Below are 60948 nucleotides of genomic sequence, written 5' to 3'. Positions count from 1 at the left end.
CATGTCAGTGTGCTTTACCTTATTGACGTAATTTGTAAGCTATTGCGTTCAGCCTGATAATTTTTACCTTATTGACGTAATTTGCAAGCTACCGCGTTCAGCCTGATAACTTATCCAGTGTGTATCTACGAATAGTGGTGGCAACTTCCCCCGTTAAAAAAAATATGCGTGTTTTTCGAATTACTTCCGCGGTTGTGTTGTTATGACTTATGATCTCGATTTAATTCATAAATCTTGAACTGGTAGATAATTTTTTTCCCTTGGGAAGAACCTGTAAATAATTTTTCTACTTTAAATATGAAACCATTTAGTATTTGATCATTTAATTAAGATAAAGCTTCGAATTGTGATATTTTTGAAAAAAATTAACGAAGTTTCCATTCTATTCTAGTAGCACATTATTTTTGGGAGTATTAAAAACGATCGAGTTAAAAATAATGGGTTGAAACAATAATCTCAAGACAAGCACAATATATTTCCAAGTAAAAAAAATATAGATGTGTTTAATAAAATACTTCTCTCTTTAGTTATTGTCTCATTTTCTAATATAATTATAATAGAAATGTTGAACGTATCACATATTTTATTAAAAAGAATTATGTTATATATATATACAATAGTTACACATTCATTTTGAAATTACCAAATCGTCAAGATTTTAATTTAGTTTCAAAAATATATTTGATATAATTTTGTCATCTCAAAAACAATATATAATCGTGTGTAACTCTCGTTATATATAATATTTCTCAATTAAAAATAACTAAGTGGGTGTATTCAATTCAGAGTTTTGATGACTTTTAATGACTTTTTTAAATGATAGACTTTTATGGATTTGATAAATTTTTATTGACTTTTATGGAATCTCACAGATTTATAAACAGATTTATGTGGATTTATGTAGACTTTTTTGCAAGATTTTTATAGACTTTTGTAGATTTTTTTTTTATAGAATTTTATAAATTTTGTACTTAACTATAATATGTGAGTTTTTATTAATTTATTTGAACCCATAATTAATTGACATATATAACATATTCAATTTGAAATTATTTTTAATATTTATATTAATAAATAAATTTACTTATTTAAAAGTTAAATCGTTTAATCCTTACATGTATATATATGTGGGTTTATATGCATGTTTGTAAATTTTTTAAAATACATCAATTGATTAACATGTAATTTTATTTTTAAATTGATAATATAAATGTAAAAATAATATTATTTATTATTGTGTGAATATAATTTTGTATAAAAATATCATAGCTTACATATTAATTAAAAATACGAAAATGAATTTAAAAAATCATTGTTGTTACGAAACTATTCAATTATTAAGAATTAAACAATATTTTTTTGATCATCTTTTATTATTATTGAATATTACATTAATTTGTATAAATCATAAATTAAAAATCACAAAATCAATTCTATAATTCAAAATTTCCCCGTGTTATTAAAATAAAAAATTATTGAATGAACAATCAGCCAAAAAATGAAAAATTTGAAAAAGAAAGATGAAAAAATATATAGAGATACACTTCGAAAATTTGAGAGAGTAATAGAAATAGATGAGAGGAGAGAAGATATGAAGATATGTGATGTGAAGCGACAGAGAGAGAGTTAGAAGTTTTAAAAATCCATTCAAATCTTTGGGGTGAACCAAATACAATTTTTTACAATTTGTAGTTGTACCTTAGGCTTTAATGTTTGTATGTCAATGAATTCCATGGAGTTATTAAAAGTCCATGGAAAATTTGAATACCTGTAGACTTTTATAGAGTTTATAAAAGTCAATGTTGAATATCACTTGACTTTTTAAAACTCCATGAAAGTATATTTTGAATACCACAAGACTTCTATAGAGTATACAAAAGTCTTGATTGAATACCTCTAGATTTTTAAAATCTACAAAAGTCATTAAAAGTCAATAAATTTCCCATGTTGAATACACCCCCCTAAATAAGTCTCTTCTCCTAAATATTTCTGTATTTATATATATTTTTGTATGTATGTATATATGTGAGTATATCATATCATATGTAATGGAATTTAAAAATAAAAATAAAGCCCAAGTTACGATAAGACATGTTCAGAAGCTATAATTTGTACTCGGCTCTAGCAATTAGTCCTCCACTCTGAGTCTCCCAAACCCTAAAAATCGATCCCTTTCTTCCTTTGTTTCTTCAAAGTAATCATATTCTTGTTTCCATATCTTCAGAGATTTGCCCTCCCCTCTCTCTCTCTCTCTCTCATTTTCTTCTTTCTTTCTCTTTTTCACAATTTAATTCACAGAAAGAGACTTGCGAACCATATTCAGAAATATCTAGCTACCACAACCATCCCTTCACTGCTCAGTAATTATAGACTTATATGTGTTATACTAAATGTTTAGACATCCAAACTTTTAAATTTCCATTGCTCAAATATGTATTAGACGAGCTGTCGAGATTTTATAAATAACATATGTACGAATATTGGTTTACTTTTTTCTCGTACCGATCTCCTAATTACAATTTCTAGATTAATCTATGTCCCAAATGCGAGATTTTATAAATAATATTGGTTTAATTTTTCTCGTGTCGAACTCATATATATATATATATATATATATATATATATATATATATATATATATATATATATATATATATAATAACTAAAGAGAGATTTTATATATATGTATGTGTAGTTTAATAACCACAAAGTTGTTGCTTTCATGTACTTTATAGTTTTGCTACTTTCTTGATCATAAGTTCGATCTTCTTGTTGCAAAGTGGACCCGAAATATGATTTCTGGGCACTTATTAATTGGGGGATTTCATTAAATTGGATACAAAATCATACGTGATGGACCACCCTAACCCTAAAAATTTGACGCCTTTAATTTCCATTATTTTGGAAATTTGGACTCGCAATTCATTCAAAATTGCCATTTATTTAATGTTCTTCTGGTTGAACATTCTAGGTTGACTGAAGTAAAGGGATTATACATATGATTTCTAGCTGCAGGATACGACCATATATTTATGTAGTGCATCATTATAGGGAGGCGGTGTATGAATAAATTTTCAGTCCAAGTATTAATGCACTTTTGGACAGTAGTTATCAAATATGAGGGGAAATGATTTATTAATTAATTGCAGAAACCCATGAATGAAGTTGAACTCATTTAATTTAGGACTAAAGCTTGTATGTTTTTATTGGGACGATGTAATACATGCTCGATTCTCTCAAGCAAATATGCTTTTTTTCCCCTAAACAACACAAAACCAACAAGTAATATACAGCGGAAATAACTTCTCTGATCCACTAATCTGTATAATTTTTGGATTTGATATATTAAATTTTCAAATTTTGGTTTTGATACATTACCTTTTTTATTTTTTTGTTCTATTGGTCAAATTGATGACATGACATCAGATAAGTCAACAATTTTCGATGTCATGTTAACATTTTCCGATGTGATGTCAACATTTTCCAGCGCTACGCTAGTATTTTCTGGTGATACGTCAGCAGTCCAGACTGAAAGGAAAAAAAAAAAACAAAGTTAATGCACTAGAACTAAATTTTGAAAACTTAATGGATCAAATCTAAAATAAGAAAATTTAATGAAGTAAAAAAGTTATTTTCCATAATATATATTAAAGGACAAAACATAAGCGAAATAAGTTATAATTTATAAATAATATTATTCAATTGTCACAACAAATAACCACGACTACAGAGTAAGTTATATTTTACTATATTTTATTTAACAATTCATTCATTATATATCCATGGAAGCAATGATAATGTTGTTTTAAATTATCGCTTGAAAATAATGATAGTTGGAGATAGCAAAAGCATACATTTTATTTATAAAAAATATTCAATCTGAAATTTGTTGCTAAACCGTGGCCCATTCCCAGGCCCAACGTTACTATTCTTTTAATTGGGCCGAATAGTACGTTGATTCGAGTTTCCACCTTTACTGGGTATGGGCTACGCCAACTCTGAATACAAAAGGATAGCATTTAATATAACAATAAAACAATACAAACATATATAAATGGAAGAGACGTAGTTTTATCAGCATTGTCTGGTATACAAGTCCTACCTCCAAGTAATGAACAGGAAACCTAAAACACACAAACACACACACACATGGAAGACAGATTATTTGAGAATGACCCACAAACAAAAGGCATTTCAGTTGGTTTGTGAGTAGAGCAGCAGAAGAAAAACGCAGCTCTATCAGCGGTTGTACTATATGTTGGAAGCATTGAGAGCCATGACCTTGCACTGTTCGTTCATGGCCACGAGTTGGGCTTCTTTTTTGTCAAGTAGAGCACTCAGTCTCACATTCTCTTCCATCAGTTTCTGAACTTCGGATTCCTTCTGAGTTTTCTCATTTTCCAATTGTAGTGTCTTTGCAACAAGCCTGGTTGAATAAAAACCGAAAAGTGTTAATTTCAGGGAAGGAAAATGATCTAATCCTATTGGCTGAAATTGCTTCTCAACAGGCTAGGAGCAGTATCAAACTCATGAAAAGAGAAACTTCTTAAAAGATGGAATGGTAATTATGGTCATTGCTTTGATTATCAAAAACGATTGCAAGAAAACAAGATTGGATGAAGAGAGAAGCTCATACCAATCTGATTTTAACGTTTTAAGAAAAACTTTACAGTTCATGGATGACTGAATTTATCAACATTTTATAGTCTCCAACTCCAGTTGAGACACGCCATAAATATCATTCCGAACAGCACTCAGCTTCAGTTGGTTTTCACCATCAGGAAATTGATTCCAAGCGCTAGAAGGACAACAACATATATAGCCTACTCCGAAGTCTACAACTACAAATAGAAGAGGCAAAGTGGAAAATAGTTGTTTGAAACATGGGTACATGATTAATACTGGAATTATGAAGTGCCACAACTAGAGAAAGCGAAGTATGAAGAAGAGAGCGAACCATGAATAAAATCTAGCAAGAATTGAAAGCAAGAAAAAAAGTGTGCATGCCTAGAACAGACTAACCTTTCAAAATGCTTTTCAATTGTCTGAAATTGTTTCTCTGATGAAATAAGTGTTTCCCTTACGTTGATCAAAGTACTGACGTAGGATTTAAGAGACTCAAAGTCTTGCTTAACGCGACAAAGCTCCTGCTCATTTTCAGCAGCTCTTTGCCTTTGTCGAGAAGTCTCCTCAACCAAATCTTCAACCCTTTGTCTCATATCATTCAGAATAGAGTTCGTTCCAAGAGCAAACTGCCCCATTTCCTCTAATTTTAATGACATGTTCTCAATTTGGATACCTTTCTTTTTAATCTCCTCCAGCCCTTCTGTTACCTTTTCCTTCTCAACCGCAGTTTCAGAATCTGCCAAAATAACTCTCTTGACAAGTCCTTCCATTACATCAGCAACCATTTGTACACTTCTAAGTAATTCATTGATATAGACCAAGTCCTCTTCATCAAGAGAATCCTTCTGAAAACTCAGGGCTGTCCATGTATCGTCATCTGTACTACCAAAAGAAGAAACATCTATATTCCTAGACCAGCCAGCCAGGGGTATACAATTTTTATCAACAAGACCTACACCTTCTAATTGTTTGATACCACAAGAAGTATAAGCCAAATGAGGAACCGCCATGATTCTTGCTTTCGATTTTAAGTAAGTCAATAATGTCGCAGAAGTTTTGACTCTACGCCAGAGAACATTTAATTCTTGCTTTGCATCTTCATCGGATCCTTGTACACTAGCCTTCACCTCAGTAATCTTCTCTTGCAAGGCATCCGCTTGCGACTTGCTTCGTTTCATCTCCTGATTCCAGTTAACATGAATTTCATTTAACTGTGATTTTAAAGCTGACATATCAATATCTTCATCTGCTGCCATTAGCTTTCCTATCACGTTTAAGAAACTTTTAAAACTTCAAAAAGTAAAACAAGGTAAATCAGCTAAATACACTAGGGTGTAACTAGAAGATGAAACAAGAAATTCAATAAACAAATTTTGCAAAAACCATCGGCAGGGACAACTTCAAGGCTGACCCTTTTATGCAATCACTTTAAGGGGGAAAAGGATTCCACAAACATTTCAGTACTTTAGCTAGAAATTGGTGGACTTCATGACTTGGAAGAGATGAGAGTTGATGTAAAACGAAAAATCAAAACAAATGGAAAATTAGTAGACAATTCCCCACAAGTTGACGACTAGATCTTGCAGTAGAATGGTTTGAACTAGCATTCATCTTCCCAGTTCACAAAATAAAGGCTTCACCTCAAGGCACAAACAAGCACCTCTCTGTCACTTCAAGGTCAAAAGAAATTCAAGAAAATATGAAAACAGTAAAAACTTATTGCCATGCTGTGTGCTGGCCTATGAACGAATTGTGGGCAGCAACAAGCTGATTGTTTCTGAGAAACATAAAACATGTATTATGTTGCTAAAAAATGGAGAGACCTATGTTCATGGGTTCAAATATTTACATAAAATATCAGAATAAAAAGCTTCATCCAAAATAATGGAGCAACAATTCACAACATCAGCTTTTATATTCTTGAAAATGAAATGATACCAATTATATAAACCACATTAGGAAAAAAAACTCGCCCTAGGGCCGTATCTTCTCCAGAATGCAACAAAGCAAAAGATTAGCCATTCATTAATTATATTTGGATGTCCCATTAAAGGTTAAGTAAACAGTTTGTTTATTCAAGATCTCCTCAAAGTCTAGAGAATGAACATCACACCAGAACTGATAGTGAAATTATTCATGTACTTTTGCTATTACTTGCTTAAGCCATAAGGCCCATAACAGTTAGCTATCTAACACATCCAATTTATATAACAATATCTACAACAAAATATCACTTTCCACTACCGGTCTTATTCTTTGCTTCCCACTAATCACTTGTTTGCGGCATTGGCATGGCAACCTCCCTTGACCCTCCAGTTACAGCCCATCCAAAGGATAATTAGCAATGTATAAAATTTAACCACGTATTTTCACTTGCTGAAATGTTTCGAAAATCGATAGCACAGTCAAGAGGGAGATCAAGAGACAACAATATATCTGCCAGATTTATCTAAATCCGCAAAACAGTAGTAGCCAGCAAGTTATATTGAGTTCAAAAGAATAGAATTCGTCCTCAAAATCATCGTCCTATCCCTTATCTCGCTTTCATGCATCTCTAACAATTCCACCAAGAGATCTTCACACTGAACCAATAAACAACACAAAGCAAAATTAATAGTAAGATCCATCAACATCTTACATCTCAACTCATCTGACAAGAACCCATTACAGAATTATTAAAATCAAACAATTCAAACAGAAGGAAAGCGCTTATCGTTCGTGTGCCTGCTTCTTACAGCCTCGATTCATGTTTAATCAATACACTAATATACAAATCAAAAGCTACAAAAAAGAGATGAAATACCCTGTTAATTTCCTTGATTACCAATGAGAAATTCCAGAGGACGATGAAAGCTGCGAATGAGAACTACGACGATGGTCGAATCCGCATCATTGAACTTGAAGACGGATTCTGGGATTGAATAAAGAATATAAGGAAAGGTAGAGAAGAAAGTAAAGGTTGTATTTTTATATTATCTTTTGGCCCCTTCACCTATTGCTGAATAACACTTGCCTCGCCTTAGTTTTCATATTATTTTTATTTTATTTACCAAAATTTATTTATATTTTATACATGATTATACATTGATTTATGAAAGTAAATAAACCTCGACAATATTCTGACGAATCAGAAGACATCACGTGTCAGGTCTCGATTCTACTTCTGCGCAACGATGTTCGCTAATCCAGCCCCAAATCACCTGAAAATTGAGATAATCCCAACTGCAAGCCCTAGTTGATTTTCAAAAGCCAGAAAATTTCACATCTTTTCACTCTTTGGATTTTCCGACGCTTCAAAATGGCTCGCACAGTACAAACATCTTCAATCATGTAACGATGAGCCCACTCCAAAGCCCCAGCGCATCAAAATCCCAAGTCTTGAGACGATAGTGACAAAAAGGTACGACAATATCCTTAATATTTAATTTTTAGAGGTTTCAAGTGCATTGAGTCATGGCAATTGAAGTTTTTTGTGTTTGAAATTCTATCACTTAATTAGAGAGAGATTAAATGGCAAGCCTCATTTTCTAAGATGCATTGAAAACAATGTTATTTTGTCTTCCTGTACTTGTATAAATACCAAATTTGTCGTCTACTCTCGCGTCTAACTTTTTGGTTTGGTTCCTAAGACAAAAGAAGTGGGTGAAGATATAAGCGGTTATTAAGGGAAGGATATGTGGTGCTAAAATCCCTCCTCTTATCGCTCTTTTAATCAGCGTTATGAATTCAGAACTCCGCGACTTGTTGTATTTAGTAGTTAAATCAAGAAAGCTCGAGATTAAACAGAAAAACTGATGAGCTCCTAAAATTGTGTTCAGCATATGATATAGGAAATAAAACTATTATATGCCCTGGTCTGGTTGATATGAAAATTTATTTAATATTAATAGATTAGGGACGATATTAATTTAATGTGTATATTATGTTGTCAGGAAGGGGCCTGGTTTCAGGTTAGTGTTTATAGTCCTCTGCCTGACCCCGTATTATTCTGGGTTTAATATTAACCCCGCCATCAACCCCATTTCTCCAAATCATTTGCCATCCATAATTTGTAGAAATTTTTGCCATATATTGTTAGGATACAGTTATTGCAGTTGTGAGTTTATGCTATTAATGAAATATCAACACTCAACAGGCACAATACATATAATCTCTTTCATGCCAGAAGTTCATTTGGTGTTTAAATATGTTTGTTGATCTTAAGGTGACTTAGCTGGAGTTACATGAATAACAACGTCATTTCTCTTGACAATCACTGACTTTGTATTTTTGTGACATGCGGTTTCTGAAGAATTTATCCAAGCAGCTCAAAGATGTGAAAATATGTGTTCCAATGGTGTATGGACCGTGGCCTTTTGGCTTGGTAGAAAGGCCACAGAGTAAGGAGAATTTCAATATTTTGTGTTTTCACAGAAGGTTTCTCTTTCTCTACGGTCTTAATTAGCATAATCGATCATTCTTTTTCATGATAATTTTTTTAATCAGAACCCAGTCTGACAAGTGGACAACTATGTTCGCGGAGCGACAAATGACGATCTCGGAGTGGTGATCAAGCGTGCTGTTTTTCAAATGCATCCTAGTTTCAATAACTCTGTTAGAGTTGTTGAAGCATCCCCTTTTGAGCTATCTGAATGTGGTTGGGGCGAATTTGAAATTGTCATCTCTCTGTTTTTCCACAATGATGTTTGTGAAAAGCAATTGGATTTGCGAGTCCTTATTCACCTCAGCTGTGTAACATATTTCCTTTATTACTTATCAGTTTTTTTAGAAACCTTTTTTCCCTGTTTTTGTTCGTATGATTAGTTATCACATCTTAAGTTGTATGCTGAAGATGAAAGTGGTCCTCATTCATCTAAGAAACCTGTGGTTATTGAAACATACGACGAGAATGTCTTTCCTAACCCTTCTGAGGATTTTTATGGTTGTGTTGAAAAGCATCCTGCTGTAATCGTGCCTCGTCTTCCAGTGACTTTTAATTTCCCTTCTGGTAATGGTTCGTTATGCCTGTTACTGCAAACTCGTCATGGCATTACATGTGTCAGTTCTTATTTATTGATATTTCTGAGTACCAGTAGAAGATTCAAATTAACGGAAAAAAAGTGACGCCAAAGATCATCCATTGAATCTTCTTGTTGGCACATGTTCTTTCTGACTACAGGCTTCCTCTTTAGTTTAATATATGACACTCTCATGTTTGTGAAGTGCAGATTAACTGTCAGTTTGGACAATTATTCGTCTTGATGGTTTCATTTGATTGAATTATAGACTTAGGCATTTGAATATGGATTATAGGTCTTACAGATTATTCAAATTAAAATCTGTTTTTACCTTCAATGCCAGTTTATTTTTCAACCTTTTCAACTTAATGACATTTGTAGCTCATGATTCTCATAATATGCCATAATAATATCCCTGAATGTTCAGATTTTGAGCTTGTTGACAAACGTTTTTGACTTATCTAAGTTGTAGGTCCAAGCTCACATTATCAAACCAAGGAGGCAATTGAGCATTGTAGATACGCTGCCACAGTCATGGAAGCCTGCTTCTGGTTAGTGAAAAACACGGGAATACCATCATGGCGAATTAAGTCGATTGATCCATGTCCCTTACTTTTGTATATATGAGAGAGAGAGAGAGAGAGAGAGAGAGAGAGAGAGAGAGAGAGAGAGAGAGAGAGAGAGAGAGAGAGTTTGCATATTCCATCTCCCTACTGCTCTCTAATGCCATTTGGTGGCATTATGGATTGTTTTGTTGTATTAGTGACGGAAAGATCCAAGACAAGAGTATCCTGTGCGAACTTTTTTATCCCCCGCGAAGAAAAAGATTATCAGATTACTTTGAAAGAAATTATTTATGCATGCCCTTAATTTTGAGGTTCGTGTTCCTGAAGATCGCGTTTTCAATTTGTATATAAATAAGTTATTATTTTAAAATATGCTCGCAAAAGAGTGCATCTCAAATTAGCCGACAATCCAATATGGTATTTTTCATTTCTTTCCTGAAATTAAATTCGTTCATTAAACATACAAATTTCAAAATAATTATCAGAAGTACTACTTGAACCCAATGCCGATTCATACCCTCCTTCGGCACTCTGCAACAGAAGCTGGTCCCAATATTTGTAAACATCGTTCCCTTCATACAAATCTCCATGGCTAAGCTGTGAAGCAACAAATTTGTCCAGATCTCTCCAATCTCTTACCTTCTCTGTAACTGCATGGAAACTCTTCATTCTTTCTTCATTATTGCCGTTGATTTCTGCTGAATTGAATATCAAATTCGCGCTTTTTACGGATGGACTCTCCAGCTCTGGGAGGTGAACGAAATCATGTAAATTTTCAGCGGCTTGTGTACATGTTTCCTGCTTGCAGATTAAGTTCTGATGAAGAAAATTCGATGGATGCTGCCTTGTTATAATATGATCAATGGAATCCATGACTGAACTAAAACCAACCGAATTATTGGGAAAATTATTGATTGAACCCCAGTCTTCTATGGTGTTCTTTGTTTCGGTGATGATTCGTTTCTTGAAAGCACGGCAAACGACCCATCCCTCTTCCTGTAAGTTCAAAGCTTCATCAATTAACTCGGTTTATATATATATATATATATATATATATATATATATATATATATATATATATATATATATATATATATAATCACTTGATAATTACATAAATTGTTAGAACGTTAAAATGTTCTGCATGAATTAGGAAATGAATCAGGCAGCAAAATGTTTTGTTTCCCGACAAGTACTTGGAAAAGAATGATCCCTACACGTACATAAAACAGATTCATCTCATTTAATGCATATACATTACCGATTTTCATAGTTTGATCCAATTGTTATGATTTATCTTCATTCTTCCATCTATTTTATTCATGAATAATTTAATTGATAAAAGCTCATTTATTAATCTGTTAACTGTTTTCTTAGTAGTCTAATTCATCACAACACATTAATTATGTAGAATAGAATAAAATTGTATAAATTAAAAACTTGCCTGTGGAGTGCCATTTTCTTCTGTTTCAAGCCTATATTCATGTATGATCCATTCAGTTTTGTGCCCATTTGGAGCTCTTCCTTTGTAAAAGACTAGGGTTTTCCTCATACCAATGAGTTTTGTCTTGTGATATACTCCTTTGTCTCTGCCGGTACCCTTCCAAAATCCCACCATCGTAGCCCTATTAGTTCTTGTGCCTGTAGGGTACTTCCTATCTTTGTGGCTGAAGAAATACCACTCCTTTTGCGCTTCATATCCGATTCGACATTTATCTGCATATAAACCATACATAAAGAGTATCACTTAGGACCCAGCATGCAGAAACACGACCACAATTGCGAATACAAGAATAAAAGATATCGCTAAACTTAGATATTGTGATAATCTCGTTGATCATATATGTTTTCCCTGTGTGTAAAAGATTCTTGAGTTTCATCATACATTAGTGCTAAAAAAAATCGAGTAGAGAACGTGAAAATGCCTCATGAGTATGAGTTGAAGAAATCCTGATCAAGCAATCGCAAGTACACAAGAAGAAGAAGTAAGCAGAATTAAAACATTTCATACCTTGAAGATCCCAAGGCTCAATTCTATACAGATCAATATCCCTAATAACATCGAGATCTATCTTCTGCGATGCAACCTTCTTCCTAAGATAGTACCCTACCAGCTCTTCATCTGTAGGATGAAATCGAAATCCAGGTGGAACACATGATGATTCCATAGTCATATCTGTCATCGATATTTCAGCATCAAATTCACCGTTGCGGCCACCACCTACATATATAAGTCAAAACTAGCACTTGTTTTTTTCTTCTAAATCATCTCGAAATCATATGTAACATACATGTGTATATATAACTCAAGAACAATTAAGATCAGAAAAAAAGAAGAAGATAAAAGGTGAGGATGAAAGGAATTATGAACCCTACAAATCGAAAGGTGACAAGTGCTATAAGATATAATCATAAGTTCATTTGGTGAACACCAGACATTTTATCTCGAAAAGTTAAATTAGAAAGCGTGTTGGAGGATAACCCATTATTTTATTTCGCTGTAATTACTTTTTGTAATTTTAGAAGAATATATATTTAGAATGCGAAGGGAAAGGGGAATGAAATGATGAACCGTTGCTCCTAATGCATGAAAACTAAATGAGGGGCGGTGACGGACAGACAAGGACAAGCAATGATGTTGTCTTGGGCTGGTGAACATGGTAGAAATGGCCCTCCTCTAGTTTTTATCTACACACACACACAACTAACCTACTTTTAATATATATATATATATATATATATATATATATATATATATAAGGAAGCTAGCACGCGCGCGCGCGCGGAGGTTTGAGAGAAGATAAGGCTGCAAAAAGAAACAAGACATTGTTGGAAGCTGACCATGTTGTGTTGTCAACTTGTCTGGATCGGAACTTCAACTGTTGCTGATCATGTTTACCTGTAATCTCATAATACTGTTTTTTTTTTTTTTTTGTAGGCATCTTGTTATGAAGGCTTCAGGCCATATCCAACCCATTACGCTATCTTAGTGTCACACTAACTTTAAAATAGTGTAATTCTTACACCAAATATAAAATTCATCTCCAACCCATCAACTCTAAACTCTACATTAAAGGAATATTCTCGGAATATTCTCTATTATTTTATTAACAACAAATAAGTTATTTCACAAAATATTTATAAACACAACAATTAAAATATCACTAATATCTAAAATCATTTCTATATTAAAATTCATTATATATATTACTGAATTAAAATATTAATTAAATATATTTTTATAATAACTTTAAAAAATTTTAATATTTAATATTAATTTTCAATACTTAAACTTATTACTTGATTAAATGTAATTAACTAATCATTCAAAAAAATTACAATCACACATATAAATATTTTGAACATAAATTACTAGCATACAACCAATATTCAAATGATCCATATAAAATAGACATGACACACAAATATCCAACATTTAATTAATGGAATTACTATATAAATCCCATAAATGGTCGATTAGTACATCTCGTAGTGCGAAGTGAGCCTCTCTGTCCCTTATGTTTTTATACCGAGCAAGAAATTCTTGAAATCTTATATTTTGATCCGTAACCATTTCCACATTTGGAGTTGGTGCTTCCAACGCATCTTCGATTGGTGTATCCAAGTCACGCTTGTAGTAGCCCGAATTCCAAATTGGGTAATTAACGGAGTATTGGTGATTAAGAAGGTTTAATGTGTAATTTTGACCGAGTCATGATCGGACGGACCGAAGATGGTTCGGAAGCACCGAAGAGTTCGGAAGGTCCGAAGTGGGTTCGATGGATCCGATCATGAGGTGTCAAGAGCAGCTGGACACGTGCATGTTCGGACGGTCCGAAGTGTATGATCGGAGGATCCGATCATGAGCTGTCAAGAGCCAATGGACACGTAGCGTTCGGACGTTCCGAAGTGTTGTTCGGAGGATCCGAACATGGCCTATAAATAGTGCTCGAATTTCCTCATTTTGACTTGCCAATTTCTTGAGTTTTCTCTCATTTTGGAGAGTTTGGAAGGTTTCTAGGGTTAGTTGTTGGTCGAGCGATAGCTAAGAGCTGCCAGGAGTAGTAGCGTAGCGGCGTCTGAGTTACGAGGCAATCGACATCAAAGGGCTGTCGACGGACGAAGGTAAACCCTAAACCTTTGGTAGTACTAGGGAGTACTGGTTTTGCTAGTCGAGCATGGTAGTATTGATTGAGTATGCTTTTGATGCGTAGGCTTGTGCTAGACCTGATTAGCGGTGTTGCGTAAGGCTAGGCTTGCTGTGATAGAGGTACGAAAGTACTATCCGAGATATCCTGGTTGAGTATACATTCTTATATGTGTTGCATGATTATGTGGTGCATTGATATATGTCATATGATGCATGTTATTATGTCACGTTTATTACTGCACGTTGCATTTCATGTTGAGCCGTATTCTCCTTCGAGATAGCCTTTACTGTTGAGCTGTATCTCTTTCGAGATAAGCTATATCTTGGGGCCGCTCAGCCCTGTCTTGTGGACGCATGGACACCGAGAGTACACAGTGGCCGACGGGTCGGGAGGGCTTCGGTGGTCCGGGACATTTTAGGTCCACGTCTGTCTTGTAGTGGATGCAGTGACCCAGAGGTTGGACCGCGCGGCACTATCCACTTGGCGCCTCTAGACTGAGCATTGTTGAGATCCTTTTGTGACTCCTGTTTCTTGACTACCCCGGTATCATGATCATAGCATGTGCATTTCATATAGGTCTGTATACTCATACTTTTGTACTGGGCGTTCTTATCGCTCACGTCCTCGGTTTTGTTTATTCTTGGACACCCCATTCCCACGGGGCAGGCCTCAGGTTGGACAGCTCAGGAGGAGCAGGAGGAGGACGTTGAGTAGCTGGTTGGTTTAGTTTATCGGTATTGTTTTGATTCGATATGGTTGTATTGGATATTTTATTTTGAGTTATTCTAGACTTCGATTGGGTTGTATAACCACTATTGTTGTTGACTTTTCCGCTGTTATCTCTGATTGTTGTTAATTAGGTTAATTGCATGCTTAGTTCTTGATTAGTAGGTGATTCTGGAACGGGTCACTACATTTATGGTATCAGAGCATGCTTACGATTTTGGGATATAGATTTCTGTTTTGGGATTTTCGTGGACCATTTTACCATTTCCCCTATTCTATCTTGTAGCGATGGCTGACCACTTTGGTGACGGGAGTAGTCAGGGGAGTGTAGGTCGTTGGGGTGACCAGGACGATCGTAGACGTCATTTTTTCTGTTTCTACTCCGATGGGTCATTCGGTGTTAGCGAAGCGTCTAGTGATGGGTTGTCCTTTAGATTTTGAGGGTAACGATGTTGTTATTTTCGTTTTGTTCATCCTCTAAGCTTGATTTCGAGGACGAAATCGTTTTAAGGGGGGGAGAATGTAGTAGCCCGAATTCCAAATTGGGTAATTAACGGAGTATTGGTGATTAAGAAGGTTTAATGTGTAATTTTGACCGAGTCATGATCGGACGGACCGAAGATGGTTCGGAAGCACCGAAGAGTTCGAAAGGTCCGAAGTGGGCTCGATGGATCCGATCATGAGGTGTCAAGAGCAGCTGGACACGTGCATGTTCGGACGGTCCGAAGTGTATGATCGGAGGATCCGATCATGAGCTGTCAAGAGCCAATGGACACGTAGCGTTCGGACGTTCCGAAGTGTTGTTCGGAGGATCCGAACATGGCCTATAAATAGTGCTCGAATTTCCTCATTTTGACTTGCCAATTTCTTGAGTTTTCTCTCATTTTGGAGAGTTTGGAAGGTTTCTAGGGTTAGTTGTTGGTCGAGCGATAGCTAAGAGCTGCCAGGAGTAGTAGCGTAGCGGCGTCTGAGTTACGAGGCAATCGACATCAAAGGGCTGTCGACGGACGAAGGTAAACCCTAAACCTTTGGTAGTACTAGGGAGTACTGGTTTTGCTAGTCGAGCATGGTAGTATTGATTGAGTATGCTTTTGATGCGTAGGCTTGTGCTAGACCTGATTAGCGGTGTTGCGTAAGGCTAGGCTTGCTGTGATAGAGGTACGAAAGTACTATCCGAGATATCCTGGTTGAGTATACATTCTTATATGTGTTGCATGATTATGTGGTGCATTGATATATGTCATATGATGCATGTTATTATGTCACGTTTATTACTGCACGTTGCATTTCATGTTGAGCCGTATTCTCCTTCGAGATAGCCTTTACTGTTGAGCTGTATCTCTTTCGAGATAAGCTATATCTTGGGGCCGCTCAGCCCTGTCTTGTGGACGCATGGACACCGAGAGTACACAGTGGCCGACGGGTCGGGAGGGCTTCGGTGGTCCGGGACATTTTAGGTCCACGTCTGTCTTGTAGTGGATGCAGTGACCCAGAGGTTGGACCGCGCGGCACTATCCACTTGGCGCCTCTAGACTGAGCATTGTTGAGATCCTTTTGTGACTCCTGTTTCTTGACTACCCCGGTATCATGATCATAGCATGTGCATTTCATATAGGTCTGTATACTCATACTTTTGTACTGGGCGTTCTTATCGCTCACGTCCTCGGTTTTGTTTATTCTTGGACACCCCATTCCCACGGGGCAGGCCTCAGGTTGGACAGCTCAGGAGGAGCAGGAGGAGGACGTTGAGTAGCTGGTTGGTTTAGTTTATCGGTATTGTTTTGATTCGATATGGTTGTATTGGATATTTTATTTTGAGTTATTCTAGACTTCGATTGGGTTGTATAACCACTATTGTTGTTGACTTTTCCGCTGTTATCTCTGATTGTTGTTAATTAGGTTAATTGCATGCTTAGTTCTTGATTAGTAGGTGATTCTGGAACGGGTCACTACATTTATGGTATCAGAGCATGCTTACGATTTTGGGATATAGATTTCTGTTTTGGGATTTTCGTGGACCATTTTACCATTTCCCCTATTCTATCTTGTAGCGATGGCTGACCACTTTGGTGACGGGAGTAGTCAGGGGAGTGTAGGTCGTTGGGGTGACCAGGACGATCGTAGACGTCATTTTTTCTGTTTCTACTCCGATGGGTCATTCGGTGTTAGCGAAGCGTCTAGTGATGGGTTGTCCTTTAGATTTTGAGGGTAACGATGTTGTTATTTTCGTTTTGTTCATCCTCTAAGCTTGATTTCGAGGACGAAATCGTTTTAAGGGGGGGAGAATGTAGTAGCCCGAATTCCAAATTGGGTAATTAACGGAGTATTGGTGATTAAGAAGGTTTAATGTGTAATTTTGACCGAGTCATGATCGGACGGACCGAAGATGGTTCGGAAGCACCGAAGAGTTCGGAAGGTCCGAAGTGGGCTCGATGGATCCGATCATGAGGTGTCAAGAGCAGCTGGACACGTGCATGTTCGGACGGTCCGAAGTGTATGATCGGAGGATCCGATCATGAGCTGTCAAGAGCCAATGGACACGTAGCGTTCGGACGTTCCGAAGTGTTGTTCGGAGGATCCGAACATGGCCTATAAATAGTGCTCGAATTTCCTCATTTTGACTTGCCAATTTCTTGAGTTTTCTCTCATTTTGGAGAGTTTGGAAGGTTTCTAGGGTTAGTTGTTGGTCGAGCGATAGCTAAGAGCTGCCAGGAGTAGTAGCGTAGCGGCGTCTGAGTTACGAGGCAATCGACATCAAAGGGCTGTCGACGGACGAAGGTAAACCCTAAACCTTTGGTAGTACTAGGGAGTACTGGTTTTGCTAGTCGAGCATGGTAGTATTGATTGAGTATGCTTTTGATGCGTAGGCTTGTGCTAGACCTGATTAGCGGTGTTGCGTAAGGCTAGGCTTGCTGTGATAGAGGTACGAAAGTACTATCCGAGATATCCTGGTTGAGTATACATTCTTATATGTGTTGCATGATTATGTGGTGCATTGATATATGTCATATGATGCATGTTATTATGTCACGTTTATTACTGCACGTTGCATTTCATGTTGAGCCGTATTCTCCTTCGAGATAGCCTTTACTGTTGAGCTGTATCTCTTTCGAGATAAGCTATATCTTGGGGCCGCTCAGCCCTGTCTTGTGGACGCATGGACACCGAGAGTACACAGTGGCCGACGGGTCGGGAGGGCTTCGGTGGTCCGGGACATTTTAGGTCCACGTCTGTCTTGTAGTGGATGCAGTGACCCAGAGGTTGGACCGCGCGGCACTATCCACTTGGCGCCTCTAGACTGAGCATTGTTGAGATCCTTTTGTGACTCCTGTTTCTTGACTACCCCGGTATCATGATCATAGCATGTGCATTTCATATAGGTCTGTATACTCATACTTTTGTACTGGGCGTTCTTATCGCTCACGTCCTCGGTTTTGTTTATTCTTGGACACCCCATTCCCACGGGGCAGGCCTCAGGTTGGACAGCTCAGGAGGAGCAGGAGAGGCTGAGAGCTGTGTTTATTTATCGGATTTTTTGATTCGATAGGTTGTATTGGATTTATTTGTTTCTAGCGATTGGGTTTACCACTATGTTGTGACTTTCCTGCGTATCTTGATTTGTTAATTCAGTTGTCTTGATATAGGTGATCTGGAACTGTCCTACACGCTCATCTTCGATAATCATTATTGAGCATTATAATGCATGCAGTCATTATATCTTGCAAGTGTTTCTTCTGCCAACCACGTGCTGGAGATGCTACAATTGCAAATCGTGATTGAAGTACTCCAAATGCGCGTTCGACATCTTTCCTACATGACTCTTGTTTCATTGCAAAATATTTTTTTTTGGGACCGCGTGGATCATGAATTGTTTGCACAAGAATTGACCATTTAGGATATATACCATCGGCTAAGTAATATCCTTGATGATACTCTTTTCCACCAATAAAGTAATTTGCTGGAGGAGCGATACCTTGTGCAATATTTGAAAAAAGATTGGATGCCTCGAGAACGTTGATGTCATTGTTAGATCCTGGCATACCAAAAAATGCATGCCATATCCAAAGATCATAATCAGCAACCGCTTCCAAAATAATGGTCGGAGAACCACTACGACCCGCGTATTGTCCTGCCCATGCTGTTGGGCAATTTTTCCATCGCCAATGCATACAGTCCAAGCTTCCCAACATTCCAAGAAATCCACGTTTTTCACCAATATGCAGTAGTCTATCAATATCAATGGAGGTAGGTGACCTTAGGTATCGCTCTGCAAACACCTCTACAATATCCCGACAAAAACGTTGAAGGCATTGAATTGTAGTTGATTCTCCTATCTTAATATATTCATCAGCAGCATCCGCTGGTGTACCGTATGCCAACATCCGCATTGCAGCAGTAATTTTTTGATTAGTAGAGAGTCCCAGCCGACCAAGACCATCTACTCGTTATATGAAATAACGATCATGATTCTTTACAGCCTCAACAATACGAAAAAAAAGGCCTCGTGACATTCGAAAACGTCTTCGAAACATTGCTTCATTGTACCTTGGATTATCAGCAAAATAATCGTTGAAAAGATTACGATCCGCCAATTCTCGATCACGCGGAATTACGATATGACCGGGAATCGACCCTCCATGTTTGACTTCAACTTCATGTTGCTCAGCATATGAAGCCGCTAAAATTGTGTTATTGGTTGCTAGACTCCCCAATAAATTTTCTGTTTCGTTGATGGACTCAAATTGATCTTGAACATGTGAATCAAATTCATCAGATGAGATAGATGATGCTGGATTAAAAAAATGAAAATTTTGATAATTCATGATGTATATTGATAGTTGGAAATTTTGAAGTACGAGTTGGACAACTGCATATGATTGATATTATATAACAAAACCAAATCTATTCACATTATCTTTATCATCTATCCAAAAATTCTGAACCGATTTATACACCGTCAGATTAGATTTCATTTAATCCGAACCATAGGATCTTTATCCTATATCCAAAATGGTTGGATTTTCAAAATCTATTTCTGATAAATTAAACTTTATCTTGACTTCACGAGATCCCAAAATAAAAACATGAAAATTGGCTAGTGCCTGGAGTTGACGTTGAAAGTTCACCTTTCATTTTTGTTTCTTTACTATAGTCTGTACTCTTTTGGCTAAAAAAAACATTAAAATTTGTTTCCTTACTATAGGATATTATATACAATACACACAAATGGCCAAATATGTAATAATAATAATAATAATAATAATAATAATAATAATAACAGGATCATTATCCTATATCCAAAAAATCCGATTCGATTTATTCACCGTTGGATTAGATTTCTTTGAGTTGGAACCATATGATCATTATCCTATATCTACAAAATCTGATCCGATTTATACTCCGTCGGATTAGATTTTATTCAATCACAACCATCAACTTCATATCATCTAGTATCAATAATTCTATATATAGATATAACATAATTTCATTTCGAGTCACCATTTTCATACTCTATATAATAAATATTATACTTGTCTCCCAAAATATTTTTGTTTCCATGGCTTCGAATGCACGAACTGCTTCTTATTCATATCAAGAAGACATACACCTTTGTCATGTTTATCTTGACATTTCCCAAGATCCTATCATAGGCATAAACCAATCTCGAAATCAATTTTGGAGTCGTGTCGAGCAAAGCTACAACAGTTCCAGAGCACCCGACATGACTGAAGTTCGTAACAAAAGATCTGTGCAATCTCGTATGGGCTTAATATTGGCGGCGATTAGTAAATTAAAAGCATGCATCCAACAAGTTGAACAACTCTATCCAAGCGGTGCTTCAGATATGGATATTGTGAGTTTTGTTTTGATAGAATATCTATACTTATATTATTATCAGTTTTTTATATTATTTATCTTAACTTTAATTTTATATACAGATAATTCGTGCGAAAGAGTTAATGAAACATGATTCTAATTTCAAGAAAGATTTTAAGTTTGATCATAAACGTGTATGGTCTATTATGAAAGATATGGAGAAATTTGCAGCTTCGTCAAATCATTCAAGGTCAACAATTCAAAGAGGTATTGAATTTTTCGACTCTCAACCATCGGACACACAAGCAACGGATTCCCCCAAATCAGCGTCCCCTGGATTATCACCATTTGAGATTAATTTAAGTGATAAAATATTGGTGGTACTTCGTCACAGCGGCCACTTGGAGTGAAAAAAGCTAAATTAAAAAAGAAAAAAGATGAATATATGTCACATACAATTGAATCAATGAGATTAGGACAAGAAAAAATTCTGGAAATAATCCAAACTGGAAATGCTTATCGTGAACATAACAAAGAATTACAGATAAAACGTATGCAACAAACTGAACGAAAATTGGAACAAAATGAAACAAAAATAGAACAAAATCGACAAATGTTGGATTTGACTAGGTTTCAAGAAGAAAACAAAATTTTGGTAATCGATCTCAACTCAATTCAAGATCCATCTTTGCGTGAAAATTTTAGGGCCGAACAGTCAAGAATTTTGAGTGAGAGGGAAGAAAGGAAACGTGCACGTGAAAGTCTCGACTTTGGAAAATATTTTGAAGACATTGGAGGATCTGGATCCAGCTTACCTCAGTTTTAAATTTAAGTGCTTGTCATCCTTATTTTATTGTATTGTGGTATGATTTTTAATAGTTTGTTGTTTATTATCTTCTTTAGGTTTATGTTGTATCATTATCTTTGATTTTAAGTGTTGTCATCTTATTTTATTTTATGTTGTATTGTAATGTCAATTTTAATAATTAGTATTTTTTATGTTTGTTTATTTAATTTTGTATCATTTTCTTTGATTTTCAAAAAAGTAGTGTTTGAAATCTTAATTTTTTTGTATTTGTATCTTTGTATTCAATATTAATTAATTTAATTATAACTACATAATTAAGATATTCTTGGCATATTTTATACTATTTTAAATACTAAAACTAATTTATCACAAATTATTTATTAACATAATAATATTATCTTTATGAATTATGTATTAAATTAAAATATCCAAGTTTTTTAAAATCACTTTTTTAAAATTAATTGTTTGAAATAATACATTTTTAGAATTAAATTAGATTATAAAACTAATTATATAATATTTAAAGTTTAAGTAAAATTAAAATAAAAAACAATTACAAAAATTTTTTTTTTTTTTAAAAAAAGAAAAAACCCAACGCTATTGCTGAAGTGTTGCACCAAATTTGGTGCAACAATGTAGCACTACTCTATTTTGGCGTCAAGAAAAGCTACTGGTTGGAGTAGATAACCTTGCACCAATAAATGGTGTTTTACACCATTTTGGTGCAAGGTTGGAGATGGCCTTAGAATAATGAAACATCATAAATTTACAAATCTTTCAAAAAATATAATTATAAATATTCTTTTTTCCTAAATGCATATAGAGTTTGTAGATATAAATTAAATAAAAGAGTGTTGGACTAAAAGGCCTATTGGGCTTGTATCAATTGAATGAGAAATTGGACAAATAATGCCCAATAGTTGGTAAGTGAGAAATGTCCCACATAAGAAAATAAACTTAGCAGTTGTGAGCTTATATTGAGTTGGACTTTATGGAGGTGTAACAATCAGGGGGTGCAAATAAATCATGAGCCCGATTTGCAGTGGAAAAAGGATTGACTTGCGTGTGCAAGCGTACGAGCGCGACCTGGGTGCGTCGAATGTCGGACCGATCAAGGCAAAATTTCCCACCACAGTTCACTTGGATTTTGCTATTTTTATTTTCGAAAATTTACATTATGGAAATTATGGAACATGACCTTTGGTATTTCAGCTGACCATTGGTAGTCCAAACTGAAATGACCTTTGGTGCTCCAGCTGCACTGACTTTTGATGCTCCAGCTGGGCTGACCTTTGGCCTTTCAGATGGCTGGTTGTTCCGTTGTATCCTGAGAAACAGACGTCCGAGTTCATCCTCGAAGTACATCCCGGAGGGGACGAATCTGTTTTAAGTACATTGTATTTCATACAGGCCTCGGTTTGCTTTATTTTAAGCATAGTCATACCTTTTCTTCGCAATACTAGTTCGTTGTTTTCTTGTACCTTTCTGTTTGTGCATATATATTGGATAACAAAGAGAACATTCAAAGATAATTCGTGCTTATTAAAAAATATTTAAAATTTAAAAAATTTATTAAAAAATTGTTAAAAATCCAAAAATTAATAAAAAATTAGTAAAATATAGAAACATTGTAAAAAAAAGAGTAATTCTCTTGTAAGACGGTCTCACGAATCTTTATCTTTGAGACGAGTCAACCTTACCGATATTCACAATAAAAAGTAATACTCTTAGCATAAAAAGTGATATTTTTTCATGGATGATCCAAATAAAATATCTGTCTCATAAAATATTACTCGTGAGACCGTCTCAGACTTTCACACAAGTTTTTGCCAAAAAAATATCCTTATTATGTATTTGTAATCATGTATAAAGAAATGATTCGTCCACTTTTTAATCGTATGTTTTTTTGTTTTTTAATTATGCATGATTTTTAATTAATTTTTTTAGTAAATCAGACACAGACATATACAACCTTCTATATTCATTTTGATGGAATACTTCTCATGCATGCTCGACCGATTGACCAAAATTGCGCATTGTAAAAAGGAGTAATTAGTCAATAAAAACAATATTAAAATTGTAATATAGATAAATAGAAAGAAATAAAAATACTATTATGTCTATAATTTTTATAATAATAGTTTTCGTTTAAATTTATATTGATGGCAAAAATCATGTACTTGACGAATACACAATAAAATCGTATGCTCTATTATTTATTGCAGTGGCATCTTTAATAAAACACAAAATGTAGTCCTCGAAACAGAACTATGCACTTACTTGTCATCTAATGAGTTAAGACTTTTAGTCTCGTGAGTTCGGAGAGATGCGTGTTTATTTATTGGTTTTGTCTCATATCTCTTATAAATCATTTTTACTTTTCCCACTGGTCTTATTATCAATAGAGATGGTATTACGGTATTACCCGTTAAGATTTTACGTCATTCTTTTACGGTCTACCTAATCAACCAAGTCAACATACACAATGTTATTAGCTTAACGTGCAAGAACTTTTAAGAGATCACTTATCTCAATATTTCTTTTACTCATGTAAATAAAAATAAGTTATCAAATAGGTGTACGAAGGCTTTGGAAGAGCAATTTTGGAATATGAAATGACTTTACCAAATAAATCTATTATTTGAATTCTCCCTTTATATATAGTATTATTGTAATAATAATAACAGAAAAAAAAAATTTGTATCGGTGATAACAGAGTTTTTGCCATATTACAAAATTTTCAAAAAAAAAATATTCATTAGTTTTGTGTATTCAAATACCGCATTAAATATTTGAAAACAAATAAAATATTAAATTTTTTCAATTTATTTTATAAAATTCAAATTTGAATTTGATGACACTTGATAATATAAATTACATTTAAGTATCTATATTAATTATATCATTTCATTTAATTTTGATTATGAATTTATAATTTATTTTACATTTTTATATTTAATTTCCACTAATATCTATCATATTGAATAAAATATAATTTTTATATAATATTATACTTTTCAACGTTTTAAAATAGTCATGAACTTCTATCTATAAATTATTATTATTATGATTATAAATCTCAATTAAAACTTCATAAAATATTTTTAGTATGTTCTGAAAAATAAAAAAAAAAATTAATCAAAATTTATTCATTTAATAAATGACAAAAAATTTAATTTTAAAAAAATATTTATTTGTTGTTTAAAATTTTGATAGATAAAATAATATATAATTATTTATATATATTTTTCTATATTTTTATTAATAACATTTCACTCAACCAAAATAAAAAATCGATTTAAAGACATAAGATTGTTTATTTTCATTTAAGCGTTATTTCAAGTTATATAAATATTTTTTACATACTAAAATTTTGTAATAATACTTAAATTATAAATATATTTATTATGTTATATCAATAATTTTAATAATTATTTAAATACTAATTCTTACTCATTTTAGTCATTAATTAATAACATAAAATAACAGAATTGCGAATTTGGTAAATTTGATGTGGCAATGTTGGGATGTGTTCCTCTCATATCGATCTAAAGTTATTCTCATTCGTCCGATTTCTCACTTTTAGGGATTGTCTTTCCATTCAATTTCAATTTATTTTATTTTATTTTACCTCACAATTCTGTTGTGGCAGTCTTTGTTATTATGCAAGTTTTGTCGAGATGGAGAATTTTTGTGATCCTCGAGGCCCCGATTGGTCAATCCTTCAGGACAGCAACAATGGCAAATCTTTTGACTACCCATTATGCTTCGTTCCATTCTACTGATGCTTGTTTCGAGAAATGGAAACAGAAGTTTAATGGTGTAAGTTCGGTCATAATTTTGTTCCTCCTTTGAGTTTATTTGTGTTTTTGCTATATTGGTTTTGCACGAATCAAAGAAAATATTGGGTATTGAGAAGGAATTGTGCATGCTACTAAGGTGGTGTAGAAGTTCTTAAACTTGACTGTAACTTAAAGTTTGCTACTTGGCTCTGGTATTGCAGTTGATTGATTATTATCAAGAAATGCAAATTTTTGTTTGGAATCTGGATGATTGTTTCTATTTATGTCATGAAAGTAACTTTGCGATCGTCATTACCTGTGCTAATAATATGGTTTTGGACTTTAGGAAAGGAAGTTTATTGTCAATGAAATGAGCGAGAATCGGTTATTAGATGAAGTTTTGAACTTTTGCTGTTTCTGCCATTCCTGAGTTCACTGACCTGATAACTGTTTAGAAAAAATAGTAACTAAGGTAGTGATGGACATCTTTTCTAATTATCAAATACGATATATTATGTAAGAATCTGAGATTTATTATGATTTATATTTTTAAATGACAAGAGGTTTTAAAATTTTGTCTTTCTTTGCATTGGATGTGATAATTTTGAGCGCTGGCCAATGGTGGAATCCGTTTGTATAGGTCTACAGGATTATGCTACTCAGTCCTAAAAATCATTGTACTGTCAGTTGTCAACTCATAAAACTTACATAAGGTTCATTATTATCCACATACCATCTAATTCAAAAACATTAGTTAGGGGGAACGTTTCTGAAGTTGATCTTGTAATCTTGATAGAATTTGTGATGCCTTGGTTATATTTGTGCTCGATAGTTATGTTGGTTCTTTGAGTCTGTTGCATTAGTTTATTTTTATGCGTGAATTTTGACAATTTGAAGTGTATTGCAGGATGTAGGAAGCAATCAGCAACCATCAAAGGTAGAGAAACTAGCATAACTTTTTAGAGTTTGATTGTTCCATCTTTATCATAGTATTACAGAACTGTGATTTTTAGCTTATGGTTATTAAACAGCCATAACTAAACTCTGCTAATAAGTTAAACCCATTTGAGGCACTTATATAATTCAACTTTCAAGGCCCTCTTCTTGCACTCTTCTCTATGTTGCGCCCTTTCTAAAACCTCTTGATTGGAATTAATTTTGCAATAATTTCTTAACTAAGGAATCCAAATTTGTTAATGTACATGTAAACCCCTAGTACATGTTTTTCTTTTATGTTTCTCAAATTTTATTCAGATGATTCAAAACTATTTAGGTTGTAGGTGTAAGGGGTTTCGTAAATGGCGCGTCCTTGTCTTGTCTATGCTTGCATTTGGCTCCTCCTAAGGCTTTGAGAACTTTAATTGTCTAAGTGCTCCATTTGTTTTTGCAACTTTAGTTCGGAAACCATTTGAGAGAACAAAAGGTATCCATTAAACTTTATTAGCTTCCTTTCTCCCAATTCCCAATGTTCAGGATGTGGGTTTCCTTTAACAATCCACGCTCTTTAAAGACAAATTTCTTAACCTAGGACAAAGTTTTCTTTGTACTTACAACCTCGACCTACTCCTTCAGCATGCTTCATCTGTCTATATAATAAGCAGAATCCTGAAATTATGAGTTACCAATATGTGGGTGTTATGTAATTTCCAAAAAGAATGTGTTTTTGGGTCATTTGTTTTTCATGTTACTGAATTTCTTTTGAACTGTGGCTCTTTCATTATGTACGTACCAATGTGTGGATGCTATGTAATTCTAAAAAGAAGGTTTTTCTGGGTAAATTATTCTTCATTTTGCTAATTTTTTGGAAGTTCTTTCAGGATTATATAAGTTATGCAGTTCGGCAGAAGCGTGCTGACACGAAGAAAGCTCTTAAAAATCTACTCTTCAATGGGGGCTGCTCAACATCGAAGCCCGAGGTATTCATTTGGCCTGTTTTACATATGTTTTCTGTGGTTGACATCCAGCGTAGCATTTTACTTTCTCTTTTGCTATATCTATACACAATTTCATGTTTTTATACATGGATGTAATACATCAAATATGTATCAACTATCAATGGTTATGTGATTTATTTTCTATGTGATTTTAATAAGAACCAAGCAGCATATTATGAACAAACAATTCTTCTTGTTTATCAACTCTTGTCCCCATTATATCTCTTTCTTTGGGGTATCCCAAATTGAAGTCAACCATCAAAACAGTTTACTGATTTTTCAGTGCACTTGTAAATTGGGATCTGATTTAAGCGTCCAAAACTGCTCTGATGTTTTCTGGGCAACATGAAATAAGAAGTTGTAGATATCCATTCACTTTCTATTCAACATAAAGCTTGTGGTTGAAGAGTCACAGCTGTCATAGTTGAAGTGTTAGAGTATTCAAATCATGACATTAAAATGACTTGAATTGTGCAGTTCTGAAGTCTCATATTTCTGGCCAAGTAATTTGATCAAGGGGATTTAATATGGCCCCATGGTATGAACAAGAATGAGTAAAAAAATTGTTTAAAAAGTGATTAGGCACACCTAAATTAAAATCCATATGCTGCATGTGCTCATGGTTCATCTTAGATAAAATACTTGAAATTGAAAAAATTAGAATGTAGGTTTTTGATGATCTTAAACTTAACTTTTTCTTGACATTGGATTCCCTAGTTTCATATAATGTCTTCGCTGTGCAAATTTTTGTTGAACTATTTAATGTTTTTATGATTTCTTAAAAGCTTTCCTATGTGAAAGTTGAATATATCTCGTGCCCAGCAATTGTTTTTGTTGCCAGTCGTTCCTATCAATGGACAGCTTTTTTGTTTTTTACCCTGACTTCCTTGCATTGAAAGAATTTGGTTCGTGTCTCATTGTGTAGAAGCCTTTTTCGAAGATCGAAGCGGACTACGGGGACCGGTTAAACAAGAAATCTCGAATAAGGCCTGCTTGCCAAGCTCGGAGAGCTCACCACAAGAAGATAAAACGTTAGTTTATTTTCAATCTTGTATGGCTGAGTTTTTGTGATAGTTTCTCTTTGATCATGGATATGATCGTTCTTCTCAAATGCCTCTGCACTGTATCAGATCACCGATTTAGCACTTCTGCACTTGTCATATTATTTATCCTTGTGAATCACATGGAAGGGTCACCGACTTAAGGTTTTTTTTCTAGGACGTCAATGGAAGCAAAATTTGTTGATACTAGAACATAGTCCTATCTGTGCAAATGGATTAGTTGACTATTCTGGTTAAGGGGTCTGGCCCGATTTCTTAGCCCTGGCGAACTCAACGAAGTGAGAACATGTATTGAATTTGTGTCCAAACATCATTGACCATTGTTGATTTACTTTCCAACTGCAGGTTTCCATTTAAAATTATGAGAGTCCAGGATTTTGTTCTCGTAAAGTTATATTGATGTACATTCTTATGGGGGATATATTTTTTTATTGTGATTATGATAATTCTGGAGAACTGTCTGATTTCCTTTTCCTATAGATGGCCCTCCATGTGACTGTTTACTCTTTAACAGAATCCTTCTTCCGACTCCTATACTTGCTATCCTAAAATAATTCACAATAGCTATTGTTCTGCTATAAGCTTACAAATGTTTTTGGTGCAGTCTAATTAGGTATTGTTTGATGTGTCCAGGAGCATATGTAGTGAGTTGGACAATACCTTTTTTTTTTTTTTTCAGGAAAGCATCGGAGAGAGAATTTCCTTGACGATTTTGATGAATACCCTGAGAGAATATTTGAAGCTACCTTTGGGAAAAGATGCTTCGAGTGGACCTTCAAACCCTGGGAGATGCGATTTGATTGGAGAGAAACTTTGGACTGGAGTAAGAGCTCATACCAAGAACATGGTGGGAAGAGTAAAATAGAATCTGATGACGAGTCTTTCATCGTCGGAAGTTATGCTGATAGGAGTATTCTTGGCTTACCAACAGCTGGCGCATTGAAAATTGAGGATGTCAAGTCTGCGTAAGTACTTAAATTACAAAGGATGGCAATGCTTGTAGATTCTGTTATTATTGATGTTAAACCACCAGAATTGTGGTTCATGCAGTTTTCACCGGTCAGCTTTGAAGTGGCACCCCGACAAGCATCAAGGCCCTTCACAGGTCGGCTTTTATCTTCATCTTCTATGTTATCACTAAAAAAGTTAAACCTTTATTTTTCGTAGTGTGTTGCCATGGTAATTCATTTACTAATATACCTCCATCCTCATGTCTTGACCATCTCATTAAATTTGAGCCAATCCATGTAAATGAACGTTATTTTGTTCCACCTTTTTGTTTGCTGAAAGATGGAATGCATATGCAAATGATCTCGTGAATATGCAAATTGACTGGGAATTTGCGTTCCTATGGGTCTGCATCCGCTAGTTCTATAGAAAGTAAGTTTCAAAAACTGATCAGAGTTGGATAAGCCATTAGGTTGCAGGTCTCCGAACTCTGTAAGAAATCAAGATCAATTTAGGCTGTATCCGTTAGTTTGGAAATGAATTCTTTAGGACTCAAAGCTCAAAAATTGTAGACAATAGGTGGTGATTTTGTGCCACGTCGAGTATGAGCACTTGGAAAATTCACGGAAGTTTTTGAGTCCGAGTTCTACTGATTTGGTTAGTGGCTCATCTGTACAATCATTGTTTCAAACATGGGAAGATCATTGAACGGATTTTGTTTCCTGGTGAATCTTTTGGGCTAATGCATGTTGTGGATTTTGCAGGCAGATGCAGAAGAGAGATTCAAAAATTGTGCCAACGCATACAAATCACTGTGCAATGCACTCGCAACGGCTTAATCTTTTCTTTCATTTCAGCTAAATTATTCAGATCCCCTATTAGGCTATATGTATAATACGATTACACATTGTTTTTAGATTATCAAATTGCCTCAAATACACTTTAATTTCAATAATATATTTGTGGTAGTTTTGTTGTAATATCACAAGCATGTAAATAAATGGTAGCATTTCAGTTAAAGTAACAATGGCATGATGAACCTATCAAAGTTTTGGATGATAAAAATTATATAGAGCTCTAACATTAATGATTAAATTTACTCATTACAAAGTAATTAAAGTTTAAAGTTAAATTAGTCTAGCGAATACCACAATTACAATACACTCGCACTAAAAACAAAGAAGAAGAACAGAGGATGAAACCATGAATCCGTAGATGAAGACCAAGTAGCCGAAATGCAGAGCCCGATTCCTCTTAACAGTTTAAAATCAGTTGAGAAGTAAACACTAAAAACTATTTGTTTAATCAATTGAGAAGTAAATGCAGAGCCCAATTCCTCCTAATTTAAGATTTTAAAACCGGATCAATGGAGATTAATAAATAGTATTTTCTTATATCAGTCGAAAAGTAAACGCAGCCTATATGTAAAATTGAAGGATCATTTGTCTCGTCAATATCCGAAAAATAGCTTGGATTTTTTTATTTGATCTCCACATGCGGTGAACATTATTCTTTTTTCTAAATAAAAGGATTAATCAATCTGTCTTGGTCCGAAATAAAATAATCTCCCTTCCACATATAAGAGTAAACCCCAAAATCATTAGATCTCGTGAATCTCTCATACTTTCATAAAATTTGACATATAGTTTGCATTATATATAGAAGAAATCCAGATGTAGCATAGCACACTCAATAACAACTAACAAACGCATTGGTCATTTCCTCGGAATCCACCAACGTAGTGTTATATTTTAAGGCACGGTTCTTTCACACAGAAATAATAAAGCAACTGCACAATCAAAATATTAGATTCATTCGAAGACAAGACCAATAATTCAAATTTAAACGTAGGTGTCGATCAACGATTTTCTCATCTCATCAACAAGTGCACTAGGCTGAGCTTCTCTCAACTTGAATACGCTCTCGATAACAGATAACTCCGTAGCAGTTGTGTCTGATCCACAGAATGCTGTCCAGTCATTCACAGTCAACCCAGCAGCAATCACTTCACTGCCACGATTCACGGTTCCAGCCACCAACGGAACCTGAAGAAGGGTTGAAAGTTCATCCAAATCCTCGATGGATGTGTGAGGATGGACCTGTTATGAAAATCATGCGAGTCAAGGACACATTGCAACGAGTATGATAATGGCCAAAACTTTTGACTTTGAGATGTTTTAGTTTTATGGAAGTTGAAGCCATACCAAGCCACCTCGATTGGAAAATGCACAGAAACTGCCCACGAGTATATTGCCAGCAATTGTCTGTCTGAAAACTTCTACACCGAGAACATCAGCAATCATCTCCTCAGTTTCCTGAAAAAAATTGGACATCAATATTTCCCCTGCTTTTGATTAAATATTATTCAGGTTCATCCCAGAATGTTGCGGTAAAAATTGGCATCACAATTCACAAGGTGAGACAATGGAATTTGGAACTTTTGATGGCTCAGTAAAAAATTTCCAGGCCTTTATTGCTGAAAATGGAACTCGTGTTTTCTTAGAATAAAAGATATAAGAAGTTTTTGCTACCATCCCAAAAATATGTCAAAAGTAAAAAACCTACAAATTTGTTGATCAAGACGAGCATAATAGTTTGTAGATTTTCCACTTTAAATTTCTTTTGGTTCTCTTCTATAAATCACAATTGGAAGTGAAAATATATCCTAAGGCCTAAGCCAACCAAACGAAGACCACTATTAAGTTCAAAAGAAAAGTTTCTAGCAGGAAAAAAAACATAGCTGTTTTTGAGAAAGAAATTCAAGAAGGATAGAATAGTAACAGTATATTTATTTGCAAAGGAGAATATCCTTCACTAACCCAAAAGTTCAACCTTTCAAAGACCAGAAAATGAAGCCAAAAATTAAACAAAAATATGCATTCACCTCCTGGACTACTGTTATGATATTATATTGAAAGCAAGAACTTTAGAGGCTGTCAATTTCTAGAATTATCATGATCAAAACAATTGCTTCTACAAGTTGCAGGTGAATTAGAACTAGGAAAATAAGTTTACTTTGTCAAGATCAGGATGCGTGAGAGCAACATGGTCATTGCATGAAATGCAGTTCCCTAAAGCAGATAATCTCTCATCGATGCGCTGAACAACAACTGAATCCGGTAAACTGTTCCTCAAGTGTTGTAGTTCTATCATACCAGGAGACCGAAATATCAAAATCAGATCCAGTGCGCGGTCAAACAGTAAAAAAACCACAACTATACAGATAAAGAGTCATTGTCATGAGATATCGCTAACAAAACTATGACCACCATCAAAGAATACGGATGCATCAACAGGTTTAAGATGAAGTCTAGAGACTTTGGGCCATATGAATGAAGATACAAATTTCGATTCCAATAGTGTAACTGTAGTTACTAACCCACTGCTTAGCGTACCAAGAGAAAATTTAACGTGATACAGAAAACAATGAAAAGATTTCAGGAACCGGTGGATCTCAGTTTCGTTTTACCATCTTGTATCATGTAGGCTAAGTATTATTCCTATTTGACACCAAGATAATATCTAAGATTCCCATAATTTAGGACTGGGTTCATAGAGCAAGAATCCTTCAAGATAAGTATGTAAATTCAGAATATGCTCATGTCTCAGCAATTATGTAAAACAAGTTTGTCATACGAAGATATAAACAATTGATAATAGGAAAAAAAATGAAGATCTTCTTAATCCCAATAATCAATGATAGAGCTAACTCTCGTTGATGAAAATTAGGCATAGGCCAAACTTCTTAAGCATTTAGTAAAATTAATAGATTTTACATGAGTGACGGGTTCACCTTGATCAGTAGTATTGTGAGGCAAGAGCAATCCATTTTTATTTCCTGCCAAAGGTATATATGAGAAGGGGAGGATAGAAAAAATTGTCAGCCATTAACATTAGGATGACTGAACTCAAAGAAGAAGCATAAATAAACACCACCACCAAAATCAGATTACATTATACTCACTGATACTGCAAATTATACAGAACACAAGACTCACCAGCACATAGCCGTCCGATTATCCTAGTGCCTGCAATCGAGGTCTTAACCACCGGAATTACGTCAGCCAATTCGGCCTCAAAAATGCTGCCACCAAACAAGAATCACAGATAAAGTGGAATGCCTCATAACTACGAGCAAAAAACAGACCCAGACAATAAAAATTCGGGTGCAATGGGAACAATACCTGTAGAAGTTCTCAGAACCACCAATAGCGACAAGGCAGTATGCATTGGTCAGCTTGGAAAACACACCAATCTCGCAGTTATTCTCGTATTGCAATCCTGCCCAAAGATCAAATAAACTTCGGAATTCCTTCCTAGCATAAATTGATTAAAAAAAAACTATTAATCATGCACACATGCGTGCTTATCTGCGAATACTTACTCGTCGCCATGGCGAATGGATACGGCACCGAACAAGGACGACTGCAATCAGATCTACAGAGTTGAGACTACCGTAAACAATCGAAGCTTCAAAATCGATCAAAGTTACCGAAATCAGACGTAAATCCTTGGTGGTCTATGCAGAAAACTGCGTACTTGAGTTGAATAAACTAAGCAAAAATGGAATCAAATTAGGGTTTATACCTCCGGCGCTTGTTGTCTTCGGAAAAAAACACCTCTGTGTGGATACATTTATGGCTGTGAACCGATGCTTGATAGATACGTAAAGTCGATGAAATAAATCATTTTTTTTAATCATACATATCGAAATATTTTTTGTTTGTGTTATAATTTTTGTATAAAAAATATAGAAATTAGGATAAAATTAAACAAATGTTAAAATAGTTTTTTATAATATTTTTTATGATATCGACGATGATACGATAATTTAAAATTTCAAAAATATAGATAAAAATAAAAAATATACTTCATTAAAATATATTATATCAAAAATTACTAAAATATTTTTTTTATGATATTTTTATTAAATGGAAAAAAAATGATACCAATGATACAATTAAATATGAGAAATTAATGATAGGAACATCTTTTAACTAATGAATTAGTCTATCATATATTATTATTACAAATTATATTTAATCTCTCGTTATTTTCTATAATTATAATTTTTTTTTATTTAATGATATTACTATTATTTAAATACAAATCAAATTAATTTTAAAAAGGCCAAATGGGGTGTGTTAACATTTATGATTTCTATTACTTGGGCTGTCTGCCCTGTCTGAATGGATCTCCAGTCACAAAATGTAGTTAGCGGGCTGGGCTTGAAAAGCAATACAGCATTCTAAATGGACTTTTGTAATGGCCCATTATGTATCAGGAATGTTTGCTGTTTGTGTTTTGATTTGAATGGAATGGAATGGAGTGTCCAATAAATAATCCAACATCAAATTGCAAGCCATACCTCAGTAGGCTATCTACAGAAAACCCCAGAGCCATTTCAATTTCATGAAGCTTTTTTTCTATTGAATTGATTCATTTATCTAATTTGATTTGATGGGGGCATAGGCTGGTAGGATGTTGCAGGACGTAGACTAAACACTTGTCGTTTTAACAAAATTATAATTAAGAAAAACACTGCAACTCAAATCTTGTTAAACTGTGGATTATTCGATTTTTTTAACTAGTTGAGACAATTATTGCATCCCACTACATGTATAATTTACATATAATTTTTGTCTTTAGAAAGTGGCAATGTTTAAACAAATGTTCAAATTCTTTTTTTAATTAACTTTATTATCTTTCTCTACTTTCGGTGAGAAATGAAAGCAAGTGAGGCTATACAATACATTGACAATGACGCTGACACGCATTACGGTTTTTCCCCCATTGAAATTGTCTAAATTTTCTTAGCCGGCAAGGCTTTTAATCATTCACAACAACACAAATTGGGGGAAAAAATTATTTAGTCTTATTTAGCTCTCCAGTTTAGGCTTAAGCGTCACCTGAATGAGATATTAGCATTATAATAACAAAAAATATATATGTGAAAAGTCACTAATGGCATGTATGATCAGTTCGACATAATTATAAATTTTGTATTTGAGTTTAATGAATAGAAAAAAAAAGACAAAGAAAATTAGACCTAACAAGAACATTCAAATATGTGTCTTAAAAGTTATGATGAAAGTTTCCGAGCAGCAAGGGAGGCGATGAGATGCCTAAATAGGACGCCTCAGTGCCATTCATGCCTTGGGAATATCCAAGGTGGTAGGCTCGGTGCCTCTCTTGTGCCGTAGAATTTCCAGGGCAACCGGAGAGGCGCTCATGTGCCCTAGAATTTTTCACGATAGAGAGTGAGTGCTTAGGTATCAGGCGACGTTGTTTGACAAATGTTACGAGTTTTCATATCCAAAAGATATCTTTTGATCACAATTTTTAGATTTGTGAGTTATATATATCAGCTCATCTTAATGAATTAACTGGAGAGACAACATAACATAAATTGTGAGAGAATCAATCAAAGGAAGAACATTTTACATTCTTTATAAACTTCTACTTTCTTCTCAAAAGAAAGTTTGCTTCATTTTATGATTATGAAACTTGTGATTTGTTATGCTCCTATCATAAGTTGGAAGTTGATGTATCTTTAGTAAAGTTTTCAATTTTGATTGAGTAAAATCATAACATAACTTTACAGATCTGTAGTAAAAAACTTTGGATGAAAATCAATCATATAGCTTGTCAAGATGAATGAGCCAAAAAGATTTAAAATAAAGTTTTCATATTGGCAACTCAACTTTGTTGATTGGATATCATAATATCTTTGTTCATGTTATGAAAACTTGTGCTAGCACTTGAAATCATTCTCTGCTCATTCATAGGACGAAGAATGTTGTTGCATACATATGTATTGAGGTTAAATTGCACTTTTAATGGTTCATTTTCTTATAAAAAGAGGAGTACAGTAGGATACTTTAAAAATGATACCACTTTGTAAGTGTGTGGATGTGTCACTTCAAAGAAATGTTTTTGAAGCAAAGATGTACTTCATGGTCAAAAAGAGACTAAAAAAAAATGACAGGGAAGCCATCTTGTAGATACTTTTGTCTGGAAGCAAAGATGTATTTCATGGCCAAATCGTCAAGAATTTCATCTTTGCAGTGCGTCAACACGAGAACATCACCAGATCCATTAATAAGCATAACTATAAAGAATAAATGAAATTTTCCTTTCAAAAAAATGAGAAGAACAAATTAATTATGTTTTTTTTTAAAAGTAAATCATGCATAAAATGAGAAAAATTTATTTAACATCCCCCTTTTAGAAAAGAAATGATCGTGGAACAAACCATGGTCCAGATTTAGACAAAGGCAACTTCACATGCAACCCCACGTTTTGAACTTCACAGTTAGGCTGTCATTTAGATGTATTTTTTTTTAAAAAAAAAAAAAAAAAAAAGCAGTAGCAATAGAAAAAAGTGCAATTCAATCTCTTTTGTGATTTTTTATGCATTATTTATGATAAACTCCAAGCCATCTGATCCCTTCCTGTCTGTCACGGGCCACAGTTGGCAAATGTTTCCTTTTCTTTTGTCTTTCAAAAAGAAAAATCAACCAGATGCTAATTGAAGTTTCATCAATTCGAGACAAGATTTTTAGTAAAGCTTCTTCCAGCGTAAAACAAAGACATATTTTCCGAAATTAAATTACGAAAATCATATGATTCACGTCTGATTTTTATTTTCCAAATTAAATATTTTATACCAGTTATTTTTATAATATTAAAATACGATGGTTTAAGACTAATTTAACCTAATTAGAATAATATATATAACACTAAACGTGCCTGGATAGAAAGCTGAATTAAAAAATTAGTTGGATATATGTAAATTATGCTCAATCGAAAAAGAAATCCAATATCAGACTTTGATTTCCAAGATCACCTTGTATTCACAAACATCAATAACTATCGACTAAAGTGCGGACGCCGAGATGACAAGGTAGCTTGTCCGTTAGCATGTAGGGTTTACAAGAGAATGGAGGGTTCAAATTGACACACAATCCTGTCCTAATATGATTTTAAATGTGTATGTACTAAGGGAATCTTTTTTTAAGAGGAATGGAATTTGAGCCTCAAGTGAAAAAGACAAGCTGACCTTGTCATCATGCATGCTAAGCCTTGTCATCACACATAGCCAAAGCGACTTCGAATTAAATCATATACATGATTCAGATAGGTACACAGCATTTGCCGGTGGATTATATAATATATATTATTTCTAACCACAAGTGATAGGGGCAAGATTTTAAATATAAATGCATATTCTGTAAAACTGACATTCAGGAAGTACCCATACAACAAATATTAACATAAAAGTTCCCGAGATGGGGCTTCAAAAATATAAAATACAGGAAAGGAAAAGACGAGAAACATTACAAGCACTCTCAAACTACAAATGAACTGATAAACGACCCAAGATCGATATAAATCAAGGTGCAGAAATGACGGTACATTCTCATCATCGATAAAATAACAAGAACAAGAACGAGAACTGGAGGAGTTTGATGTATATCGATACATCATATTCAAAGTATCTCATGGTACAACGCCAATTTAAGAGTCTCCACATAAACCAAACTGAGTTTTCCTTGAGAAATAACACAAAAATCCAACTGACGATGAAACTCACCATGAATGAGTATCATCAGCTTAGAAGCATTTTCTGTGGACAATAGACGGACCAGACTCATCATATTCGCTCTTGGAAATCCACATCTGTATCAACACAAATAAATATGTCAGTTACGATTCACATATTATTTTTCTGAATGTTCAAGAGTAATTTGAAAAGGAGTTAACCTGCTGGAAGGTGCTAAGGGATGCAAGAATGGACCCTCCAATCCAGACACTGTACTTCCTCTCTGGTGGTGCCACAACCTTGATCTTCATGCTGCTGGGAGCCAATGCCGTGATCTCTTTGCTCATACGATCGGCAATACCAGGGAACATGGTGGAACCACCACTGAGCACGATATTACCATAAAGATCCTTTCTAATATCAACATCACATTTCATGATAGAGTTGTATGTCGTCTCGTGAATACCAGCAGATTCCATTCCTATCAAAGATGGCTGGAAGAGGACTTCCGGGCAACGGAATCTCTCAGCCCCGATAGTTATAACCTGCCCATCCGGCAGCTCGTAGTTCTTCTCAATGGAAGAGCTGCTCTTGGCGGTTTCATGTTCTTGTTCATAGTCGAGAGCCACATACGCAAGTTTCTCCTTTATGTCACGGACAATTTCCCGTTCTGCTGAGGTGGTAAACATGTAACCTCTCTCAGTGAGGATTTTCATGAGATAATCGGTAAGGTCACGACCAGCAAGGTCCAGACGAAGGATGGCATGGGGAAGAGCATACCCTTCATAGATTGGTACGGTGTGACTCACACCATCACCAGAGTCCAGCACAATACCTGCTCGAAAAAATAAATTAATAAAAACCACATTACAACATCCAAATATTTGAAAGCACACAAGATTTGAGTTCCAGAACTTATACCCACCAGTTGTACGACCACTGGCATACAGTGAAAGAACAGCCTGGATAGCAACATACATAGCAGGAACATTAAAAGTTTCAAACATTATTTGCGTCATCTTCTCCCTGTTGGCCTTGGGGTTGAGAGGTGCCTCAGTTAGAAGTACAGGATGCTCCTCAGGTGCCACACGAAGTTCATTATAAAACGTATGATGCCATATCTTCTCCATATCATCCCAATTGCTGACAATACCATGCTCAATGGGATATTTCAAGGTCAAGATACCTCTTTTGGACTGAGCTTCATCACCCACATAGGCATCCTTTTGTCCCATCCCGACCATGACTCCAGTGTGTCTGGGTCGACCCACGATACTTGGAAACACTGCCCTAGGAGCATCATCACCAGCAAATCCAGCCTGGCATAAAACACAAACCAGAGATCAAACTTATTTCAGAGTGGTTCTGGAAAACAAAAGCTTCCATAGCAATTCAGATGACATACGAACCTTCACCATTCCAGTTCCATTATCGCAGACGAGGGGCTGAATATCCTCAGCATCAGTCATTTTCTATGACTGTAAAAGTACCAAGATAGAATTATTAAATCACAAGAAATCAGAGGTAAACAATGTAGCACATGCTGTTTGACACTCATCCAGGCTCACAGGTCCAGGAGTTTTGAAAAGAAAAGGTAAAATAATCACACACAAAAACCGAAATCCGGGTAAAAAAATTTAACAAAATGAAGATTGATATATTAGAAAAAAACCTTGTATTTGAGGAATCCTAGAGAACATAAATTTAAAAAAAATGTACTCTTCGTGTTTTGATTATTCAAATTAAAATTCTAAATTGTAGAAATAATAAAGTGCCTATTTGACGATTCAAATAAATAGATGTGAATCTATTTATAAAATAATAATAAACACTCTTTTACGAATAATACGCAGTTGACATCTCAACAAGAAGATGCAGAGAAATCTCGTGATTAGGCAAAATTTTAAAAAATAACAAGTCAATACAAATTATTTAAAACCATCAGGACATTCAATTAAGCACTCACGTATAAAGCATACATCAAGTATCAACTCTATCCACTTCTGTTCAGAAGCATCAATCAGACGAGATCATTTCTACGAAAACAAGTAAGAAAAAGCATCGAAATAAATTCAGATCTATAAGAAGAAAAACAGATCAATAAAAGCTATGATGGTGTAAACGTCAGATCGGAGTCGAGCGCAACAAATTTCTTTAAAATCACCAAGTCAAATAAGTTAAAAGTAGATCTGCACACAACTCAAATCCAGATCTCATAGTCATGCTTCACAACAAGCAAAATCGAGTCATAAAATCAACCGATCGAACAGAATTTTGAATAAGCATCCACCTACTAATACGAAAACAACAGGAAACCAAGCAAAAATAACAACCTTTAATAAAAGAGTTGTTTCGATGAGACGAACGATTGGGTCTTCCGCCGCCTCTCCTCAATTGGAACGCAGAAGAGGAAATGAAGGCAGGAATCGATTAAGGTATGGGGTTAGAGGCCTCTCTTTATATACAAGCTTGAGTGGTGAAGTTTCTCTGCGATTTTTTATTTTTTTTAATCCTATTTTTTAGTGAACCGAAACTTTCAAATTTTTTCCACTTCATAAAATTAAAAAATTTCTATAATAATAATAATAATAAAATAGTTTAAAAAACTAGAGAGAAGAAAAAAGAAAGAGTATATTTTTTTTAGACGATTTCACGAATTTTTATCTGTGAAACGAGTCAATCATATCTATATTCACAATAAAAAATAATATTTTTAGCATGAAAAAATATATTTTTTCATGGATTACCTAAATAAAAGATTTGTTTCACAAAATACGACACCGTTCATACAAATTTTTGCCAAAAAGAAGAAGAGAGTGACATGTGTGTGCAGGTGGCAGGTGCTGGTGATTATTATGCCATGACTCTATGAGTACTCTGAAATTACATGTTTAACCTCAATACAAGCAAAAGTAATTATGTGTGTATTAAATTAATTATATTATTTTAAAAATAATAATAATAATAGTTTTATAACAAAAATAAAAAATTCCTTGCAGTTAAGGGGAAATTTGAATGCAGAGGCACGTGCAATAAATGTCGTGTGTTGTTGTAATAATGAAGAGGCTAGGCCGGCTGGTGGCATAAAATCGAATAACTCCCTCTAAATTATCAAGTTAATTATTATTCTTTAAAATTCCGAGTAAGAATAGTTTCAACAATACTATTAGTTGTCCACCTTAACTCCTACAGATTTGCGTCGTGTAACCGCCAGCAGCAGAGATTCTAACTTTCCTTGGCCCAATTGATTTACAGCCTCATTATGTTAATAAAATTTTAGAAAATATTTCATGGTATTTTAAAAAAATAGTCTTTGTGAGACGGTTTCACGAATATTTATTTGTAACCCTATCGATATTCACAATAAAAATTAATACTCTTAGGCATAGTTTGGTACATGAGATACTGAAGAGATTGATAAATAATCCTCATTATCTCATGTTTGGTATATTTTTAAAAAGCTCATGATAATATCATGGGCTCTTGATAAATAATTATTTAGAAGGATAAAACATCTCTTCTATTAGGTGTGATAATTTTTATTTAAAGATAAAATACACTACAAATGACTTAATTATCCTCAATTTATAAATGATTTTTATAAATCTATGCTAGTAGGTAGAAATTAAAATCAAATAAATATTTTTATTTATTTTTATATATTATGTAATATGATAATTCGAGATAATTATATAAATAATTTTTATAAATCTTTATAAAATTATTAGTATCACCTGATTAACATTAAAAATTGATATTTGATTTAACTCACAAAATCAAGGGCTCAATTATCATATTATATAATATAAAAATTAGGTAAAAATAAATAATTCATATATGCAAGCAATATTCGGCGTATGAACAAATAAAAAATATGAACTCAAGTAACAACTTTGAAATTATAAAATTTATTATGATAAGGTTAATTTTGTCATTATAATCTAATATATAAATTTAATCACTCTTATTAAAATCATACCAAATATTAAATATAATATCCTACATCTTATTTATCCTTAACTTTTCCTTATATTATATATTACATACTTATCCTATCATATGTACCAAACTATGCCTTAGCATAAAAAGTAAAAAAAAATTATGGATGACCCAAGAAATATGTCCAATAATAACTACAACAGTCTGGCCCGAACGATACTCTTAAGCCCAAGAAGGCCACGATGACAATGGTTAGGCTTGGGCTGGAACAAAAAATCAATGTATATATGTCGGGCCCAAATGCCCATCCAAGTTTCGTTTATTTTTCTATGTAGATATTGTTTTGGAGTTGAAAATAAGTATTTTTTGAACTCGCAATCGTTATCTTTTTATATGTACTGAATAAACATTTAAATTAATTTAGTAACCTCAAAACTATGGTAACTGGATAAATTGCACTGGCCAAGTCTTGTGCATCATGATCGCTCAAAAAAATGTTAATGGAAGAATCGAACTTATGATCATTGGTCAAATATTGTTCACCTAATCTATCAGCTCTGTGTGTGTGATAGTTACATATGTAGATATTGATTTGGAGTTGAAAATATTTTATATATAAATAAAATTGACCTTTTGTTTCATCGTACACAACTTTTATCGTCTATACTTTAAGTCATATATAACAAGTGGATGTGGTGCATTCCCTCTCAGATTCCATTAATCCCCGGGGCCATTTGATTCAACGTCTCTCTTATCTCTCGAATTAATTCCCTTACGTCGTATGTTTAAAATTAAGATTAAAATTAGCTTTGTTTAATAAATTATATTACTCCGACCCCGCAATTAAGTTCGTTCCCAGATCAATTTGAATTAATGATTTAGGGAGAGAGTGGATGAATTTGAGGGGGAAAATTGTCGTATTTTCGAAAATGGAATGAACTCTCCAACTCTTTTTTGATTTGGCTAGCTAAATGCGTTGATCACTTGATTGTATTTGTCACATTCCAAGTTCGGGCTCACGCCCGCGTCTGCGTGATTGTACAATGGGTCATATAGCAACTACTTTGTATTAATTTTAGTTTTATGAAGATGATTAACTCAAGTTGCTATAGAAGTTCATTGTATGTCATTATAAACTCATTTTAAATCTTTAATTTTATCATGGAAACAAGAGGTATTTGCTTAATATTGGCCGTGAAAATATTAGTGGAGTTATCTTTTGTGGGATTTATTGTTGCTATTCATACTTTGAAGAGTGCGTCGACTCATTATTAATGAAAAGAAACCTGCATAGAAATTTGCCTCAGGTGTTGACGTAAGCTATCTCTCTTTTTCCAATAGCAATTGCACAAAAAAAGAGTTGTTTTTAAACAAGAATATTTATTTATAGTTAACTTTAAATTAGCATTAAGTGAATGTTTGGTGTGATTGGATAACTTTTTATAATCTTGATGGTTTTTTTTTTTTAAAAAAATGTTCTAAAGATAATACAGATATTGCGCATGTTTGCTTTGTTGTTCTCAGTAAAGCATGTTACTGAAGCTGAAACAAAAACCGACCCCATGTACAATTTCAAGATTTGGACAAATTATTTTCCCTATTAATCAACCAAGAGCAAAACATTTTTGGCCACTTAATTACTTTCCATCTACAATATTTTTACAATGTCTACGTTTGGTTAGTAATTTCTTACCAAACCTTCCGCTTGTAGAGGCTCAATCGTCGCCATTACAACTTCTTGCTGGGGCGTTTCTGGTGCCGACGACGTACCAGCTGCGGACTGATCACTACATCCAACAACAATTTTATGACAAGTTTCGTTGAGGCAATACCTACAGGTAGGGCACGATGAGTGTGAATTCAGCCACTTATCGATACATCGAATGTGGAATCCGTGGTTGCATACAGGGAGAACACGGACACGTTCTCCGACAGCGAAATCTGATAGGCAAATGGCGCACTCCGTGTCCGACCCTGGCAATTTGAGATCACTTGTGTAACTCATTGTAGGGAACGTTTTGAGTTCCTGTTTCTTGACACCGGTGTTAGCCAACGGCGTGCTCGTGTTGCTATCGGAAGACGGTAAGTTCGAGCATCTTAGTGCGCATCTTATGATTGAATTTAGGCCGAGTGAGCAAATTAAGGCACACAATAGGACTGACAAAACCATGACAACATTTCCATCTATGGTGTTGTTTTCTCTATTTTTCGATGACGATTCGATAATAGTTGGTGGCGGAGAGTAGTATAATGAGGGGAGTGATGATAATTTTCTAGAGTAGAGATTTTGCAAGGAATCTTGAATTGTGGGAGTTGGAAAGTAGGAGACTGAAGTGGACATTGAAGCCATTAGTTTCTTGGGGTTATGGGTTTTTAGTTTGGTTGTTGGATATTTTTATCTTGGAGATGGTTGCATTTGTGGGAATTTATAGGCCAAAAAAAGTAAGACGGCCAGTCAACATTACAAATCGACTCACACACACACCTGTAATACCTTCTGCGTTCATTTATTTCTTCAACTTATCTAAATAGGTTACCTTAAACTAGATGTCTCAACCAGATCTGAGAAAAAATATCGAATTTTCGATATAACGAGATTATCATATCGTAAAAAAACCGAAGATTTCGGTATAAATCGGAATAACGAAATACTGAAACAAAATGTAAAAATATATTAAAAAAAATTAAACAATAAATTAATACAATTTTAAAAATATAAAGTTTTTTCGGTATAAAACAGTATATATCGATATCGTACAAAAATATAAGTATGCCGAACAATTTCGGTATAATCGGTATATGTTTATTATATGTACTGAAATTTTCGATATACCGACTACATAAATAATTTAATACCGTAATTTTTGCATAATACAATACGGTATACCAACCCTAGTCTCAACCAGTAATTGCAAATGACGGTTTTCAAAAGCCCATTTTCTTGAAACCAAGTATTCCGCCTCACGTAATTTTTTTTAAGATAGAATTATACATATTAATAATTAGACAGGTAATCGATTTGCTCATATATTACATTATCCGTTGGAGCTAGTTATAATAATGGATTATATAGTTAACAATCATCGTGTTTAAATATATATGTTGGTAAAAATTTGTGTACGACGGTCTCACGGTTCGTATTTTGTGAGACAAATTTTTATTTAGATCATTCATAAAAAAATATATCACTTTTTATTGTGAATATCGGTAGAGTTGACCCGTCTCACAGATAAAGATTCGTGAGACCGTCTCACAAAAGACCTACTCATACATGTTAGCTAGACAAGATGATGTCGGGAATCGAAATCCCAAGGAGGGACGGGCCAAAGATATTTTATTTCTCAAGGAAACTATTTTGGTCATCTAATTTGTTCAATTTTGGTTTTAATTGTATGGATATTTTTAATTTGACAATCAGAATTTTTCATCGAGAGTGCTCATATGACACTACACACATTAAAATCATATCAGAACCACGTAGGTGTCACATAGATACCATCATCACCGTCACGCTGAGAAACATGACTAAAATTTCCAAAATTTAAAAAAAATTACTTAGATTGAATAAAGAATCTTCAGTTCCCACAACTTGATTATTCGCACATTTCTATCTAATCTGGTAGTGGTGGGACTAGGAAATATTTTGCAATTCTTAATGTCCATCAACTCGAAAACATCCTAATCTTGAGTGTGGATATTCCACAAATTCTTCAACTTTTTGATCTCAATTCAAGATTAATATTACTCGAAATGGTACGTACGTTGAATGATTCTTGGATTTTATCATGTTCTTTTTCAAAAGTAAAATTATATTAAAAAATTGATATTTGTAAGAGACGGACAAAAAAATAAAAGTTTCCTATCACGACCGATATCATGTTAAATTTTAAGAATCGTTGTCCAGTCAAGTATGATAAAATAAACGAAAACCTTCTTCTTCTTCTTTTTTTTTTATAACTAAATTAATGTGTCCTGTCCTACTGATCACTTTATTTTTGGGATGGGATTTCTCATTGCGATTTCGCCTTCTTTTTTTTTTGAAAATTTTCAAGTTCGATCATCAACGCTCACACAAAAAAATTAACAATACGATATAATTACATGAAATTTGTGGTTGAACTTTATATATGCCTATGTCGAAGATTTTACTTGACCAGTACTACCAAAAAAATAAAGGACATACACATTGATTTTCAAATACTCAAAAGCATCAAAGTTTCAATACTCGGAATTAGTTGAAGTTGGAGGGCATACAACACTTATTGGAGAGCATTTTGTAAACCAGATCGGCTATTTACTATATTAATGCAAAAATAAGTTATGTAATTCATTTAAATTTATATAATAATTGATCGTATGTCACACACACACACACACACACACACAAAATATATATAGTCGAAACTTGACTAGCTATTGCATAAGTTCGCATATACTCCCTCGTAAATATATATAATAATTGATCGTATGTCCCATAAGTTCGCATATACTCCCTCTTTATTTCTTCCAAACACAAAAAATAGACATGGTCGAAACTTGACTACTGCATGGGGCACTTCAAATATCGATTATCTGAGTGAAAAAAGCCAATATTTCCAAGAAATGGTGTCAAAATCCCAAAACAAAGCTGCATGTGTGCATCCTATTTTATATATACTTTGGTCCTCCCTTTCTGCCCGAGTCCAAGAATCACACACACACATATATATCTATGTATGTATGTATGTATGTATGTAATATGCACACAGGATGGACGGGATCGAAAAAAGATACCCTTCAAGTTCATGATGAAGGAAATGTTTTGAATAATGCAGAATGATTAATAATTAGAAGCGTGACATAGTACAGACAGTAATGGAGGTGGTGCGGCCTGAGTAAGAGATCAACTATATACGTACAAGCTAGCTACCAATCTAAATTGTTGTCACCACTATGAGCTCCGGCCTTTTTACAATCAGTGTCATGAATCAAACTGCGGTGCATATCTATATATATATATATATATATATATATATATATATATATATATATATATATATATATATTCTGTGTTCGTCGAGGGAGTCTAGCAAGTTTGAAGATTTTGTAGTTCAACGTATATGTGTGTGTGTGTGTGTGTGTTGGTGCTCGTTTGGATTTTGTTCTAAAGAAAATTGGATTAAAATCTCGAAAGAAGAGTGCAGACTTAGTATGATAACAAATTCATTGGTTATTTCGATAAATTCATTTGACAATAGATTTCAAATCTAAACTAGTTATTTTTGAATTATTGTGATAAATTTCAAATATCATGATTCATCAAATTCAAACGAAACATTTGTGATGACATTGATAGGACCAAATTTATGGCCCTACACTGCAACGAGAGATGAATACTCAGTCAAATCTGTCGATAATACATACATATACCTATATATATTGAAAGAAAAATATTTCTTGGGATCCAAGATATAATTTATTTATTAAATTATGTTTTCTTTATTGATAAAATTTTGTTAGACATTTTATTAGAGTTTTGCCTTTCTAGTTTTTTGTAGAGCTAAATGTGATTCGGTATACTTAAAATGTTTATTTCATTACCACACTCATTGGATGATGGGATATTTATATTCTTCTAAAATATCTTATTACTACTTATAATTGCATTTTCTCACCGAGAAATCTATGTATATATTTACTAAATTGTATGATTACAATAAAAAAATATATATAAAAATTAGCAATTATTACTACCTATAATTGCATTTTCTCAACGAGAAATCTATGTATATATTTACTAAATTGTATGATTACAATAAAAAAAAATATATAAAAATTAGCAAATTAAACATTATAGAAAAATAAAAAAATATTTGAAATAATTTATCTTAACATCATTATCCAACAAAAATAATATTAACTATATACTAGTAATTTTCTTAACTTCATCCAAATAATATCATTAAAAAAAAACATATTAGAATTAACATCATAGTTGAAAAATCATATATATAAATTTAAGATTAGGTCTGTTGTGAAACGGTCTCACAAATTTTTATCTGTGAGACGGTTCAACAATACCGATATTTACTATAAAAAGTAATACTCTTAGCATAAAAAGTAATATTTTTCCATGGATGACCCAAATAAGAGATTCGTCTCACAAAATACGACTCATAAAACCGTGTCACACAAGTTTTTGTCTATATTTAATGGGGTATTCAGGTCGGGTATGAATAAAATTTTGGCAAAAACTTGTGTGAGACGGTCTCACTGGTCGTATTTGTGAGACAGATCTCTTATTTGGGTCATCCATGAAAAAATATTACTTTTTATGCTAAGAGTATTACTTTTTATTGTGAATATGGGTAAGGTTTACCCGTCTCACAGATTAAGATCCGTGAGACGGTCTCACATGAGATCTACTCTAAAATTTTTTAAGATTCGTCTCCATCTCATACCCGAATATTACTCATTTATTTAATCAGGTAAAAATAATCTTCTTCATTCAAATCAGTTATCGAATTATCTGTCGGGTTCGGATGAAATTATCATCCCCGCAGCTATTAAGTTGATGAAAACTGTGCGAAGATTTTATGACTTTCAAGATATAATAGATGATGCATGGAGTAAATCCCGATTGTGGCTTATATTTGTTAGTTAGCAGTCAAAGACTCGAGCATCAATTATAATTGTTCAAGCAAAAAAGACAAGATAATTCGATAACTGATTAATCCGATAATCCGAAAAAGGGATCATTGTGATTAAACAAATATTTTAAAATGGAATACTCCAAATCATACAGACAAAGAAACATGCGGATCGTAGTTAAAAGAAAAATTAAATATATTCTTAATTGAAATATGATAAAATTTTAAAAAATGAGATTGTCCAATTTTGTTTGACGCAAAATTCTTTGATAATAATAACATTATATACTAATTGTGGCGAAACTTAAAGGCGAAGCGGACAAACATCATCACGCATGGTTTTGGGTTGTATTCTTGGGCTCAAAGAACTGAGTTAGGGCCCACCAGAGCCTCTTGGGCCGTCACGTAATCAAATGGCCCACATTGAAAGACATGCACACGTTGAATACACCAACTCTGAGAAGAAACCAATTAAACGTATCCCACAACTTTTTTATATATAAAATAAAGGAAAATAATGGAAAATAACAACTGTTTTAACATAATTTGTAGTGCACATATTTTTTCCCCCAAATGCCCCATTTCATATTGATTTACTGAATAAAATATTATAATATAAATACATAAATATATATATATATATATATATATATATAATACAAAAAAGTACTAAAACATTACAATTATTTATTATCCTCCTTAGTTGAGTAATCGAAACATGACGTTCAAATTGCTGTACAATTTAAAATATTTTATTTACACTAATACCACCATATATAATTTTTGATAAAGAGTTAGTCTCATGTGAGACCGTCTCACGGATCTTAATCCGTGAGACGGGTCAACCCTACCCATATTCACAATAAAAAGTAATACTCTTAGCATAAAAAGTAATACTTTTTCATGGATGACCCAAATAAAAGATCCGTCTCACAAATATGACCCGTGAGACCGTCTCACACAAGTTTTTGCCTTTGATAAAACATTTGATCTTTCACATACAAGAAAGAATTGTATTTGGCCTAATTCTATTGCTCTGATCCAAAAATATGCTTGTGTTTTGAACACTAATTTTGATAGAAATGTTTGGCTAATGTCGTGACTCGTGCGCACGGATGTGTGCTGATATATATATCATTATCATTTAAGGTATAATAAATTTTTTTATAGCAAATTAAATGTTACACGAGGCCCGAGGGGTCCATTTTATATAGATGGGATTGAAGAGGCCAAATGCACCAGTCCACATGCTTAGAACTTGGAAGAGTTGAGTCTACTAACTCATCTCTCGACTTTAATTTGTTTTCTTTAACTCTAAAGCTAACAATCCCACTTACTCTAAGATTTTTTTTAAAATTTAATTTTAACAGAATTAATGGGGATGTTTTTTAAAATATATCTCCTAAAGCTTTTCTTTTCTCTATGTCAGATCTTTTAATGATGACAGAATCCTCGACCGCTCATCTTTGACGCATCGTATTTACTTGAAATTTTTTAAAAGTATGTTATAATTTTCGATCGAAACCAATGGAATTGGAATCGTAATTGATTAAAGAAGAAATTATTGTGAATATTGGTAGAGATAACTCGTCTCACATATAAATATTTGTGAGACCGTCTCACAAGAGACTTACTCTATTCGCAAACTTAATTTAAACGAATTTTACTGTTATTATTATTTAATTATTTGAGTTGACATTACTATATAGTTTTCGATTCTTCGAACTAATTTATTGGAAAAATTATAATCATCTACGTATTTCATTAATACATTATCATTAATACATTATCTTTGATGTTTGTTTGTTTATAATTTTTTATACACTTTGTTTATTATATTTGGTTGAGATTTTGAAGTTTAGCAGTGAGTGTTGATAATGTATTATTGCAGATATTTTATTTATGGTGTTAGTATATTTAAATGACTAGATTTATTTATTGTGTCAGGTGTGATTTTATTCATAAATGAGAAAATCTGTTATAATTGATAAATTCTTTCAGAAGAAAAGATCTAATCAACTAGATCATCCCGTTTCTACTGCCCTATCTATACCATCAGATGATAATCTTCCACCAGAGGTTCATTCTCAAAAGTTAAGAAAGGTTGAAAGTGCAGAAGTTGATCTTAACTTCTTAGAGCATGATCCAGGATTACCTCGACCGCTCTTCTTTGACGCGCCGTATTTACTTGAAGTTGTTTAAAAGTATGTCATAATTTTCGATCGAAACCAATGGAATTGGAATCGTAATTGATAAAAGAAGAAATTATTTAACTCTAAAAATTAGTAGTTTGGAGTCCGAATTATTATTTTTTCCCCCAAATAATTGGATCTTGACTAGGGTTTTGTGGGACAGTTTAATTTTTTTGAGAAAACGATTACATCCACAGAATGCATATGCAAATGCACATCCCTTTTTACTTTTATAATCAGATCCCTGAAATTTCATTTTCGATCGGTTCTATTTGAGAGGGACCAACTTCTCTCGTACATGAATGTTATAATGATACGTTATTTTCTTTTTCAAATTTTTATGCGCTTAGTAAATATATATTGTTTATTCGCAAAACAAAAACTTGTGTGAGACGGTCTCACGAGTCGTATTTTTTTGTTCTTCATGAATTTAATCGGTCTCTTACGAAATTAACTCGTAATACTTTTGATACAAATATTGTTAAGCCGTTAAGTATACATCTAAACAAATTAGGGTGCAAAATAAGCAATAAGTTATTCTAGTAATTACACGTGGTGAGCTTTTATTTTAAGATTTTTATTTCCGGGATAAAATTATTAATTTAATACATTCGAGAACTTTAACCCATAAATTAATAGTAAATTTTTTAAAAGCCTAGCTACTCGATCGAACCTATTTAAGAAAAAAAATTGTCATAATAGTATTGGGATTTAGACAACCATTGGCGTCCAAAAATGGGAAAATAAGAAAAAACATCACGTGCACCGAAAAAATCCAATAAGAAAAAGGAATATATATATATATATATATATATATATATATATATATATATATATATATATATATATATATATATATATATATATATATAAAGGAGTTTACGTGTGCATTGCGACCATTAAATTTTCTTTATTGATTTCAAGCTGTCATATGATAGAAAATCGTTGTCCAAAAATCCCAAGGATTGACCGAACCACACAACCATCACATCTCAAAATAAATTAAGTTTAAAGTGAAACGATCTTGTTTCACAAATATTTATATATGAGACATGTCAAAAAAATAATACTAACATCAAAAATAATATTTTATCATGGATAACTCAAATAAAAGATTCGTCTCACAAAATACGATCCATGATACCGTGTCACGCAAGATCAATTTGCCCTCAACATATATTTAAATTTTGGGTGTCGTTAAAATTTTCTTGCATGTAAAACAATATTTTTATACATCATTTATTGATTAATGTTTCTTTTCTCATTTATCACTTAATTATAACCATAAATTCGTCACCAATGTCATATTGTCTAAGTAGATTAAAATTTTATAATGTCTGATATTCCTGATAAAATCGAAATGTATCACCGTAACTCCGTAAGTATCTTCAGTAGATTAAGAATAAAAACACAATCATTTACTTAAAAGTAAAAAATAACCAAAAGTAAAATTTTATAATGTCTGATATTCTTTATAATCAAAAATTTAAAGCTATATAATTAATCGCACTGATTACAAACAAAAGCCCACTAAAAAAATTACGGATATTCCGACATAGACATTTCAACAAAGATAATAAATTAGCAGGTTTAAGGAGTAATTTCACGATGAAAATGAAGATAATAAACGGAATAATTGAAGCATTTGATTTACCATTCGATATCTCCAAGAGGTATAATGGAGCAGAAAACATAAACTATCTATTGAAAATCAGATCAAGAATTGAAACCCCAAAAATACACAGCCAAAATAATATATATATAGTGGGATATTTTCAAGATGAAACAAGTACATACGTATATATACATGATTTTCCCACTAATTCCGATCCCTTTCTTCTTGGCTACAGATTACCAAAAAATATAACCTTTTTCCTCATGCAGATTCTTCAAGGATATCTCCAGTTTTGTAAGCCAAGCTCGTTGTGTTTCCTTGAGGGGCCAGAAGCAGGTACCCATCTTTTGGGCATGAAGTTCAAGAAATGACCTGAATTCTCGGATTTCGGTCTGAATTTGAACGTACTAATCGGTCTCGAGCATTCGCAATTACCAGAAAGCAGAACCACAAGTAAAACTGTAAGAAGTAGCAGTCTGCCGCAACTGTTCATTATACAGAACTATACAGCAAGATGTCACAAGACAGACGGAAAGTTTAAAAGGGATTTTGTTTTTGTTTGATTCGAGGGTTTTGTGGAGTTCGGAAGAACAAGAAATTTGAATAATTTATTTCAGTTTCGATTTTCTGGATTTTTCATAATAGATTTCAGAGAGAAAAAGAGGGAGGGAGAGAGTTTTGAGAAATTTTGACATGGGTCCTAATTGTTACATTAAGATTGAAAAGAAAGAATTGGTAAGAGCTAGGGAAAAAAAAAATTAACGAGTCCCCATAGCTGTGTAGCATGAATGAAAGAAATAATATGAAATGATAATATATATATATATATATATACACACACAATCACACACCCAAAAATAAAAAATTTCTCATCAAAATAACAATGTCTTCGTAAGAACTTATATAAATTAATAATAAACATTTTTTCTTTAATAATGATATGTACATATCAGCACATGTCACAAATTTCTAATGGCAAAAACTTGTCTGAGAGACTGAGACGGTGTCACAGGTCATATTTTGTGAGACATGTCTCTTATTTGAGTCATCCATGAAAAGTATTATTTTTTATGCTAAAAGTATTACTTTTTATTATGAATATCGTTAAGGTTGATCCGTCTCACAGATAAAAATTCGTGGGACCGTCTCACAAGAGACCTACTTATTTATAATATATGTATTAATGGCATTATTAAATATAAAAATTTGAGCTTATTAGAAACGTGAAAAAGTACTAAAGCTTAGGCTTCAAAAACATATTGAATCCAATCTCATTAATATAGACTATATAATCGACATTCGACAATGCTATAAGAGAGTTGTGTCTTCTTTTGATGATTTTAGCCCTTTTTATGTTCGAATACACCGTGGCTCAATTGACAATAATTTCCGATATTTGAAAAGTATCAATCATTCAAAAAAATTAATTGGAAACAATAAATTAATATTTTTTATTTGTAATAAAGAGAGGTGCTTTTCTATCATTATCCAACACTATGTAACTACGAAAACGAAGAGGAGAAAAGGGGGAAAGGTGAAATGGACTTCCATTGAATTGAAGTTAGGCAGTTCGACTAAAGATGGGATGGTAAAGGTGACAATAACATTTAAAAATTGAAAGCGAGACTTAGGCAAAAATTAAATAAGGCGATGTTGTTATGGTTAGGTTGGGGTTGCTCCCATATGAGATTAATGCACAACTAAGGTATCAGCATGATCAATTGGATGGATTTTGATCATCTACTATGTTGAAAAGACAGCATTTGGTGATATGTATTTTTTACACGAGATGATCGTGTGATAATCTTGTGGACATCACACCATATGAGATAAATTCAAAAAGTTTTCAGATTAAACTAGATGATCATGTGATCATCTCGTGTAAAAAGCGCACAATATGTATTATTTATTATTTTGTCATCAGATCTTTTTTGGTTTTCCTCAATTTCGAGGCGCCCGTGGTAGGGTGATGGCCGAGCTATGAAAATTGGTACTATTAATTCTTTTTTACTAAGCACTGTGGTCGCGTACGTTTACGTGCAGGAGAGCAGCTTGCCTTTAATTGAGGAACAATCCGAGAAGATTTGTTGGAGTTGCAAGGCAGGAATTCCTCGCACGGACATCCCTCGAACACCGGCTTTCTTTCCGGGAATGCTTTGAATAGTGTAATATACCACATTTTTAAATCAAGATTATACGTAAAATTTCAAAATTTACAGCACGCACTACAAAAAAAACGTCCAACGACAACGTATCTACGAAAAACCGTTGTCGTATAGTTTTTAACAACGGTTTTGATGAAAACCGTTGTCGTAGAGGGTCAACGGTTTTAGGAAAAATTGTTGTCTTTTAGAGAGTCAACGACAACGGTTTTTTAAAAACCGTTAACCGTTGTCTTTTGACGTGTTTTTTTAGATAATCGATAACGGTTTTTGAAAAATCATTGTCGATTAACGTATTTTTTGGACAAACGACAATGGTTTATAAAACCGTCGCTAATTGGGTTGAATTCCATTTTTTTAAAAACCGTACTCATTGTGGACTATAGTTGACAATGTCACAATATACAAGTTAAGTATATTGTGATTTATCTTATTGACGCGTGATCTGATAAGTGGCCAAAAGTCAAAACTCCATAATAATTCCTTGACTTCGCATTCATCGGCCGATGAGAAATATCTGACAAATTTGACAGAGGTTTTAATCATATACTTCAATAACTGTTTATTAAGAACCCTAAGAAATTAAAAGTTAACTCTTAAATCCAATTGAATTAATTTGATACATGCAGCATGTCTCTGCTTTTTGCTTGTGGTAAAAATGTATAAACTAAAGTGGGTTTTGACATATGGGTTCAGCCACATACCACTTCAATTATAGGAAAAGAAGATATTCTTGACTAAAATCTGACTCGAACCCAATTGTCACGTACTGTCGTAGATGGACAACAGTAAATACATACAGATAGGTGTGTACCACAATACACTGTTGTCTTGTTTTGCATTGAATTTTATGCCTATGATTGAACCTAAGAACAGAAGACAAGCTCTGATTTTTATGTGGAGGTGATGAGATGACATTATACGTACGCATGTAAATTTAAAGATTGAATAAAAATTATGTCTCATGAATGTGATTGTGTATTTTAGCTCTCCATATTATTTAGATAGTCGTGGCTCATTATTGTGGAAGTGTTTTTTGACTTTCCACATTATCGAGTTAATTGAAAATTTTTTACTCTTCATATTCTTGAGTTAATGGGAAGACTAATTGAGTTAATTGATCTTGCATTACTCTTGGTGTGCATTTTGGGGTTTATAACTAATGTTCGTTTCCTGATTCCATATACATAAAAAAATAGTTTTCACAAACAATCAAGATCTCTTTCAAGCATTCTCTTGATTTTCATATTGTTAGATTTTCATTTGGCCTCCATTAAATTTCGGTGATAAAGTGAACGTATGTTTTCGGTTCGCCGGTATAGTTACTTCGTGCTAAGTTGTTGTAAGGTTTTGCCGTTGTATCATAGGAAACAGTTGTCCGTCGAGATCCTCGAAGCACCGTCGATATTCATACGTTCAATAGTATGCTCATTTTCGTATATTGTTTTTGATTGTCGACTGCCGAGACCTCAACAAGGCCTGCCCAAAGGATGAATTCTCCCTGCAGAACATGGATACTTACTCATCGACAGTGGTTCAAAAAATTTTCATTTATAGATTGCTATATTGAGTATAATTAGATAAATATGGCTAGCTCTTGAAGATGCTGCTCTCTCTGTATCTCTACGAGATTGTTTTCGTTCTCTAGCTACTTCTATATTTTTATTATTAACAATTTGACTAACATATATATCAAAGTAAAAAGTGACACGATAAAACCCTACTTTTGGTAAATCAAGTTTTGTGCAGCACAGTCAAAAGTGGCATTGGAGTGTGCTTCATTTGGTAACATTAATTGATTAGTTGGAGATCAAACAACTACGTCAAAAATTGGGCCCCGTTAGTTAATACTTTATCAACGTTTAATTTGACTCGTTCATCAATCAAAATCAAATTTTATGTATAAAAGTCAAAAACCCAATCTAAAGCATCGTACCTTTGAAAAATTTACAATTACAATTTCAGCTTTTGTAAATATTCAATTTCTTATATTAAGTCTTGTAAATCCCACAAAATTTATTCTAAAATTGGCTGAGAAAGCACCCGCACCCATTTGGTTATCTTGCATTGACAAGGAACTTTAAATTATTTTTCATATTACATATATTAAATATTTTTGGGTTATATGAATTAGTAGGTCTCTTGTGATACGGTCTCACGAATCTTTGTCTGTAAGACGAGTCAACCCTACCGATATTCACAATAAAAAAATAATATTCTTAGCATAAAAAGTAATACTTTTTCATGGATGACCCAAATATCCGATATTCACAATAAAAAATAATACTCATAGCATAAAAAGTAATATGTTTTCATGGATGACCCAAATAACCGATATTCACAATAAAAAGTAATACTCTTGGCATAAAAAGTAATATTTTTTCATGGATGACCTAAATAACCGATGTTCACAATAAAAAGTAATACTCTTAGCATAAAAAATAATATTTTTTCATGGATAACCCAAATAAGAGATCTGTCTCACAAAATGCGATCTGTGAGACCGTCTCACACAAGTTTTTGCCTCTATGAATTGCTTCAAAAAGTTTAATAACACTCTATCTTATCTAATTAATCAATTATTAGTTATATCTACCTTTACATTAACTTACCTTATGTTCTCATTTCAATATTAAAAATTGCTAATTTTTTTAAAAAAAATTGTATTTAATTATCTAATATTTCTATGAAATATACGTGTGTCTGGATTCGATCAAACACTATCGAGTATAGTTCCAGTGACGAAGACATGACTTCGTTTTGAAAATTAATATTTTAAGCAAACTGTTTTGGGTTTTGTCCCATTTTGAAAAATTAAACCATTGTGGACTTTTCCTATTAGATTGTCGTAATTATACTAGAGCCGGGGTCCCTCATTTACATTCACAACCATGTAATCTACGTGTGGTATTTTTCGAATGGAACATTTTGTAACGATAATAATCATGTTATCTTATAATTTTTTTTATTATAATAAGAGTATCCGGGATAATTTTAAATGGATTACGTTGATGGGGTCATGTGTAATAAAATATAAGAATTTATTCATATATTTTTAACGACTATAATAAGTAGTAATTAAATACGATCCACCATGTGGAAACGGATGGAAATATTCTTTCTACTTTCGTTTCATTTCATTTCATTTCATTTTTCGAAAGTGAAAAAAACGAAGTTTCAATTGAAGTAAAAACTCATGTGAGATCATCTTATGAGTCAATTTTGTGAGAAAATTTTTAACTCGACCCATGAAATATATTGTCTTACGTCCAAATTTTATTTTCATTGCAAAAATATCATTATTTGTAGTTATATTAGAAACAAACATAATGTAATATAATAGTGAGTATGTGATATGATAAATATAGAAACTCTCAAAAACTTGACTCAATTGTTATGAGATATCTAACACACTCACTCGCGTCAAGAAATGAATATCGTTAAGTTTACATGAAATTTAGCGGAGCTCATAAGATAGTCTAATATATAATGGGGAATATGTTATATGTGATATGATACTATGTTACGATTGTGGATTTTGTCTAACTCTACCCCTAATAACTGTCTCAAGGAGGTGATTTTCTAATATCATATATATACAATTTTTTAAAATTTAATTCAGCCGATACGAGATATCTAATGAGAAACACATCTATTATTTTCCTGAAACATTTAAAATGTTTCTACGCTATTATTCATATCTATTATTCACAATTATTTCCATGTCAAAATAAGTTTTGTGAATAAAAAATGTGGGAGCAATTGAAATTAATCAACATAATTACTCGCATAAGTTTTTTAAAAAGATGTATAAACTCTTACTTAAAATACTAAAATTCGAAATATGAAAACAACCATTATAAAACAGTAAGCAAAAAATAGGATCATATAGATACATACATAGCACTAAACAAAAGCAGTGTGCAATTGGAAGTATAAATATCGAGTATATAAAACAATAAGAAACCAGTAAAGCAACTGAGGGCTGAACGAAGTACATTTTTCTCAAAACAAATTTGTCTCCTCCCAAAGTTTTTCAAGGATCAAGACACTCAACTATTTCCCATGATACAACAACAAAACCTTGCAGCATTTTGGCACGAAGTAACTATACTACCGGCGAATTGAAAACATACATTCACTTTATTATCAAAGCTTAACGAATGCCAAATTAAAATCTAACAATATGAAATGTAATAGAATGCTTTAATGAGATCTTGAGTGTGTTTGTAAGAAACATATTTTATATATGGATTAAAGAAATTAACACATTATTTATAAGCTAAAAAATGCGGACAAAAAATAATGCAAGATCTTGCAATTAACTTAAGAATATGAAAAGTCAAAAGTCACTCTTATAATCATGAGCCACAACTAATTCAAGAATATAAAGAGTCAAAAGACATTGCCATATTCATTATCTTCATTCGAACTTTAAATTTAATTCAAAATTTCAACCTAAACATATATACATTTTACCTTAAAACCATGTTCAAACTTTTTTTTATATAAATTAAAACAGTAACTTCATAACTTACGAGACTGAGTTAAAATTAATCCGAGAAACGTAGTCATCAAAATTTGTTTGAAGGGATACCACTAAGCAACTTCCATTATTATCCACCACAATAATCACTCATTAGTCATCATGTCTTATTAGTCACGATCGTCAAATCAAATTATTATTATATTTGTCCGTGCATTGTCGATAGCTGGTAAAAATTATTATTTGAATTATAAAAAAAATGATTATTTATTAAATTTAATTTAACTGTTTTAAATACATATAGTTATTTATATGAAAATTATAAATAAGACTTGGGATTTAATTTCTCACCACAAGTGTTTAGATTTAATTAAATGCCTAGCAATGCATTGAGAAAGTAAGTAATAAATTTAATGTGACAATTTCCTTAAAAAAAAGGGAAAAAGAAAGGAAACCTAAATTATTACCAATTTTTGTAATTAAGAAGTGGATTAATAACTTGTGAGTTTCGTGTCCACTCACTCACCGAGTTCCTGATGTGATGGACCGACAAACAGAACCGAAATTGGGCCCCCGTGCTTTCCTCTGGAGCCCACTTTTGTAATGGGCTGAACCACCACCTTTTAAATCACCGTCGTCCATCAAATGCAAGAATCATTGGGTGAGATCTTCACATTTCGAACCTTCAATTTTCACAATTGAATAATTATTTAAACAAAAATAATTCTTTTTCCAAAATATGATTTTCATTTTCAATTCTATATATAAACTATAAAGGAAGTCCGATGACGTCACACCTCTGACTCTCTTTCTTTCTTAATGGAACCTCCACTGTGCCCTTCCTGTTGTTTGTCTCCCTTCTCTCTCTAAAACAAGCGCTCTAACATGGTGAGGGATGATCTGCACATAACGGTGCCCAGTTATTTCCGGTGCCCCATCTCCTTGGAAGTCATGAAATCCCCAGTCAGCTTGTGCACCGGCGTCACGTACGACCGCGGCAGCATTCGGCGGTGGTTCGACGCCGGGAACAACACCTGTCCAGCCACCATGCAGCAGCTTCCTACTAAAGAGCTCGTCCCCAATCACACCCTCCATCGGCTCATCAAAATTTGGTCTGAATCGGTTTTGAATCTCCCCGAGAATCATCCTCCTTCGCCCCAATCACTCTCTCCAGACCAAGCAGAACAGATCATCCTCCAGCTAGAAATCGACCTGAAAATGATTCACAATACCCCTTTCCCTCGACTTCATACCATCAGTCATAATCTATCCACGCTTATTTCATTTGTTAACGAAGCGTCTGACAATCGGAAGGGTGTGACGGAGGCAGGCGGAAGGGTTTTGCCGTTGCTCGTGTCCCTTGTCGGAAAGAAGCAATCTTTGAATGATTTATGTTTGTTGGAGAAAATTATTTTGTTTTGTAACGTAATCTTAAAGAATCAAGTGAAAATTGATTCCGAAGGAAGAGATAATGCTATGTTTTCAGGGACTGAAACGTGGAAGTATGATTTTAAAACAATAATTTTGACGTGCTTAAAGCAAGGAAGATTGGAGTTAAGAATCGCGGTGGTAGAATTTCTCGAACTCATGTCCACGCATTTGGGTTCGAAAATGGAGCAATCTAGTTTAATCCCAGAAGACGATGAGATGTATTTTGAGCTGCTAAGATTAATAGTCAGCTCGAATTGGAGTGCTAATGCATTAGATGCTTCCCTTAATCTTTTGTCCCGAATGGTTGTTTTCAAGAAAAATATATCTAAAATGGTGCGTGTAGGCGGTGTGAAAGCGCTCACAAAGGCCCTGTCGGAACCGGAATTGAGTCCGCCATTGACGGAGAAAGTACTCAAGCTCCTCGAAATCGCGTCGAGTAGCAGAGAAGGGAGGAACGAGATTTGCGGGAATGAGTTGTGCGTGCAGGCGATATTAAAGAAGGTGCTGAAGGTCTCAAATGCGGCGACTGAGCT

The 60948-nt window shown here is 33.5% G+C and overlaps 7 protein-coding genes and 1 pseudogene across 14 annotated transcripts in view; 3 read left to right on the top strand and 5 right to left on the bottom strand.

Moving 5' to 3' along the window:
• Positions 1 to 4001: 4001 nt before the first annotated feature.
• Positions 4002 to 7596, bottom strand: LOC140838352 (uncharacterized). 7 transcript variants are annotated; one of them, XM_073204584.1, is made up of 4 exons: positions 7430 to 7567; positions 6871 to 7208; positions 5023 to 5890; positions 4002 to 4426 (listed from the first exon to the last, which is right to left on the bottom strand). In XM_073204584.1, exons 3-4 carry the CDS (start codon positions 5880 to 5882, stop codon positions 4252 to 4254), a joined length of 1035 nt encoding a protein of 344 aa, XP_073060685.1. In that variant the 5' UTR covers positions 5883 to 5890; positions 6871 to 7208; positions 7430 to 7567; the 3' UTR covers positions 4002 to 4251. The 7 variants fall into 7 exon arrangements, with proteins under 7 accessions (XP_073060685.1, XP_073060683.1, XP_073060682.1 ...); XM_073204582.1 differs by lacking the exon at positions 6871 to 7208 and having other exon boundaries at positions 7430 to 7596; XM_073204581.1 differs by having other exon boundaries at positions 5023 to 7208; positions 7451 to 7584.
• A 158-nt stretch (positions 7597 to 7754) lies between these two features.
• Positions 7755 to 10435, top strand: LOC140838353 (transcription initiation factor TFIID subunit 14b-like; annotated as a pseudogene).
• A 162-nt stretch (positions 10436 to 10597) lies between these two features.
• LOC140837673 (NAC domain-containing protein 37-like) lies at positions 10598 to 12672 on the bottom strand. Its single transcript, XM_073203786.1, has 3 exons — positions 12201 to 12672; positions 11630 to 11905; positions 10598 to 11181 (listed from the first exon to the last, which is right to left on the bottom strand). Exons 1-3 carry the CDS (start codon positions 12370 to 12372, stop codon positions 10631 to 10633), a joined length of 999 nt encoding a protein of 332 aa, XP_073059887.1. The 5' UTR covers positions 12373 to 12672; the 3' UTR covers positions 10598 to 10630.
• Positions 12673 to 25193: 12521 nt separating this feature from the next.
• On the top strand, positions 25194 to 30396 carry LOC140838351 (uncharacterized). The gene is made up of 7 exons (XM_073204579.1): positions 25194 to 25513; positions 26381 to 26410; positions 27291 to 27389; positions 28333 to 28438; positions 29148 to 29433; positions 29519 to 29573; positions 30181 to 30396. The coding sequence occupies exons 1-7, from the start codon at positions 25355 to 25357 to the stop codon at positions 30253 to 30255; spliced, it is 810 nt and encodes a 269-aa protein (XP_073060680.1). The 5' UTR covers positions 25194 to 25354; the 3' UTR covers positions 30256 to 30396.
• Positions 30397 to 31021: 625 nt separating this feature from the next.
• Positions 31022 to 34096, bottom strand: LOC140838350 (eukaryotic translation initiation factor 6-2). Of its 2 annotated transcripts, XM_073204578.1 has the most exons (8): positions 34004 to 34096; positions 33801 to 33886; positions 33601 to 33697; positions 33415 to 33500; positions 33210 to 33254; positions 32432 to 32562; positions 31621 to 31731; positions 31022 to 31515 (listed from the first exon to the last, which is right to left on the bottom strand). In XM_073204578.1, the coding sequence occupies exons 2-8, from the start codon at positions 33808 to 33810 to the stop codon at positions 31258 to 31260; spliced, it is 738 nt and encodes a 245-aa protein (XP_073060679.1). In that variant the 5' UTR covers positions 33811 to 33886; positions 34004 to 34096; the 3' UTR covers positions 31022 to 31257. The 2 variants fall into 2 exon arrangements, with proteins under 2 accessions (XP_073060679.1, XP_073060678.1); XM_073204577.1 differs by having other exon boundaries at positions 33801 to 34006.
• A 3574-nt stretch (positions 34097 to 37670) lies between these two features.
• LOC140838349 (actin-7-like) lies at positions 37671 to 40443 on the bottom strand. The gene is made up of 5 exons (XM_073204576.1): positions 40295 to 40443; positions 39371 to 39439; positions 38887 to 39280; positions 38183 to 38796; positions 37671 to 38098 (listed from the first exon to the last, which is right to left on the bottom strand). Exons 2-5 carry the CDS (start codon positions 39428 to 39430, stop codon positions 38033 to 38035), a joined length of 1134 nt encoding a protein of 377 aa, XP_073060677.1. The 5' UTR covers positions 39431 to 39439; positions 40295 to 40443; the 3' UTR covers positions 37671 to 38032.
• A 2969-nt stretch (positions 40444 to 43412) lies between these two features.
• Positions 43413 to 44314, bottom strand: LOC140837672 (RING-H2 finger protein ATL78-like). The gene has a single exon (XM_073203785.1). It carries the CDS (start codon positions 44248 to 44250, stop codon positions 43579 to 43581), a length of 672 nt encoding a protein of 223 aa, XP_073059886.1. The 5' UTR covers positions 44251 to 44314; the 3' UTR covers positions 43413 to 43578.
• A 15443-nt stretch (positions 44315 to 59757) lies between these two features.
• LOC140837671 (U-box domain-containing protein 29-like) overlaps positions 59758 to 60948 on the top strand; it is a 1530-nt gene continuing 339 nt past the window's right edge. Inside the window, exon 1 of the mRNA XM_073203784.1 lies at positions 59758 to 60948. This exon is cut by the window's right edge and continues 339 nt beyond it. Within this exon, the coding sequence (XP_073059885.1) occupies positions 59870 to 60948 (1079 nt within the window). The 5' untranslated portion in view covers positions 59758 to 59869.

The sequence above is a fragment of the Primulina eburnea genome, chromosome 8 (assembly GCF_022965805.1).
Source record: "Primulina eburnea isolate SZY01 chromosome 8, ASM2296580v1, whole genome shotgun sequence".
Taxonomy (NCBI): domain Eukaryota; kingdom Viridiplantae; phylum Streptophyta; class Magnoliopsida; order Lamiales; family Gesneriaceae; genus Primulina; species Primulina eburnea.
This window is presented reverse-complemented; position numbering and strand designations above follow the sequence as displayed.

What these genes read in the sequence shown, in the direction of transcription:
- LOC140838352 (XM_073204582.1), bottom strand. Translation starts at nt 5,882, where the DNA reads ATGGCAGCAGATGAAGATATTGATATGTCAGCTTTAAAATCACAGTTA. An exon ending in ATTGAAAAGCATTTTGAAAG is followed by an intron (nt 4,427 to 5,022) that starts GTTAGTCTGTTC and finishes TTATTCAACCAG; the next exon opens with GCTTGTTGCAAAGACACTAC.
- LOC140837673 (XM_073203786.1), bottom strand. Translation starts at nt 12,372, where the DNA reads ATGACAGATATGACTATGGAATCATCATGTGTTCCACCTGGATTTCGA. An exon ending in TGAGCCTTGGGATCTTCAAG is followed by an intron (nt 11,906 to 12,200) that starts GTATGAAATGTT and finishes GTTTATATGCAG; the next exon opens with ATAAATGTCGAATCGGATAT. An exon ending in AAATGGCACTCCACAGGCAA is followed by an intron (nt 11,182 to 11,629) that starts GTTTTTAATTTA and finishes ACTTACAGGAAG; the next exon opens with AGGGATGGGTCGTTTGCCGT.
- LOC140838351 (XM_073204579.1), top strand. Translation starts at nt 25,355, where the DNA reads ATGCAAGTTTTGTCGAGATGGAGAATTTTTGTGATCCTCGAGGCCCCG. An exon ending in GGAAACAGAAGTTTAATGGT is followed by an intron (nt 25,514 to 26,380) that starts GTAAGTTCGGTC and finishes AGTGTATTGCAG; the next exon opens with GATGTAGGAAGCAATCAGCA. An exon ending in GCAATCAGCAACCATCAAAG is followed by an intron (nt 26,411 to 27,290) that starts GTAGAGAAACTA and finishes AAGTTCTTTCAG; the next exon opens with GATTATATAAGTTATGCAGT.
- LOC140838350 (XM_073204578.1), bottom strand. An exon ending in GGTTCTGAGAACTTCTACAG is followed by an intron (nt 33,501 to 33,600) that starts GTATTGTTCCCA and finishes GTTTGGTGGCAG; the next exon opens with CATTTTTGAGGCCGAATTGG. An exon ending in TTTCCAATCGAGGTGGCTTG is followed by an intron (nt 31,516 to 31,620) that starts GTATGGCTTCAA and finishes TTTTCATAACAG; the next exon opens with GTCCATCCTCACACATCCAT.
- LOC140838349 (XM_073204576.1), bottom strand. Translation starts at nt 39,430, where the DNA reads ATGACTGATGCTGAGGATATTCAGCCCCTCGTCTGCGATAATGGAACT. An exon ending in TGCCAGTGGTCGTACAACTG is followed by an intron (nt 38,797 to 38,886) that starts GTGGGTATAAGT and finishes TTTTTCGAGCAG; the next exon opens with GTATTGTGCTGGACTCTGGT. An exon ending in CCCTTAGCACCTTCCAGCAG is followed by an intron (nt 38,099 to 38,182) that starts GTTAACTCCTTT and finishes GTGTTGATACAG; the next exon opens with ATGTGGATTTCCAAGAGCGA.
- LOC140837672 (XM_073203785.1), bottom strand. Translation starts at nt 44,250, where the DNA reads ATGGCTTCAATGTCCACTTCAGTCTCCTACTTTCCAACTCCCACAATT.